At 40.5% G+C, this 64,621-nt stretch overlaps 2 protein-coding genes across 2 annotated transcripts in view; both read right to left on the reverse strand.

The window, feature by feature from the left end:
- On the reverse strand, window positions 37,045-48,455 carry LOC109844042. The gene is made up of 5 exons (XM_020413048.1): window positions 48,197-48,455; window positions 40,445-41,512; window positions 39,351-39,803; window positions 38,207-38,725; window positions 37,045-37,367 (listed from the first exon to the last, which is right to left on the reverse strand). The coding sequence occupies exons 1-5, from the start codon at window positions 48,359-48,361 to the stop codon at window positions 37,152-37,154; spliced, it is 2,421 nt and encodes an 806-aa protein (XP_020268637.1). The 5' UTR covers window positions 48,362-48,455; the 3' UTR covers window positions 37,045-37,151.
- LOC109842055 (signal recognition particle 54 kDa protein, chloroplastic-like) overlaps window positions 57,094-64,621 on the reverse strand; it is a 31,249-nt gene continuing 23,721 nt past the window's right edge. The window contains exon 8 of the mRNA XM_020410972.1: window positions 57,094-57,336. Coding sequence (XP_020266561.1) covers window positions 57,094-57,336 — 243 coding nt within the window. The remainder of the gene's footprint in view (window positions 57,337-64,621) is intronic.

Genomic DNA, 64,621 nt, shown 5'->3' on the forward strand with positions numbered 1-64,621 from the left:
TATATCACTATCGGATTCCGAATCGCTTACCACACTAGGGCTATCGCCTAGTGGCCGTGTGCAAGATGATGCTCCACACTCACTTGAAGAACAATCCTCCAAACTACGTCGGATTTCCTCTAAGTTGCCTTGATGTGCTTCTATGAATTTCCATATCAAAATGAACAAATTTGTTATAAAAGGATGAGTCAAAGGCATTAAGCAAATATTCTAACAAAAGCTTGTTTATATTAAACATTCTTTTATCATTGTTACTCCACTTGGATTTTTCTGAAGTGGGTATAATATAAGCACAATCAATAACTTTCCATAAGTCAATATTTCTAGATTCAACAAATAGTTTAAATCTAGAAGCCCATTGTGCATAGGGAAAACTAATGAATTTGGGAGCAACATTTGATTCATAGCCTAAACGAAATATATTTATATTCATGATATATATGTGAATATATGCAAGCAAGACAAATGTAATCATAACTAGATTAGCACAAATAAGATAACTTGGATCTTTAACTCAAGGCGGTTAGTCCTTAAATCAAAGAGCACCAAGCTCTGATACCAATTGTTAGACCCTAGAGGGGGGTGATTAGGGTCTTATGATAATCTAATCCGATTTTAATGCCAATTAAAATAATTAATAAGTTATCCTAGCAAGTATGAAATACAACAATGTATATGAGTTAGGATAAGCAATATGAACAACAAGATATATCCTAACAAAGAGATATATGCAATGTATGTGCAAGGATATAAAAACTCAAGGGTAAACAATCTAAACTAGATAGTGAGCAATATAATCAACAAGCAATATACAAAGGCGATATAAGATAAGAACATAATGTAGGTGTATAAAACTGCCTATGGGTCACTTAACACAGCTCGGCACGGTGATTCGACAAACCAACGAATCATCGGGTGACGTATCTAAACACGAGCATTAGTCCACAACATCGAAGCTAAATGATATGCGACAAAGCAGATTAACGAAGCAACGAGGTTAACGAACCGCACGCAAACAACGAAATACATCCACTCGCCTGCGGAATCAAGCTAACGGTTCGGTGAGTCAACGAGTCATCCAACCGTGGAACGGATTCGAACTTGAACTCCAAGGCGGATTTACTGCCAAATCGGGATCCGGACTGCCAAATTAGGATTCAGATCAACAAATCAAAGTCCAGATCAATAATGAAGTTCGAATAAACTACGACCGGACAACGGACACAACGGCGAAAGCCCGGCCAAAAACCGAGTCACTCGGGCGGCTCGGTGGCCCAGCCACCCCAAGGTGGCTCGGTGGCCGAGCCACCCCAAGGTGGCTCGGCCATGGCCGAGCCACCTTGGGGTGGCTCGGGGGCCGAGCCACCTCAAGGGAGGTTAGAATTTTTAAAGGCAAAGCTCTGCTGAATTGAGATCTGAACCTTGGAGATTTGAAGCTTTGAAGACTTGCTCTTTCAGATCCGGTGCTCGGCGATCATCCAAGTCAAATAAGGCAGAAGTTCGAGAGGGATCGGATCTGAGATCTACACAGTTTTCCTCTGGATCAAAGCTTGGTCTTTGATCCCGAGAAGAGTCTCGATTTCGCTTGGTCGATTTCGATAACTTGGGCTATTATTTCCTTGGTGAAATAATCCCCTCGGCTGTTATTTCCTTCGCGAGATAACACCCGCTATACTGTGTAGATCCAACCGGATCTAGATCGTGCGGTGGTCTACGGATAAACCCTGGCGCAGGCGAAGAACCCTAAAAAACGAGTGACCGCAAAACAGGAGATCGTGATTTGTTCGACAAACAAGGAAAAAGTTGTAATTTTTATTTTCTTTTGATCTCGTTGTAACCAGATCTCATAAAAAGACCGGATCTTTGTGTAATCGATAAACAATTGCCAAAGAGCACAATGACTTCAATGAAAGCTACGATTTTTCCCGCGAACAATCTGGCGACCACAGTGGGAGTTACCGATCTCGCTGCCGAGATCGTCGCGTCGCAACCACGGATCTCAATCCCGGTCGAGGAGGAGGTCGAATATGAATTCGACCAACAAAAGTTCGAGGAGTATCTGTCATCCTCGTCCGGATCCACCTCCCCTCGCAAGTCCAAGAAGTTCTCCTCCAGGAGAAAAGTTCGTTGGTACGAAGAAGTACAGAACGCCAACGAAGCTCTCGCCCCAACTGATGCCAAAGTGGCATCGAGTGAAGTTCCACCGACCTCCAACCAGGTCAACCTTGTTCTTGCCGATGCCTCCACCGTTGAGGGCATCGTGACTCTCTCGAAGAGAGCCCGCCAGAGGTGACGTCAACGCCTGGCGCGGCAACTCGCAAAGGCGATGGAGTCCATCGACGGAGTCCGCTATCACGCGGATCTGAAGAGTAGGAGAGGCAAACAGCCTCAACTAGCTCCTCCAAGCCGCCAACCGATCGAATGGGTCTTGTCAAAGGAACGTTCGACACTTGCGGAGCGCATGCGCAAGCGCCGCGCACTATCAGCGCCGGCACGGGCTCAAGTCCAAGAGGCCCGAAGAAGACTGCAAAAGGAAGTGGCCAAGAAGCCGCCACCAACTCGCCAAGTTTGGAGGCCGAAGTCTGAAGCGGCGACTCAGACTAAGGAAAAATCGTTGCAGCCTTCGAAGCAAGTTCAACCTCTGGCGAACCGACCGAAGTCGCCGGTAATTCCCATAACTTCTCCGGGAGATCCCGCGAAATCATCCTGAAGAAGGAGATCGGTTCTGGAGCGCCTCGGTCCAATTCCCGATGAGAAAGGCAAAGCTCCAGTTCAAGAACGTTCGAGCCCAATGAAGAAGCCCCGAACGACTCAACACGCTGGGGGTCGCCGTCACCTTCAACATGACAACGAGTTCAAGGCAGCTGCGTGCACTACTTTGCGCATTGAAGTCCAGGAGCTCGCTGAGAACTCACGCCCAAAAAGGCATGTTTCGAGGCGCGTGACTCTTTAAGTCCCTAAAAAGGCAGTCCGCCCTCAGAAGGAAACGTTGTTGTCTGATGATGATGACGTTATACCTGAGAAGTCGTGCCCACACACGATAGGTTACTCCGACTGTCAAGCTGACGAGTTATACTATCGTGATGGGAGTACGAGAAAAAACAGGAAGAGGAGTCCTCGAGGACTAGAAACTCAATGCCCCTGTTCCAAACTCATTCGGGCGGTATTGTCTGAGTGTAATTGCATCAAGACAGTTCCTGAAAGAGTTTCGGTTTTCGAAAGACTCGGTGCTGAAACGCCAAAACCAAGGCCTAGGCGTTTCCGACGAAGGAGAGCGGTAGTCGAAGACGGAGAATTTCCAAGGGTCACCACTAACATGACCAGCAAAGGGACATCGGCACGGGATAATCTCGAGTCGATTCTGAAAGCACCCCGGCGTATGACCCGTCTGTAGTCTGGAACCATCAAACGAGCAACTTATGGTAGGGTTCAGACAAGATTACCTTCGGAAGATGAAGAATCGGATGCCGGCTCAGCGGTCGCATCAGATAATACGGTGTCCAGTGAGGGACAACCCCACGAGTCATTTATGATAAGTGCGGAACAAGTGGCCAAGATGCTTGAAGAGGCCATGGCTAAACAGCAGGAGAGCTTCAGGTTCGAAATGCAGATGGCCATGCAGAATATGAGAGAAATGCATGACCAACAAATCCAAGCATTGACGAACCAGCAAGGCAAGCCAAGTCATCGTAACCAGGTTAATCTGGAAGATGAGGACACAAATGCGAATGAGACTCATAATGTCAATAATCCTCCTGTCAATGCAGGGGGTGGTAACGAGAATGCTAGCGAAAACACAGGTGAAAGCTTGAAAATCAAAAACCTCGAGAGAAAATTCAATACATTGATTTCCGCTCAAGAGATAAAGAAAACAGGCATTCCTTGTCCATACCCAAGAGAATGGGAATCGATCCCATATCCGGCGAAGTTCAATCTAATTAACTTCACGCCGTTTAATGGGATGGGTTCACCCACTCAGCATTTGATTTACTTCAAATCGCACTTGGGGGTTATCTCTGGTAATGAGCCTCTGATGGTATGGTCCTTCGTTGGCACTCTTCGTGGAGCCGCCTTCGATTGGTATCGTCGCCTCAAGCCAGGAAGCGTGAATAGCTGGGACGACATGGAGACTAAATTCCTCGCTAACTTCTTTGATGACGACACCGAGATATCCATCGAGTCATTACTTGACGAGAAACAGAAAGATGGGGAATTGGTTGACACCTTTGTCAAAAGGTTCCGGAACAAGGTGATGAACTGTCGGGACCCGATCACCGAGGAATTCATTCTCCAGACTTGCCACAACAACCTCGCGTTGGACGTGTTGGAAGTAATGGGGACAGCACCGTCCAAGACATGGAAGGATTTGAAGGTCCGAGGAGAGCAAGCCGAGCGATTCCTAAGAAGGAAGAAGGCGGAGAGAGGCCAACAGGCGACGAATGCTCCACAGCAGAATTTCGTCCCACGAGAGAAAGGTAAGGCACATGCTAATGCAGTTGATGCTAATCAAACTTTCCAATTGCAACCTCAGCAACAGCAGCAATAACAAGCACCACAACAACCTCGGGGGAAATGGCAACAATGGCCTCAGAAGCAGAAATCTTCGTAGCCAAGATTTCCTAAAGTGTACTCCTTCAAAGATGACGAAGTTCCCGGCATATTTAAGTACCTGTTGGAGAATAACAAAATCCAGCTGCCGTCGATCGTGGATCAAGAAGGGGCTAGCAAAGTGACGGATCCAAAGTATTGTGCATACCATAGAGCGGTCCATCACCCTACCAAGTTATGCTACCATCTCAAAGATAAGATCCAGGCGTTGATTGATGTAGGTGTCATAACCCCGAAGCCGTCCAAGAATGTCGGAGCAAATGCAGTATCAATCAGCTTTGGATCGGTGCCCACAGCATGGTTTGAACCAAAACACATCACCAAAGTAGGAATGAAGATGGTGAATGATGACCCACACGGACAGCACCAAAAAGGACTTGTGCCACACACAGCCCCAAACGGCGAAATCCTCTGGGTTCACCCCGAAAAAAGGGTAAAGGCAAGTCTTGCAATGCTACCTCCGCGATCTTCGAAGAGGATGGTGATGAAGCTCCTACCTTCCCGCTCTCCGAAGAAGAACAAGAAGTCTTTGCCACTAGAAGCGGAAATGAGTATCACTACAATTATCCGTCACCTAGTGATCAGTTAGCTGAGCAGGGGGTGAATAAACGAGGACCAGCCAAAACTCTCATGGAGCTGGGGGTGATTACAACTCCTAGACCGGTTGAAGAAGCTCGACGACAGCCGGTTGATAAATAGAAAGAAAAGAGGCCCCAGGAGGTTCAGAATCCGAAGCAGTCTCGTTTCAACCGCCCGATTGGAAAAGATAAACCGGAAAGCTCAAACACTCCGCACGTCTTCGATATTATGGCTCAATTAGCTAACATCCCAGCGCGGATAACATTGTATGAGTTGCTACATTTGTCTAAAGAAACAATGGAAGCCTTGCAAGAAGCCTTGGCCAATTCAGAAGTGTTCCTTACTCGGATCAAGCCGGCACTTGAAGAGCCAGGACCGTTAATTCAACACTGCAATATAGCGGCTAAAAACCTTCCCTGCATTACCTTCACCAAAGAGGATATTCAGATGAAGAGTTCAAACCATGATCGGCTCCTATATTTCATTGGGTACATTGGCTCCAGCAAAGTCAACCGAATCCAAGTGGATCCGGGTTCTGCTGTGAGTATTATGCCACCGCGCTTGATGCATTTCCTCGGTATTCCAGTTAGTAAGTTGGCGTCCACAGGCACCGTTATCTATGGATTCAACACTAGCGGGTCAAGACCCTTGGGTAAGATCCGGGTAAAGTGTCAAATGGGAGATTTGAAGACGGAAGTCACATGTTATGTGATCGATGCCGAGACTTTATATAACTTACTATTGGGTCGGCCTTGGATCCATAGTAATGTTATAATCCCCTCCACACTCCATCAGTGTTTGAAATATGTTGACACTGATAACAAGGTTAGGACGGTGGTCGCGGATAAGCAACTATTCAAAGGGTATGAGAATTATTTCACTGATTCTCTCCTTTATGGTAACGAATCCGATACGGAATCATCGGCCCATGGCACGGACAGCGGAGGAGAAGCTGATATCGAAGCCGGATTTGATTACAATGGAGGTTATGTTTTAAATGACATTGTACCCTTTGTAATCAACCTTGATGATGAACAATCGTCAGAGGGCAGTTGTAACTGGCAACTTGCCAATAATGAAATAAATAATGATTTAGAGTACTCCCTGTCTCTTGATGATGCGATAAAAGAATTGTATGACAATCCTGATCTGTATATGCCGCTTCGATCGTCCTATATAACGAAAGAACGCCTCCAGCATTCTTTCGGGACAACCCTGGTCATCCCGACCAAAATAGGAGGTGAAAAAGAAGTGAAGATGAAGATGATGATAAACCTGGTCGGCATTTATCTAAGTATAGTCCAGAAGCGCGCAAGCTCATGGAAAAGCAGGGGTATGATTTCACACTCGGAGAAGGTCTATACTTCGATCGAGGTCCTCGTACTCCAGCCAAAGCGGTATATCTACCAAAAGGGAAACCCGATGATTATTATAAATACAGACGAGGGTTAGGATATGAATCTTCTTCAGAAGACGAATGTTGCTGGTTAATCAATAACCAATCATCTGAGCAATATAAAGACGGAAATTCATCAGATGCCTCAGAATGGGATTCCGATACAAGTCTGGGGGAAGCTTTCAAAACCCTAATGGCGAACATGGCTACAGCTGATCCGTCCACAATGGAGAACGATGATCAAATGCCAACATGGGAAGATCCATGGGTTCATCACCTGAACATGCAGTATGGTGATAGGTTCGAATAGAGGGAACCCCCCACTGAAGATAAAATAGTCCAAGTTAACATGGGTGACGAGGCCAACCCAAAGCCTATATTCATCAGCGATAGTCTTCCCCCAAATGAGAAGGAAGAATTAATTGCTCTCATCAGGGAATATATTGACGTCTTTATGTGGAACTATGAAGATATGCCAGGGCTCGACCCCAATGTGGCAATGCACCGCCTCGATATCAAGCCGGATGCCAAACCTGTCAAACAACAGCAAAGACGGTTTCGTCCGCAGATTATGGAAGCCATTGAGGCAGAGGTTAAAAAATTGATCGAATCAGGATTTATTCGAGAGGAACAACATCCAGACTAGCTAGCCAATATTGTTCCCGTCATGAAGAAGAACGGTAAAATCAGGATCTGTATCGACTTCAGGGACCTGAACACGGCATGTCCAAAAGATGACTTTCCTTTCCCAATCACAGATGTCATTATCGACAATATGTGTGGATTTGAGAGAATGTCTTTTATGGATGGTTTTTCAGGATATAACCAAATCAAGATGCACCCAGATGACGAGAAGCATACAGCGTTCAGAACGCCCCTTGGTGTCTTTTGCTACACGGTGATGCCTTTCGGTCTAAAGAATGCAGGCGTCACATACCAGCGAGCAATGACTAAGATTTTCCAAGAACATCTCAGGAAAACAGTCGAGTGCTACGTTGATGATTTGGTTGTAAAAAGCCGCAATAAAGAAGATCACATCAAGATCTCATGCGAAGTCATCAATTGAAGATGAACCCTACTAAATCCTTCCTTGGAATGTCCAGCGGAAAATTCCTTGGATTCGTCGTCACCACCAAAGATATACATATCGATCCTGATAAGGTGAAGGCGATACATGAACTGCAACCCCCTAGAAATCTAAGAGAGCTCAGAGGATTGCAAGGGAGTTTAGCTTACATCCGGCGGTTCATCTCGAATCTTTCTGGGAAATGCCAACTATTCTCTAAATTAAACAAGAAAGGGGTGTCATTTATTTGGGACGACGCCTGTCAAAAAGCATTCGAAGATATTAAAACATATCTGACGAATCCTTCTGTTCTCGTTGCACCAAAATCAGGTAGACCGTTCTTGATTTATCTCAAGGCGATGAACCACTCGATAAGTGCCTTACTAGCACAAGACGATGATAATGGTCACGAACAGGCAGTCTATTACCTAAGTCGGACCTTGATAGGCGCCGAGTCTCGGTATCCGATGATTGAGAAAGAATGCCTCGCATTGGTATTCGCAATGCAAAAGATGCGGCATTATTTAGTTGGACAGACGATTTACGTCATTTCTAACGTTAATCCAGTACGGGTATTTATGACGCAACCAGCCTCTATGAATTGGCGGTTAGTGAAGTGGGCCCTTCTCTTATCCCAATATGATTTGCACTTCAAGCAGCAGAAGTCGATCAAAGGACAGGCGATTTGTGATCTTCTGGCGGCAAACCCGACAACGGATACGGCAGAAGTATATGATGACTTGCCGGACGAAACCCACGAGGTTAACACTACCTCGCACCAACAAGTATGGCAATTATACTTCGATGGTGCTTCGAGAGCAGTTAATAGGGCAATAACCCCCGGATGTTCTACAGTCTCCTCCGGAGTTGGAGTTGTCTTAATTTCCCCGGGGAAGCATGTGATGCCTCGGGCTTATTCACTAACTAGTCCATGTTCCAATAACGTAGCCGAGTACAATGCGCTTCTCATCTTTTGTTTTCATTGTGTAAAAGTCTTATAAAAAGGCTATCTTTTTGTTTCGTTGTAACGATCGAAGTTGTAATGAATGCAGCAATGAAAACAGCAACTTTTTTCGCAAACACATACCACCAGGAAGCCATCAGAATGGCAGAATCTTTTGAAGAATTCTTTATTGAATACATCCCTCGTCTCCAGAACGCTTATGCGGATGCACTGGCGGCACTAGCGGTATCACTTGCGCAGCCTCCCGAAACTGAGCTGCTAGTCACAGTAAGGACGCATCAGCTCTGCATACCCATATACGATAGGGATATTGAAGAAGAATATGATAGAAACATAAGCGCCAAAGAGATAAATTCAACTCGAATTGGGTCTGAGTCCCGATATTGGCGTTTTCCCATCATTGACTACGTCCAATATGGTATTTTGCCAGAGGATGTAAAAGAAAGGGAATCAATCCGCCGAAGAGCACCAAGATTCTTCTATAATACCGAGACCCATACATTATACCGTAGAGGGTACGATGGTTTGTTACTCCGATGCCTTTCGAACAAAGAAGCAGAAGAAGTTCTTAAGGAAGCACACAAAGGAGAATGCGGTGCGCATCAGCCCGGTCCCAAACTGTACGATCGCATCAGGAGAATGGGATATTTTGGGCTAACAATGGTTTGTGACGCAATTGAATACGCCCGAGAGTGTCATGCTTGTCAAATACATGTGAATTATATGCACCAACCACCAGAGCATTTACACACGTCAACCACGTCTTGGCCGTTCGAGACATGGGGCATGGACATCGTCGGTCCTATTTTTCCCCCTTCAGTCAAAGGTGATCGATTCATCCTCACAATCACGGATTACTTTTCAAAGTGGGCTGAAGCGATTCTGCTTAGAGAAGTGAAGACGAACAACGTCATCAATTTCATCAAGCATCATGTCATATACAGACACGGCGTGCCGAGACGGATCATTCATGACAACGGTCCGCAGTTCATAAGCAACGCCTTCGTCAGGTTTTGTGACAAGTTCAAAATTTAAGATGTTTCGTCAACAGCTTATTATCCCGCTGCGAATGGATTAGCTGAAGCGTTTAACAAAACGATCATTAAGATCCTGTCAAAGCTCGTGAAGACCAATAAACGAGACTGGGATGATAAACTCGGTGAAGCACTCTGGGCTTATCGCACCACCATACGCACACCTACAGGAGCCACCCCGTATTCGTTGGTATACGGATGTGAAGCTGTGCTACCATTGGAAATCTAAATTCCATCTCTTCGGATCGCCCTCGCAACCGAGATGACGACAAAAGAACAACATCAGAAACGTCTCGAAGAACTCGAAAGGTTGGATGAAAAGCACTTGGAAGCTCAACAACACATTGAGTTTTATCAAGCCAGAATATCTAGGGCTTTTAACAAAAGAGTCCGACAGAGAAGCTTCAAGGAAGGAGATCTGGTCCTCGCTGCTCGCTGACCGATAATCCTCAACTCCAAGAAGAAAGGTAAATTTGAACCCAAATGGGAAGGACCGTTTGTGATAGACACAGTCTACTCAAACGGCGCATATCGCCTGATTACTCAAGATTCAGGATAACCCATTTACCGGGAAGTTTCTTGAAGAATATCCCTAGTACTATCCCTAGTATATTCAGGATAACCCATTTACTGGGAAGTTCCTTGAAGAATATTACACTTAATATTCTAGAGGATAACCCAAAATCATTTTCACCACCAAAATCCCTCACTGATCAATTTCAATTGACAGTGAGTCCACCAAAAGTGTCCTTCTAGCCCTCTTGACTCTTTCCATGAACAAGAGGTCCACTTTCAGTTCGGAGCCCCCTTTCGATAAACGAAAGAACTCCCTTCTTTTTCTATTTGGTTAAGCCTTCTCATGGTTATAACCGAAGTTAAAATTTCACTTCGATAAACGAAAAACCCATCTTCAGTTTAGATAACCAATCCTATAAAAGGTAAGTTTATCTAGATTTTCCAGATTCTCGAAGTGGAGATCCCACTTCTAGTTTCTTTTGCACTAGAAATAGAATATAAAATTCTTCCTTTCCAGAATCAAGGAATAGAATATAAAATTCTTCCTTCCTTGTATTCGGGTTCGCCTTTACCCTAAAAGAAGACCGGGAAATAGAATATAAAATTCTTCCTTTTCCACACCAACCTTTTCCAAGAATTTATCAATCTAGGATTCATCCTAGGAAGTTTATCCTGAATCCTAAGCAGGGATAAGTCTGCGCCTAACACGCGCTGATGGTTTAGTCTTTTTCCACACAAAAAGACACCAGAGTTCGATTCTGGGGTATTCTATCCTAAAACCTAAGCAGGGATAAGTCTGCGCTTAACCCGCGCTGCCGGTTAGTTCTTAACCGTTAAAAAGAACACCCGTTCACATATTCAACATTGTGACAGGTTGTTATTAATAACACCAAAATCCATGCCTTACACGCATGGGGAATTTCATCCTGAATCCTAAGAAAGGATATGCCGACGCCTAACACGCGTCGCCGGTTTAGTCTTTCTCCGTGGAAAAAGACACCAGAGTTCGATTCTGGGGTATTCTATCTTGAAACCTAAGCAAGGATAAGTCTGCGCTTAACCCACGCTGTCGGTTAGTTCTTAACCGTTAAAAAGAATACCCGCCCACATATTCAACATTGTGGCAGGTTGTTATTAATAACACCAAAATCCATACCTTACACGCATGGGGAATTTCATCCTGAATCCTAAGAAAGGATATGCCGACGCCTAACACGCGGAAAAAGACACCAGAGTTCGATTCTGGGGTATACTATCCCGAAGCCTAAGTAGGGATAAGTCAACGTCTAATACATGTTGCCGGGTAGCCTATTCCCGTAACAATAGCGAAGCCTATGTATTCGACGTCATAGCACAAAGTCTAAGGGAGTTCATTCCGTTAGCACAACGTTACATGCGGAACGAATTTAGACAATTCGCATGCTAGCCCGACTCAAACGGTAATCGGTAAAGGCTTATCAGACCCGTTAAAGGCTGGGGGTTAGCCAAAAATCCTAAAGTCAACGCCTAACACGCGTTGCCGGGTAGCCTGTTCCCGTAATAATGGCGAAGTCTACGTATTCGAAGTCGTAGCATCAAATCTAAGGGAGTTCATTCCTTTAGCATAACGTCACATGTGGAACGGACTTAAGACAATCCGCATGTAAGCCCGATTCAAACGGTAATCGGTAAAGGCTAATCAAATCCGTTGAAGGTTGGGGGTTAGCCAAAAATCCTAAAGTCAACGCCTAACACGCGTTGCCGGGTAGCCTGTTCCCGTAACAATGGCGAAGACTACGTATTCGAAGTCGTAGCATCAAATCTAAGGGAGTTCATTCCTTTAGCACAACGTCACATGCGGAACGGACTTAAGACAATCCGCATGTAAGCCCGATTCAAACGGTAATCGGTAAAAGCATGTCAAATCCGTTGAGGGCTGAGGATTTGCCAAAAATCCTAAGTCAACGTCTGATACACGTTGTTGTTTAGTCTTTTCATAGGAGAAAGACGAAGTCTACGTATTCAATATCGTAGCACTAAAAGGGTTAACTCTTTTAGCATAACGTCACATGCGGAACGAACTTAAACAATCCGCATGCTAGCCCGACTCAAACGGTAGTCGGTAAAGGCGCATCAAACCCGTTGATGGCTGAGGGTTTGCCAAAAATCCTATATATGCGAAAGTCACTAACGCACCAGCCCCATTAGTTGGTTTCGTGACTTAGACATCCAACAAATTCGGGATGAGATCCACACGTGCAGATGAATCAGCTTTAATAGTTGGTCCTGCAGCCTAATATTTAGGACCGCCATGCTCCAATACCTCAAGAGCTTAAACTGTGTATACTCCAACAAATGTCAAGCGATCTGAAACCCTAGGTCAACGCCGGTCAACGTGTAACCCTAGGTCAACGCCAGTCAACACGTTGCGATCAAAAAGTCAACGTACGACGTTCGAAACCCTATGGTCAACGCCGGTCAACGCGTAACCCTAGGTTAACGCCAGTCAACGCGTTGTGATCAAAAAGTCAACGTACGATGTTCAAAACCCTAAGGTCAACGCCTATCAACGCGTAACCCTAGGTTAACGCCAGTCAACACGTTGCGAGCAATTCGATGACACGAGCCAAACTCAACTCATCAGTCTTAGATTTGAGACATCGACGACGGCCAGACGATAAACACAGCGTCGGAAGGATTTCAGCTATTCGTCAAAGCATCGAATAGACTAAAAATCAAAGGAGTCAGGAATTGAAGCTAACTGCAGGTCCTTTACACTGACCAGTTCTGAACCAGTTTAAACCAGATTTGGACCAAAATTCAAATTGGAGCTAAACCGAGTATCGAAACGACTTCAAATCAACCGACGGCCGGTTCAGATCATTCTTAGAACTCCGAAAAGTATACGAGTATAAACTGCTTCTTAATACTCCAATAAGGTATACGAGTATAAACTATTCCTTATTTTTGGTCGAGAAGTTCCTGGAGAATATTTTTCTAAAAATACTCTTAAGGATAACTCAACAACACTACGCCGGACAACGCATCACAAATGAGAGCTCAACGCCAACAATCGAGGGTCAGTTCTATGTTGAACCAACAAACACGAGCTAAAGATCAGAAAATTAAGAATCGACTTCAAGTTCAAAATTCCGACAACGGTCAGATAATAAATACAACACCGGAACCCTTACAGACATTCGACAAAGCACCGAATAGCCTAAAGGATTGAAGGAATCAAGAACAGAAGCCATTCTAAGGTCCCGTTACACCGACTGAAGGTTGGGACAATCATATCCAAAGTATTCCACACTCTTCTATAAAAGAACGAGGCTGAAATACTTTGGAGGGGGTATCTGTAGGCGTATAAAACTGCTTATAGGTCCCTTAACACAGCTCGGCACGGTGATTCAACAAACCAACGAACCATCGGGCGACATATCCAAACACGATCGTTGGACCACAACACCGAGAATCAGTTAAACGCGACGAAGCGGATTAACGAGGCGACAAGGTTAACGAACCGCACGCGAACAACGGAATACATTCACTCGCATCTGGAATCAAGCTAACGGTTCGGTGAGTCAACGAGTCATCCAACCGTAGAACGGATTCGAACTCGAACTCCAAGGCGGATTTACTGCCAAATCGGGATCCGGACTTCCAAATTAGAGTTCAGATCAACGACGAGGCGGATTTACTGCCAAGGCACAGTTCTGAGTGCCTATAAATAGACCCCTATGGCTCATTTGTTGAGGGTTGGAATTTTTGAAGGCGAAGCTCTGCTGAATTGATATCTAAACCTTGGAGATTTGAAGCTTTGAAGACTTGCTCTTTCAGATCCGGTGCTCGGCGATCATCCAAGTCAAATAAGATAGGAGTTTGAGAGGGATCGGATCTGAGATCTACACAGTTTTCCTCCGGATCAAAGCTTGGCCTTTGATCCCGAGAAGAGTCTCGATTTCGCTTGGTCGATTTCGATAACTAGGGCTATTATTTCCTTGGCGAAATAATCCCCTCAGCTGTTATTTCCTTCGCGAGATAACACCCGCTATACTGTGTAGATCCAACCGGATCTAGATCGCACGGTGGTCCACGGATTAACCCCGGCGCAGGCGAAGAACCCACAAAAGCAAGAGACCGCAAAACAGGATCTTGCGATTCGTTCGAAAAAGGAAAGTTGTAATCTTTTTTTTTCTTTGATTTTGTTGTAACCGGATCTTATAAAAAGACCGGATCTTTTGTAATCGAAAAACAGTTACTTGAGAGAACAATGAACTTAATGAAGAAAACAACTTCACAGCGAACATATATATACATAAGCTTTGGTTTCTATGCATATATATAGTTATATATATACATACATGTGTTTTAGGTTTTTATGTTTATATATATGAAATTGTGTATTTCATACTCTATTGTGTTTTAGTATTTATTGCATAGAATATGCAATTTTATGAAAATATTGTATTCTTAGTTTTTGGACTTAATAATAATCATATACATATTTTATTAAGTCTACAAAATCATTGTGCAAAGTTTCAAAACATGGTTTAGCCTAAATGTCAAAATTCACATGTTTACATTTTCGTGTTTTGGGACTATTTTGCAAAATGATGATTTTTCACAAATAGGAAATGCAATTTGGAAAATTCTTTTTGTAACATGTTCATTTACATGTTTATATACATTTCCCAAAGTTTCATAATTTTTGGACTTCATTTGTTATTTTTAACAATTTTCCAAAGTCTCAAAAATCAGCTCTAAAACCTGTTTTTCTGTAGTATCAGATTTCGATCGACCGCACCGATCGACCGCTCATATGTTCAGTCGACAGTGGGCAGCAGAGAGTTTGTCGGTCGACCGGTGCGGTCAACCGAGAGCTCGAAATTTCCATCGGTCGACCGAACCGGTCGACCGACGAAGTTCTGCTTGTATTCTCAGTTTCAGATCTGGTTTGCGGTCGACCGCGAATATGTAACCGAAAAACTGTTATTCAAGATAGCAATGGAATCAATGAAGAAAGACACGATTTTTCCCGCGAACATACATGTTTATATATATTTCCTAAAGTTTTATTATTTTTGGACTTCATTTGTTATTTTTAACAATTTTTTAAAGTCTTAAAAATCAGCTTTTAAAAACTGTTTTCTGTAGTATCAGATTTTGGTCGACCGCACCGGTCGACCGCTCATATGTTCAGTCGACAGTGGGCTACAGAGAGTTTGTCGGGCGACCGGTGCCTTGTATTCTCAGTTTCAGATCTGGTTTGCGGTCGACCGCGAATATTTTCGGTCGACCGCCGCTCTGTCAGTTCTGTTTCCAATGGCTATTTTTGTTACCGTTGCTGGGGCTATTTTTGTCATTTGGTTTGGGGTTTTTGGTTGAGGTTCTTGGAGGCTATAAATACCCCATTGATCTCAGTTCTCAATCAACCTAAGAGAGAATGTTTTAACAGTTTTAAAAAGAGTTTAAGTTTGTTTAGTTTGTTTTTGGGGTTTGCTGTTGGTCGACCGCCGCTCTGTCAGTTCTGTTTCCAACGGCTATTTTTGTTACCGTTGCTGGGGCTGTTTTTGTTATTTGGTTTGGGGTTTTTGGATGAGATTTTGAGTGGGTATAAATACCCCATTGCTGTTCTCTTTCAAGTAATCCAAAAGTTTTTAAACAATGTTTTAAACAAGGGTTTAAGCTTGTTTAGTTTTGGTTTAAGTTTGTTTTGGGTTTGCTGTTACAAAGAGGAGTTTACATCAACTATTGAAGAGTTCATCTTCAACATTTCATCATCCTCTCTTTGTGTTTATAGAGAAGGTTCCTTAACTCTATTTCCTAGCATTTATACTATTGTATTTTATATTAATCTTATTGCTAGTTCTTATTGAGTTAAGTTTTTATTTATATCTCATTAATACACACACCCACTTGAGCTTATTGTATTTGCATACATAATATATTAGGGTTGTGAGAGTTTATAACATTGAGTGTGAGCTTTCATTGTGTTCTCATCCATATTAGAGAACAATCAATTATTGTATTTGTGCTTATTGTGAGATACACTTTGTAATACACTTGTACACCGAGAGGTCGTCCCAAGAGGAGTGGCGTCGGTTGACGTGCCTAGGGAGAGGTTGTAACCGAGCACTTGAGGGAGACACGGCTAGGTCCAACACTTGTGTGGGTGTAGAGTGTGATTGCATAGTATTTGTTGTGTGAGAGTTTTCGATGAACTTGTAAACCGAGTATGTAGAAGTTCCGGCTTCCAAACCGGATTGTGATAGTGGATTTCTCCCCGGGAGTGGGGAGCGGAGACGTAGGACGGAAGGTCCGAACTCCGTGATCCTATTGCTTATTTGAGTTTGGCTTAGCAATTATAATTGTTCATCTTTATAGCCTTTCTCTCATTGTTTATTTCATCCACTATTTTATTTGTTTATGTTACCCTTGTGTTTGCATATCCTTACATATATCATATTGTATATCTCTTTGGTAGGATATATCACCTTGTGTTAGGTTTATATCCTTGCACATACGTTGCCTATATCTCTTTGTTAGGATATATCTTGTTGTTCATATTGCCTATCCAAGCTCATATAACTTGTTGTATTTCATACTTGCTAGGATAACTCATTAATTAGTTTTTATTGGCATATAATCGGATTAGATTAGCATAAGACCCTAATCACCCCCCTCTAGGGTCTAACAACCTTTACAACTTCTAGAATAAAACCCTCAAATGTCTAAACAAAAGTCTACAGTGGAGCTCAAAAGAAAAATATAACTAAAATAGACAGCTGAATCACTAAAGTACATCATCATAAACCTACGACTCTCCAGGCACCTGGCTTGTTACCTGAAAAGGGAGAGACAACGAGCGTCAAAGCGCTAGCGAGCAACATCACAACCAACCCCAAGGGATAGGGCTCGTTGCATACAAAAAATACAGTTAATACATATATACATAAAATCACTGATACTATTTAGAAAATTATAACACGAGCATAGGTACGTCGAGCGAAATAATCCAAACAAGGAAACCCTCATGTATATACCTTGTTGCTCAAATTGTAAATTCCTAACAATAAGAGGATTTTAGTATTTAGGACATTACAACACGAGCATAGGTACGTCGAGCGAAATAATCCAAACAAGGAAACTCTCATGTATATACATTGTATCTCAAATTGTAAATCCCTAAACACCAAACCCGAAATCTAATAAATGGACAATAAATAAAAGAAGACAAACTCGTCTCAGAACTTAAAATACTGTGATATGTCACAACTCACACAAGTGTCATGTCCAACCTATGCAAGTGTAAGTGTCATACTCAAGGTCTAAACTAGTGTCCAACACATGGACTAAAACTAGATGTAGTGGATGTCCAACACATGGACTGAACGTGATAAATGTCCAACACATGGACTACACATAATAATTATCCAACACATGGACTAAATAAAATATATGATAAGATGCTTATACACTACTTTCACACGTGCTTCGGTGTGCTAACCTAGACTTCTGTCCACAAGTCATCTCACATGTAGAGATTCAAAATAAACATAAATTTCTAATATTAGATATTCGAGGTGACTCCTTGTTCACAAAGAAGTGCGCAAAAATAGTAAACATGCCCAAACAGTTTCGATTAAAACGAAACAACCCAAACAGATCCAAATCGAGGAAAACTGGAAATTTCCTCATCAATCGACTCATGAGTCGACTGGGATTATCGGTCAACTCATTGGTCGACCTAACAGACAGAAAAGAAGAAAGCTGAAAATTTCTCGTCAGTTGACTCATTGGTCGACTCATCAGTAGACTCATAAGTCGACTGATAGGTCGACTGATAGGTCGACTGAGCAGACAATTTTTTAGTTTTGCATATGATGTGTGTTTTGTAAAATTTTCAAACTAAAATAACTCTTTTCATCATTTTCAGCAGCATATTTTCGATTCTAACAAGTGTACAAACTGAAACGAAAGATTTGCATGTAATTACTTACACTAAAACACTAAACATACTTATACATGTTTAAAAACGGATTTAAAATCAATAAATCACAAAGAAACCCATGTATAAATCTAATTCGAGATATGGATCTAAATTACAAAACGTTGGTGAGTTTTTATCAACTGAAACATTTAAATCTTGCAACCCATATTATAAAGAATCTATCTTTATGCACAGAATACGTTTTAAGCTCAAAAATCCGAAATAAAACTCAATGAAATCATACAAACAGTGGGTATAGGGCTGGGTAAGATGTTACTCGCCTCTGGTATGCTGCAAAACTCCTGAACCCTCGAGGAAACGATCCTCCTTCGACAGCACCACAAAATCCTGCTGCAAATCCTCTGAAAATTCCCCAAAAATCTCCAACAACGAAGCTAGGGTTTGAGGGGAGAGAGAGGGGCTAGGGTTTCTCTGAGATCTGATGGATTTGGGGTTGGTTTCGAGTAAAAGAATATATATATAAGCAGTCAAACCCGAAACAAAACCGAACAGACCCGCAAACTAAAAGAAAAACCCGAAATCAGCCTGTTAGTCGACTCATAGGTCGGTTCATCAGTCAACTCATAAGTCGACTGAGCAGACAGATTTCTAGATACGTGCATGTTTTTGCTAATTTGCCAAAACCAATGCGCAAAACTCTATAAAAATACACTCATACATCTCTAATGACTTGTTATCAAGTATATCTATGACCTCAAATCATTTACCACAATAGAATTATTTATCATCAATAATTCACATATCTTCATAACAAAAAATATAGGGTTTTACATTCTTCCCCCCTTAAAAGAATTTCGTCCTCAAAATTCAAAAATTATACTTAAACAAATACTACTACTCTAGATAAGCATATCATGATATTTATATTTAACAATCCAGGATGACTATATTCCTACTCAACCCTTAATCAAATGGAACTAGTACGTCGGGGGAAAAAATCCAAACAAGGAACCCCCCATATATATAATCTGCTGCCAAACGAATCCTGGAAACTCCTCTAAAAATGCAAAGTGAACACTGAACCTCGATCCGACATAATCGTATTAGGAACTCCATGAAGTCGAACTATCTCCCGAATAAACATCCTCGCATACGTCTCAGCTGTATATGTAGTCTTCACTGGAATAAAATACGTTGACTTCATCACCGGTCCACTATCACCCAAATAGAACCATTCCCCTTCTTCGACTTCAGCAACCCTATAATGAAGTCCATAGAAATATCCACCCACTTCCACTCTGGGATGGGTAAAGACTAAAGTGTTCCTGCCGACCTCGGATGCTTTGCCTTCACTTGTTGACGGATAAAACACTTAGCTACATACTCTACAATCTCTCTACGCATACCACTCCACCAGAAGTGTATTCTCAGGTTCTTGTACATCTTAGTGGTCCCTAGATATACTGTGTACCTAGTACGATATGCCTCATCAAATAACTCCCTCTTCAGCTCGGCACTGGATGGCATAACCAGCCTACCTTTCATCCATAGACCTCCATCTGCTCCAATGGTCCAATCAGCTTTAGGCTCTTTGGTAATCTCCTCATTTCGGATTTGAATCCAAGAGTCTTCTAGCTGAGCTCTGACAACTCTGATACTCCAAGATGGCTGCACTGACACAGCTCCCAAAAATGCACTGGTTCGCTCTGACAACTCTGATACTCCAAGATGGCTGCACTGACACAGCTCCCAAAAATGCACTGGTTCCACCAATCTCGGGTCTGAAATCACTGACACAGCTCCCAAAAATGCACTGGTTCCACCAATCTCGGGTCTGAAATCAAACTGGCTAAGAGTAAAAAGATCTCGATACAATGAGCACCTCAAAACCGAAACCCGATGTCGATGCTTCCTGCTTAAAGCATCTGCTACGACGTTCGCCTTCTCCGGATGATACTGGATCGTGAACTCGTAATCCTTGATAAACTCAATCCACCTCCTCTGGCTCTGGTTGAGCTCTTTCTGAGAGAAAAGATACTTCAGACTCTGATGGTCTGTGAACAACTCAAACTGTACTTCATACAAGTAGTACCTTCATGACTTCAGTGTAAATACCACTGCTGCTAATTCCAAGTCATGAGTGGGATAGTTCCGCTCATGCACCCTCAACTGCCATGAGATATATTCTACTACCCTCTGAGTCTACATCAAGACGCCTCCTAAACCTGCCAATGATGCATCTGTGTAGACCACAAATGTCCTGTCGCTACTCGGAATAGTCAAAACTGGCGTTGTAGTTAACTTAGTCTTCAAGATATCAAAAGCCTTCTGGAACTCCACGTTCCAAATAAACTGTACACCCTTCTTCGTAAGGCGTGTAAGTGGCATCGAAATCTTCGAGAAGTCTTGGATGAACTTTCTATAATAACCGGCTAATCCCAAAAAGCTACGAATCTCTGTCACCGTCTTCGGTGGTTCCTAATCAAGAACTGCTATAACCTTAGCCGGATCTACTGCTATGTGCTCTCTACTAATGACGTGGACGAGAAATCTGACTTTTGAAAGCTGAAATTCACACTTGCTGAACTTGTCATACAACTGATGCTCCTACAGAGTCCTCAAAGCTAACCGTAGGTCCTGCTCGTGTTCTGCCTCTGATCTTGAATAAATGAGAATATCATCAATAAAAACAATCACAAACTGATCCAAGAAGGGACAAAAAACCCGATTCATCAAATTCATGAATACAGTGGGTGCATTGGTCAACCCAAATGGCATGACCATGAACTCAAAAGATCCATATCAAGTCAGAAAAGCGGTCTTGGGAATATCCATCTCCCGAATCCGCAACTAATGATAACCAGAATGAAGATCAATCTTCGAGAAATACTGCGCTCCCTGTAACTAGTCGAATAAGTCATCGATCCTAGGTAATAGGTACCTATTCCGGATAGTGACCTTGTTCAACTCTCTATAATCAATACACAAACGCATACTACCGTCCTTCTTCTTCACGAAGAGAACTAGCGTTCCCTACGGAGAATGACTCCGATGAATAAAATCCTGAGCTAACAACTTATCCAACTAGGTCTGAAGCTCCCTCATCTTAGCTGGTGCCATGCAATAGGGTGCGCGGGATATCGGGGCTGTGCCCAGCTACAATTCAATACAAAACTTGACCTCTCTCATAGGAGGTAACCCAGGTATGTCCTGAAAGACATCCTAATACTCTGAGATAACTCTAGTCTCTAATAAATCAATACTCTGATCCCGTCGCATCACCTCCTAGATGTACGCCAGAAATGACTCCGTAAAACGGTTGCCCTGAGAGGTTGCCACAATCATCTCGGACACATCAGACGCTCGTAAATTGACTATCTTCGCAAAGCAGTCAATACTAACATGATAGGAAGACAACCAATCCATACTAAGGATAACATCGAACTCGGACATATGCAATACTATCAAATCGACAACGAACTCTGACTCATCTAAACTGATAGTACACCTCCTACAAACACTCTCCAGAAGCGATATCTCACCTAAAGGGATGGAAACTGATAAAGGGGTGTCTAAAGGCTGAGCTATGAGCTGTAGTCTAGTCATAAAAACATACGAAATGAAGGAATGCGAAGCTCCCGAATCGAAGAGAATACGGGCAGAAAAAGAATTCACAAGGAATGTACCCTCCACTACTACTCCGCTAGTTCCATGATCACGCGGTACTACCGCATATACTCTGCCTGTGGCTGAAGACTGCTCTGCTGCTAGTGCTGGAGAATACAGGACTATCTGCCCCTGAGAACCTCCTGAACTGCACGAATCTGTCCCTTAATCTTCTGGGCTGCTGGCGGTACCTCTAGCCTCATCTGCTGACTCTGACCTCTGCCCTGAACTCTCTACTACTGCTGGTTCGGGCCCTTGCCCTCTCCTGCTGGTGCGTTGCGGCACTCCGATGCCTTATGTCAAACCTTGTGATAGTTATAGCAAACTCCCTGAATCTTACGCTGCTGATGCGCCCTCTGATCCTACTGAGGTTCCTTCTTATGAGGGCCCTGATGCTGCTGCTGAGGTCTCGAAAAAGATCTCTTATTCTTACCCTTATCCCCAGTCTGTCTTGCCGTGGCCTTCCCTTCCTTATCCTTCTGAAACATGACAGTCTCAATCTCCTGCGAGGTGGTGGCCATATCCCCCTGGAACATGGCAGTCTTTCCTTCCATATCCCCCTGAGTCAACCGGGACAACTCAAGTTCCTTCCCAGCCTGTGCTGCAGAGGAAATATACTGCCCATCAAAGAAATATACGAAATCCTCTTATGTGAGGGTCATTCGGTCCTCTGGAGTGAACTGGAGTCGATACCATCTCCCGGTGTCTTCCTTTAGACTGTAGGATGCTAATCTCTGCTTCTGTACCTAATCCACATTAAGTATATCGAGGGTGTTACTCACATCCTTCTTTCACTTATGGGCTGCAAGAGGGTCTGATAACCCCTGAAACTCTGGTGCTCTTATCTTCTTGTACCTCTCTACCATACGGAGCTAGGCCTCCTGCTCTCTTGCTCTATCCGGGACTACTGGTGGAATAGCTGCAGGTGTGGTCTCTGGGGGTCTCTCGCTGATAGGAACAGCTGGTATCCCCTGTGGCTGATCTACTGATGGTGGTGGTGGCGGTGTGATATGATTCGTCAAAAGCTCCTCAATTGCTGCCATCATAGCGACTATGGGAGCCATAAGATCTATAAGGTACTGGGGAGCCTGCTGCGGATCAAGTGGTGTCTGCTGTGGCTCCGGGTGAGCATAAGATCTATAAGGTACTGGGGAGCCTGCTGCGGATCAAGTGGTGTCTGCTGTGGCTCGGGTTGAGCTTGCTGTGGCTCAGGTAGAGCCTGCTGTTGCTCAGGTGGAGCCTGCTGTGACTCTGCCTGTCCAGCTCTTCGAGTACGAGGTCTACCACGTCCTGTCATCTCTCTGATCATAAGAAATAAGAGTTTATGAGTCAAGATAAACATATATACATACATAATATATCACAATACGATTTTTACAACAATTTAGTATTCACACAAATACTTTAAGTTTATACAAAATAGTTGTCATAAAAAAAATTCTCAAAATTTGAGATATACACATATATCATCCTCACTCATACTAGGAAATCCTTACGAACTCTATACATGAATCCTAAGAAACTCTATCCTAACTCCACGACTCGACACAAGATGATCCTAAGGATACTAGAACTAGAGCTCTGATACTAACTGTGATGCCCCTGGGTTCACACAAGGCTGCAGTCCAAGGTAAAACCAAGAATGTCAAACCTACTATGCACCACACCGTGTAATAACATGTTTTACCATCACAATTACTATCTCTCTAATAGAGTCAATAACAGATGTAGGTACAAAAGCAAGTAAAAGATAATACAAGAGTCAACTGATAAAATAATAGGGATCAAAATTTATATTTCATCATCTAACATACTGAAATACAAGTCAATGTCTGAAATAAATAAACTAGAGTTTCTCAACAAGTCTTAAATACAAAATTTCTGAATAAGAGTAAATAAGGCACACAACCTTTACAACTTCTAGAATAAAACCCTCAAATGTCTAAACAAAAGTCTACAGTGGAGCTCAAAAGAAAAATATAACTAAACTAGATAGTTGAATCACTAAAGTGCATCGCCATCAACCTACGACTCTCTGGGCACCTGACTTGTTACCTGAAAGGGGAGGGACAACGAGCGTCAAAACGCTAGCGAGCAACATCACAACCAACCCCAAGGGATAGGGCTCGTTGTATACAAAAAATACAGTTAATAAATATATATACATAAAATCACTGATCCTATTTAGGAAATTACAACACGAGCATAGGTACGTCGAGCAAAATAATCCAGACAAGAAAACCCTCATGTATATATCTTGTAGATCAAATTGTAAATCCCTAACAATAAGAGGATTTTAGTATTTAGGACATTACAACACGAGAATAGGTACGTCGAGCGAAATAATCCAAACAAGGAAACCCTCATGTATATACCTTGTATCTCAAATTGTAAATCCCTAAACACCAAACCCAAAATCTAATACATGGACAATAAAAAAAAAGACAAACCCGTCTCAGAACTTAAAATACTGTGTCATGTCACAACTCACATAAGTGTCATGTCCAACCTATGCAAGTGTAAGTGTCATACTCAAGGTCTAAATTGGTGTCCAACACATGGACTAAAACTAGATGTAGTGGATGTCCAACACATGGACTGCATATGTAAATTGTTCAACACATGGACTGAGAAATGAATGTCCAACACATGGACTGAACGTAATAAATGTCCACCACATGGACTACACATCATAATTGTTCAACACATGGACTAAATAAAATATATGATAAGATGCATATACACTACTTTCACACGTGCTTCGGTGTGCTAACCTAGACTCGTGTCCGCAAGTCATCTCACATGTAGATATTCAAAATAAACATAAATTTTTAATATTAGATATTCGAGGCGACTCCTCGTTCACATAGAAGTACGCAAAAACAGTAAACATGCCCAAACAGTTTTGATTAAAATGAAACAACCCAAACAGATCCAAATCAAGGAAAACTGGAAATTTCCTCGTCAGTAGACTCATGAGTCAACTGGGATCTTCGGTCGACTCATTGGTCGACCTAACAGACAGAGAAGAAGAAAGCTAAAAATTTCCCGTCAGTCGACTCATTAGTCGACTCATCAGTCAACTCATAAGTCGACTGACAAGTCGACTGATAGGTCGATTGAGCAGATAATTTTCCAGTTTCGCATATGATGTGTGTTTTGTAAAATTTTCAAACTAAAATAACTCTTTTCATCATTTTTAGCAGCATATTTTTGATTCTAACAAGTGTACAAACTGAAATGAAAGATTTGCAAGTAATTACTTGCATTAAAACACTAAACATATTTATACATGTTTAAAAACAGATTTAAAATTAATAAATCACAAAGAAACCCAAGTATAAATCTAATTCCAGATTTGGATCTAAATTACAAAATGTTGGTGAGTTTTTATCAACTGAAACATTTAAATCTTGCAACCCATATTATAAAGAATCTATCTTTATGCACAAAATACGTTTTAGGCTCAAAAATCTGAAATAAAACTCAATGAAATCATACATATAGTGGGTATAGGGTTGGGCGAGATGTTAATCACCTATGGTATGCTGCAAAACTCCTGAACCCTCAAGAAAACGATCCTACTTCGACAGCACCACAAAATCCTGCTGTAAATCTGATAATCACATTTTATTATAATTTTATACCCTCATTATCTATTTTATATGAATAAATACAGCACTAATAATTGCTTTTATCTTTAATTGCAGGTTAATAAAGAATAAATCCCAAAAATCTCATCTCTCAATAAAGACCCTTGAGTAAATGAAGAAATAAGAGAATCAAATGCCATGGGATGCAAGGAATCAAGTGAACCGGATTTGTTTCAAGACTCAAGAAAAAGATTTGAATTTTTTTGTTTGGGCCGGACTGCAGATCATTTGGGCCATGGAGCTCATTTAATCACAAATGAAAAAAAATATAACTAATTCCCAAGTGACGATATTTCTTGTTTTTTTTTTCTTTGCTGCAGATCATTTGGGCCATGGAGCTCATTTAATCACAAATGATGCAAAGACCGGACTTGTTTGGAAGTTATGGGCCGGATTTCATTTTCGTTTTCAAAATCAAATGACATAGAAAAAGGCCGGACTTGATTGCATTTGAAAATAAAATGGGAAACTCCAATGGGCTGCTCCAAGATTGAATCAAGTGGGCCGGTTGCAGCTGGCCTTTGAATGGGCCAAAGAAATAGATTTTGATTTTTAAAAGAAAATCAAATGAATCTGTGTGTGGGCCGGACCTTGCAGGTGTGGGATTAATTTCAAACTTGATTGCTGCATTTTAATGGAGACCAAAGTTAGCTTTTTCAAATGGGAACCGAACTTGATTGATGCAAAAATCATTGTGGGCCGGACTTGCAATTTTTACTCCTTGGAAAATCAAAGAAGATTGGGCTGCAGCTTTGATTGGGGATTTTCATCTTTGAAAATCAAATAAATCATATGGGCCTCCTATGTTGGGCTAGAGAAGAACAAAAATAAATTCAAAGGTGGAGATTGTTGCTTGGGGCTCAAGACAAATCCAATGACTCATATTCATTGAAGATTACTATAAATAGGGATAGAGAGTAAGGGGTTGGCTGGAAATTGGTTTGCTGCAGATGATTGGGCTTGAGTGGACTTCCATTTTCCGAAAACAAATGCCATAGCTGTTTCCGAAAATGAATGGCAATGGACCGGTTTTGGACTTTAGTGCTGCACCTTTGAAGTTTTAATCACATGGGAAGCATCAAATGGCCGGCTGCACTTTTGAATGAAGTTTTTTATTGAAAATCAAATTGGGCCGGTTGAGTTTACATTGGACTTGGATTTTCATCAAATGAAAATCATATGAAATCAATGGGCAGTGGACCGAATTTTGCAGCTCTCCAATTTCGTTTTTTTTTGTTTGAAAATCAAATGGGAACTCATTTTGGGCCGGCTGCTGCATAAATAAGACCAAAACTTATTGGACCGGATTTGTAAATGAAAATCAATTGGGCCTCCTATGTTGGGCTAGAGAAGAACAAAAAGCAAATTCAATGGTGGAGATTGTTGCTTGGGGCTCAAGACAAATCCAATGGCTCATATTCATTGAAGATTACTATAAATAGGGGTAGAGAGTGAGGGGTTAGAGGTGTGAAAATTTTTGTAACTCCTTTTGGAGAGGAGGGCTACTCTTAATTGAGAAGGCCTTCCAAAATTGTAACTTTAGTTGCAATTAATAATAATAATTTTTTCACCACTTTAAATTTTTCTCTTCTTCTCTTTGTTGGATGATGAAGATGAAGATGAAGATGGAGAATTATTTGAAGGTTTGCATTTCTTTTCTTTTTCTCTTTTATTGCTTATTAGTTTAGATTTATTTCTATGCTTGTAGTTAGATTTTATTTTCTTGTTAAATAGCCAAGAGGCTAGAACCCTCTTGCCTTAGATTTATTTCATGCTTATAGAATAGATTTAATTTCTTGCATTTAATTCTTGCAATTTTATTTTGTAGTTTAGATTTTGCAATTTATTTTGTAGTTAGATTTTAATTTCTTATACTATTCACCTTGAGGCTAGAACCCTCTTGGGTTTAGTTTTTCTTTTTGTTTATTTTTATTTTGTTTGATTCGCCTTTAGGCTAGAACCCTCTAGGGAATCACCCTTTTCTAAGAAGTGGGTTCAATTTTAGATTATCCATATCTATAATTGAATCCACCATCTTTAATTTCTTGCATTTTCTTTTATTCTAGAATTTTGTTCTTCATTCTTGATTTTTTATTTGTTTCTTGATTTTATTCATTTTTCCTTCTCACCTTATTGATCATACTCATTCTTTTTCAAATCCACTCTCACTTACACTTTGCATCTATTTACACACCATTTTCACTCTCTCAATCTCTTCACAATCACATTCACTTATCACTCCTATTTGTCACGCACACAACATAAGAACCGATTTTATATTTTCTCCTACAAAACACCTTCCTCGTGGGATCGATATCTTAAATACTATAACTTGACACGGTTGTGCACTTGCAACCTTTTTGGTACATGTTTATGCCGCATCAAGTTTTTGGCGCCGTTGCCGGGGAAGGTGCTTAAGTAGGTTTTAATTATTTTGGTTCTTTAACTTGTGTGTTTTTTGTGAAGGAAACGCTTGGAGCTTGAAGATCGCGGATTGGAGAGCTAGGATTTGAAGATTTGCTTTCGGGTAAGTCCTCTTTCTAGTTTTTAATTCCACCCTTTAGCTACTTCTTCACAATTAGAGACAATTAGGACTAAAAAAAGAAAGGATTTTATTTTTTGTTAACCATAATAAAATTCATCCTCCACTTTGACATTGACTAACAAGATAATAAATTCAAACAAATTCCCCCTTCTCATTTGTTTGATTGTTAACCCTAATTAAAAAAAAGATTTTTCTTTTCCATCCTTTTTAGTTGCTTTTAATTCATAGGGTTGCATTTCATATAGTGTAGGAATTCACCAAGTGATTTGAGCATCTTGATTTGACACACACTTAAAAATATTTTTAAGGGCAAAACCCCATAATCAAGATAAGGTGAGGGATTTCATCACCCTTTCCTTAGCCCAAAAATCACTAATTCCTCACTACACCACCCAAGCCTAATAAAACTCATTAGACGTTGGCCCCTAAGGATTCGAGCTCAATAAGGAACAAGAAATCCTTAAGTGAACCGGTTTAAGTTTTCTCAGATTAGTTGGTGTCTAAGGCAAGGTTTAGGGGTTGCGTAAAGCGCTCCGCAAGGAAAGAGGTACTTAATTGATCTTTGATCACCCTCTAGTACTATCCTTACCTGGCTAACTACCTGGGTAAAACTTTGATCTTTTCACTGTAGGAGTTTTTTGGTTAGGAGCTGGTCTAGTGAATTAGGCTAAACCCTAGAATTAGAGTTGATTGAAAAGTGATTGCTTTGATTTGTTTTAGTTAGGATTTTTCTTTTTCTTTATCTTCTAAAAAAAACTAATTTTCTTTCTTTTCTTTAAGAAAAAAATAAAATAAATAAAAAAATAAAAAGAAATATTTTGGTGTATGCAACAGTGGATTAGAGATAATACACATCGATTAATTCGCTTTGAACCAATCATAGAAATAGAGCATCCTAATCCACCCGTTCTTCATGATATGTGCTATCCCATTAGGAATGCAATCCCCTCATGCATTAGGCTCCCCGAAACAAATGGAATAAGTTTTGAGCTTAGACCGCAATACATAAACATGCTTCCCAAATTCCTTGGTAATGAAACAGAAGACGCATATATTTTTATTTCGGAATTTGAGGAAGTGTGTATTATGATTAAAATGAGAGAATTAAATGAAGATGCGGTTAAGCTTAGATTTATTCCATTTGCTCTTAAGGATAAAGCTAAAAAATGGCTGTACAGCTTACCAACAAATTCCATCTCAACTTGGGATGAATTTGTCACCGTTTTTCTTAAGAAATTTTTTCCTATTCATAAAACGGTAAAGCTTAGGAACAGCATTCAAAACTTTAAAATTATCCCGGGAGAACCTTTTTGGAAGTATTTTGACCGATTTAAAGATCTTCTCATCCAATGTCCTCATCACGGTTTAGAGAAATGGCGATTGTGCCAAATAATTTATGAGGGATTAGATTATTCTGCAAAAACTTCCTTAGAATCAATGTGCCACGGGGATTTTATGAGGAAAAATGCTGATGAAGCTTGGGAGTTTTTGGAGAGTCTTTCTGAAAAAACAATGCAATGGGAACAATGCGATGACAATGTTTCATCAGTTCCCCATTCTAAGTCTAGTGGTCTTTTCTTGGAGTCAAACATTGCTTCTGAAGCAAAGATGGCGACAATTCTGCGAAGGTTAGAAGCCTTAGAAATTAAGGAACGAGCTCCATCTCAACTCAATCATGTTTCTTTCCCAGGATGTCACAATTGTCAGTCTCCTACACACGTTTTAGAGGAATGCCCTCTCCTAGGAAATAACAAGGCAATAGAACAGATGAACGCTGTATTCCAGCACCCTAAAAATGATCCATTTTCTCCAACCTATAATCCAGGTTGGATAAATCATCCCAACTTTGCATGGAATCAAGGAAATTCTCCCGGAACTCAAAACTTCACTCCCGCTTCGACCCAACATTTTTCTAGGGGAAACACAGTTCCATTCAATTCTCATTCACAATTTCAACAACCCAATCTGCCGTATCAAAATCAGTCTCCTCTTCATCAAGCTGTAATTCAGACTCCTCACAATCCAGATCAGGATAAACGTCTCAATATCTTGGAAAGGGGTTTAGAAACCATAATTAAGGCTTCTACTCAAACCACGAATATGTTGACTCAAACGTCTAGCACGCTGAATTCCTTTATGCAATCAACCGGACAAATGCTCAACTCCAACACTCAAGCTATAGCTAGATTAGAATCCCAACTTAGTCAACTAGCTAGTGCCGTGAGTGAAAGAGAGAGAGAAAAATTTCCAAGTCAACCCGTGGTTAACCCTAATAACACAGGATGCAGTTCATCCTATGAAGCTCAAGTGAATGCAATCCATTCACTTCGGTCAGGTAGACAGGTCGATAATCAAGTGAGAACTCCTCTAAGTCAAACTCTTGATCCTGTACAAATTCCCTCTCCTTCTCCTTCTGATGAATATATTCAACAATCACTCCCCTCAGATGACCAAGAACCTGAACCCGAACCTGAGCCTGCTTTTGATAGATTCAGACCGGTTGCTCCCTTTCCAGATAGACTCAGGTCTAGGAAACACTCTCCTCAGGAGGAGAAGATCCTAGAAACATTCAAGCAGGTTAAGGTCAATATTCCTCTCTTAGATGTAATTGAACAAATTCCATCTTATGCTAAATTTTTAAAAGAATTGTGCACTAAGAAGAGGCGAATAAATGTTCCAAAGAAAGTCTTTTTAGCCGCCAATATCAGTGAAATGCTGTCAAATCCTATACCTTTGAAACGTAAAGATCCAGGTTCCCCCATCATTTCATGTATCATTGGTAATACTCACATTGATAAGGCGCTTTTAGACTTAGGGGCCAGTGTCAATTTGCTTCCATATTCAGTCTATCAGCAATTGGGTCTAGGTGTACTGAACCCAACCAAATGCACCTTACAGTTAGCTGATAAATCTGTTAAGGTCCCCATGGGTGAGTTAGAGGATGTTCTGATTAAGGTTGGAGATTTGATTTTTCCAGTAGATTTTGTAGTCTTGGAAACACAGCATGTTTCCAATCCCAAAGGATAGACACCTGTCATCTTAGGACGATCGTTCTTAGCCACTTCTAATGCTCTCATTAACTGTAGAATTGGTCAAATGAAACTGTCCTTTGGGAATTTGACTGCTGATCTCAACATTTTTAATCCAGGGGACCAACCAAATAATCAGCCTCTAGAAATAAACTTCATTCAGAAAAGATCAGAAGAAGAAGAAGAAGAAGAAGAAGAGTGTGATTTAAGTTTTGAGGAAATTTTTGATGAAGAGTTAGAGTTTTTAGAAGAAGCAGATCAAGTTTGTCAAAATAAGGAAACTGTGTTAAACAATTGCTGCTTTGAACTGAATTTTGAAGAACTCTTTCTTGATGAACTAAGATTTTTGGAAAATAAATAACCACCAAATTTTTACAAATCAACCATAAATCTTGGGGTTGAGGAAATTGTTAAAGAAAATTGGTTGTTAGAGAACAAACTTTCACAAATCAAGAATCTGAGTCCAATATGCATGACACCAATAATACCTACCTTCCATTGCCACAAAAATCATTGAACACCCCGGAATGCTTAGAATTTTAGCACATTGTTGATTATATCATGTTGAATTTATTTAAAATCTGTGGGAGAATTTTTAGCAATAAGGTAGGATTTAATGTAGAACATGAACTCTTCATGTTGAATAGTTCATTCTACATTGATTATTTTGTTTATTTCAGAATAATAAAAAGAATTTATTCTTCTCTCATTTGAGAGTTTCTTGTTCAGTTGTTTAAAAAAAAAGAAAAAAAAGAAAAAAAAAGAGAGAGAAAAAAAAGAGAAAAAAAAAGAAAAAAAAAGAATAAGTTTTTTTTTCATCCTCCTCAGACCAAAGGTAATTGCAGATTTTTATCAGCAGACCAAATGTAAGTGCTTCACTTCTTATCTGCTTTACTTTATGCATCATAGAGTTTGCATTGAGGACAATGCAAAATTTAGGTGTGGGGGTGGGATTTAGTTATTTTTTTCTCTTTATTTTATATTTTTAGTTACATTTTTGTTTTTTCCCCCTTTTTCTTAAAAAAAAATTATAAAAATATCGTCACTTGCCCAATTAATAGAGTTATGTAATAATTGATTTATTTGATAAATTTGAAATTTTCTAAAAAAAATTCTTGAATTCAAGGTGATTCTATCTTATAAAGCCTAAGCTGGCCGAGTAATTAAGCCCAAGGAGTATTTTCATACTTAATGACCTAAGCCCATTTGGGTTGGGATCCATTGGCCCAAAACTCGTTAAATGGTCACTTAGAAAGCCCGTTAAAGTAGAAAAAAAATCACCAAGAAAGAAACTTTTAAATTAAATTATTTAAGAAAATTGAAAATATTTTAAATCAAGCAACTTGAAAATTATTTAAAACAAAGAGTTAGCATGTTCTTTTCAAAACTTTTAAATTAAATTTCTAAGTTTGGCTTGGTTTTGTATTGCTACAATGAGAAGATTTTCTTGAAAATATACCTTAGAGTTATATATAAAAATGTTTTCTTGAGTAATAACTGGCTCCAATTAGATTATCTAAAAGTTATCAAGTGAATTTAGTTATTTACTGACTTCTTTAATTTGGCAAGTTGACCGAATTTTGTGGGTATATTCACTGCAAACCCTCACGAGACTACAACTCGTCCACTAGGGTAACCTAGGGGTTTAAAGGCTTGTTGTATGCGCTAAATACAACCGTGATTCCTGCGAAAGTGAGTTAGGATTTTCTTTGCTAGAGAACTAGCAAAAGTTTAGGTGTGGGGGTATTTAATAATCATATTTTATTACAATTTTATACCCTCATTATGTATTTTATATGAATAAATACAGCACTAATAATTGCTTTTATCTTTAATTGCAGGTTAATAAAGAATAAATCCCAAAAATCTTATCTCTCAATAAAGACCCTTGAGTAAATGAAGAAATAAGAGAATCAAATGCCATGGGATGCAAGGAATCAAGTGAGCCGGATTTGTTTCAAGACTCAAGAAAAAGATTTGAATTTTCTTGTTTGGGCCGGACTGCAGATCATTTGGGCCATGGAGCTCATTTAATCACAAATGAAAAAAAATATAACTAATTCCCAAGTGACGACGATATTTCTTGTTTTTTTTTCTTTGCTGCAGATCATTTGGGCCATGGAGCTCATTTAATCACAAATGATGCAAAGACCGGACTTGTTTGGAAGTTATGGGCCGGATTTCATTTTCGTTTTCAAAATCAAATGACATAGAAAAAGGCCGGACTTGATTGCATTTGAAAATAAAATAGGAAACTCCAATGGGCTGCTCCAAGATTGAATCAAGTGGGCCGGTTGCAGCTGGCCTTTGAATGGGCCAAAGAAATAGATTTTGATTTTTAAAAGAAAATCAAATGAATCTGTGTGTGGGCCGGACCTTGCAGGTGTGGGATTAATTCCAAACTTGATTGCTGCATTTTAATGGAGACCAAAGTTAGCTTTTTCAAATGGGAACCGAACTTGATTGATGCAAAAATCATTTTGGGCCGGACTTGCAATTTTTACTCCTTGGAAAATCAAAGAAGATTGGGCTGCAGCTTTGATTGGGGATTTTCATCTTTGAAAATCAAATAAATCATATGGGCCTCCTATGTTGGGCTAGAGAAGAACAAAAATAAATTCAATTGTTAAATAGCCAAGAGGCTAGAACCCTCTTGCCTTAGATTTATTTCATGCTTATAGAGTAGATTTATTTTCTTGCATTTAATTCTTGTAATTTTATTTTGTAGTTTAGATTTTGCAATTTATTTTGTAGTTAGATTTTAATTTCTTATACTATTCACCTTGAGGCTAGAACCCTCTTGGGTTTAGTTTTTCTTTTTGTTTATTTTTATTTTGTTTGATTCGCCTTTAGGCTAGAACCCTCTAGGGAATCACCCTTTTCTAAGAAGTGGGTTCAATTTTAGATTACCCATATCTATAATTGAATCCACCATCTTTAATTTCTTGTATTTTCTTTTATTCTAGAATTTTGTTCTTCATTCTTGAATTTTTTATTTTGTTTCTTGATTTTATTCATTTTTTCCTTCTCACCTTATTGTTCATACTCACTCTCATTTACACTTTGCACCTATTTACACACCACTCACTCTCTCAATCTCTTCACAATCATATTCACTCATCAATCTTATTTGTCACGCACACAACATAAGAACCGATTTTATATTTTCTCCTACAAAATACCTTCCTCGTGGGATCGATATCTTAAATACTATAACTTGACACGGTTGTGCACTTGCAACCTTTTTGGTACATGTTTATGCCGCATCAAAATCCCCCGAAAATTCCCCAAAAATCTCCAACAATGAAGTTAGGGTTTGAGGGGAGAGAGAGGGGCTAGGGTTTTTCTGAGATCTGATGGGTTTGGGGTTGGTTTCGGGTAAAAGAATATATATATATATAAGCGGTCAAACCCGAAACAAAACCGAACAGACTTGCAAAGTAAAAGAAAAAACCAAAATCAGTCCGTCAGTCGACTCATAGGTCGGCTCATTAGTCGACTCATAAGTCGACTGATAAGTCAACTGATAAGTCGATTGAGCAGACACATTTCCAGATACGTGCATGTTTTTGCTAATTTGCCAAAACCAATGCACAAAACTCTATAAAAATACACTCATACATCTCTAATGACTTGTTATCAAGTATATCTACACCTTAAGTCATTTACCACAATAGAATTATTTATCATCAATAATTCACATATCTTCATAACAAAAAATATGGGGTTTTACAGGTACAAGGTACAAGGCTAGGCTAGTGGCTAAGGGATTTGCACAAAGAGGGTGTGAATTATAATGAGATATTTTTTCCGGTGGTGAAATACACTTCTATTTGGGTGCTATTGAGTATCGTTGCTCATGGTGATATTGAGCTGGAACAACTCGATGTTAAAACGGCCTTCTTGCACAGAGACTTGGATGAAGAGATCTATATGCATTAACCTGAGGGCTACAAGGTTGAGGACAAGGATAATCATGTGTGTCGCTTGAGGAAGTCACTCTATGGACTGAAGCAATCTCCTCGGTAGTGGTACAAGCGATTTGACTCCTTCATGCTGAAGCATGGTTTTTTCCGAAGCGATTATGATTGTTGTGTTTATATTCGGAATTTTCGTGGAGGTGATTATATCTCTTCTTTTATATGTGGATGACATGCTTATTTCTTCTAAGAGCAGGATGGAGATAGATAGGCTAAAATCTCAACTTGATAAAGAGTTCGAGATGAAGGACATAAGCGCTGCATGGAAAATACTGGGTATGGAGATTAGAAGAGAGCGTGTAAATCGGTGATTGTTCTTTGAGTCAGAAGGGCTACATAGAGCGGGTTATCGTAAGGTTCGGGATACAAAGTGCTAAGTCGGTGATGACTCCATTGGCTTCACACTTTAGGCTCTCAGGTAAACAATCACCCACTACAGCGGAAGAGAAGACACACATGAAACGTGTCCCCTATACTAGTGCAGTTGGCAGTTTGATGTATGCAATGGTGTGTACACGCCCAGATATTTCACAAGCGATTAGTGTGGTCAGCAAGTTCATGGTGAATCCGGGAAAGGCGCACTGAGAAGTGGTGAAGTGGGTCCTGAGGTACTTGAAGGATACCACTGATACGGGTTTGTGCTTTGATAGAGATACATGTCAGATTGACGGGTTTGTGGACTCGGATTACACGGGTGATCTAGATAGACGACGATTTACTACTGGTTATATATTCAACATACATGGGGCTCCAGTTTGTTGGCAATCGATGTTACAGGCTACAATGATACTTTCTACTACAGAGGCCGAGTACATGGCCATGGCGGAGGGAGTGAATGAAACATTGTGGTTGTGGAGTCTTCTATATGATTTGGGGATTGAACAACATACTGTGAACTTGTGGTGCGATAATCAGAACGATTCATTTGGCTATGAATCAAGTTCACCATGCTCGTACCAAGCATATCGACGTCAGGTATCATTTTGTGAGAGATGTCATAGAGGAAGGTGATATTTCTCTTATGAAGGTGCACACGAATGAGAATCCCGTAGACATATTGACCAAGATGGTGACAGGTAGCAAGTTCCAACACTGCTTGGACTTGCTTCATATCAGCCCGTGTTAATCTGCCCAAGAGGACGTGGCCCTTCGGGGCGATGATGGGGTGATGTGGAGACTATGTTGGAGAATAATTACAGAACTACGGTTAGTTTGATCTCGGTCAACCATGGTATAATGGTGAAGCTGGTTTGACATGATTTTCTCCAGGTTTGGTGTCTCAGATCTCTCTGGTGATGTTCGTGGTGTTCTTCTGGTGTTCGTTCAAAATTCGAGGTTTATTAAATGATGAACGAGGTGGAGAATTGTGAATGTGGGATGGTGGGACAAGAGATGATGGAACCCCCCATGCTCCCCCATGCTCCCCATGCTCACCCATGCTTCCCCCATGATCACCCATACTCTCTTGTCCCCTCTTCTTTGCCTATAAATAGGAGAGGTGAGGAAGAGAGAAGTGGGAAGAAAAAAAAAATGGTGTGGAGAGGATTGAGAAGAGTGAGTGAGAAGAGAAGAAAAAGAGAGAGCTTGTGAGTTATACAAGTTTGGTATTCTCCTCATAGTGAAACCCCCCTCCCGTGAACGTAGACAAGTTTGCCGAACCACGTAAATCTCATGTATTAGACTGTGTGTTGGCTATTGCTTATAGGTTCCCTCGACATTCGGTCCTAGAACTGCTTAGTGGAAGAATGTATATCTCACTTTGTTGAAATATTTCACTTTTGTTCTTGTTTCCTTTGTGAAACGGGAATATAGAGGTTGACTTGAGCTTTTGTGAAAACAAAAACCAGAGTTTTCTCTCAAATGATATCGCTTCCGTCGACGTAAGGACGTGACTTTGCGCCCAACAGCTATCCTCCAGCCAAAAAAAAGTATATGCCTACATTGAAACCAAGTGGCATTCTATCTCCTGTTTACAAGAAAGTAGCTGAAATAAGAGAAATATAGAATCCATAAACCAAACAGGCCCTAACAACAAAATAAAATAAAAAACAGGACCATATACAAGTGAGCTAGAATTACCATTCTAAAGAACATATTCAGTGTCATAAAGATCCATAATTAAAGCCTACAGTTTCCACTGCACCGGTAAACAAAACAAGTAGAGATCCTAATAAACATGGGTTTATTTGACTCCGATTACAGCTTTCAAGAACTTGACCTTGTCCCCTATCTCTACCAAATCAGAGGTGTCCTTGAGAGAAACAGGAGGTTCTACTCCAGTGAAGAGATACAGAGCCTTCAATTCCTCTACAAGCGATGAACAAGCTACAGCTTTATATCCTACAATGGTTCGCATTGCATGTAGCTGCTCCCATATCATCTCCTGGCTGTAAATAATCTGCAATTGATGAAACATGAATCTCAAAAGTTTCAATAATTATTGACTTAAATGGATGAATTTAAATGAAAGCCCTTTGTTTGTATGAGAACATAACTCTTTCGTTGTTTCAACCCCAGTAAGTAATTTAAGGCTCTATTGGAAGTGATAAATGTCAATAATGTCAGTTTCCCACGGTTCGTTAACCGAAATACATCAACATCGAAAATGAAATGTGATCAGGTTTTTGAAAATGAAATGTGATCAGGTTTTTTGATCCTGCCCGTCTTCCTTCTGCATATTCATTACTCCCCCTCATCTACCCACACAAAACACACGCGCGCGCACAAAAGGCCAAAGATGACCTTCTATGTGGAATATCAGAGAAAGAGAGAGAGAGAGAGAGGGGGGGAGAGAGAGAGCCGTGAGTGTGAACCTGTCACTAACATATCAGCACTAACATATCCGTACAATCTCTTGTCTAATAGTGACATCAATGTGACTGCACATATTACATATATTGACGTCAAGATTCACGATGTGTCAGGTGTTACTCTCACCTTTCTCCCTTATATTATATGCAATACTGTAGTCTATTGAGAGCCCTCTAAAGATTTTGCCCCTTCATTTATGATTTTTTTTTATTATCTTGGGAATGTGGCAGTGTAGTGGAGTAAACTTCTCAACTTTTTGGCGAGCCAGTTTTTCATTTCAAGTGTGATGTGTCACCAGAAGTAAAATTATCTACCAGGCAACAGAGAGTGTTAAACCTTTTAACTCGGCAAGAGTATACTTACCAGTACAAGTAAAGTATCTGTTAACCTTTTTAAGTTCTAACGCAATGGTGAAAAATAACTGACCTCATCATCATCAGATCTCTCCACTTCGACAGTCTCAACAATTATCTTTGCATTTCCTGACTCAGCATCTGTCATGTCTGAAGAGTGATCCTCAACTGCAGATGCATACTCTGCACTCATGCTTGACACTGGAATGTCACTCTCACCCACCAAAGGGGCCACAGCAACGGAATGGTAAGCAGTTATCACGTGATCCTCACGATTGAGAATAAAAGTACTTCTATCAATTTCTACGTTCTCTTCTCTTTTTATTCTTCCCTCTACATGTATTGGTTTATTAGTAACTCCATCATTGCAGCTCGTGGTGGAAAATGTGTTCTCTGAGCCCAAGTCGTGACCTTTGGAGTGTATCACACTGTCTTCAGGAATGGCAGTCAGAGAATGATTAACAGCCGCGAGAAGGTCCTCAGCCTCCTCAAGAACAAGAGGAGCCATATCCTTGACTTCATCCACCATCCCTTTTGATCTTTCTGCTGATTTCACCTCCTTTGGTTTCACTTTGTCGACTGTTGTTTCTTCCTAGAAGTACCCAACAACAAGAGTGAAGGTATTGTGTTACAAATTTTTGTTTAGTCTTTGGAATATTTAAGTTCGAATGAAATGGGAAGCATTACGTACCATGAGGAACAAGGGATAACTAGATACTACAAGAACAAGGAAAATGGTAAATTTCAGAAAACCCCTTTAGGTTTGGCCGATTTTGAGATAGTACCCTAGACTTTAAAATTGTCACTTGACACCCTTAAGTTTGGGAAGCGTCAAAAACCACCAAATATTTTCAAAATTTTCAACAAACTCCCTAGTGGTGTTAGATGAACTGTTAAAATGACCAAAATAGCCTTTTTAAATTATCTCCAATTATTTTATTTAATTTGATAATTACTCAGAAGCATTTTGGTCAAAGGTGGACCAAACTTGAGGCGGTTTTGCAAAAATTACCTTTAAATTTTTTAAAAAGGACATGAAAAAGGGGGTTTTTCATCAAGGGAACTTTGGACATTTAGACCCACATGATTTTCATGCACATTTTCTAAAATTTAGGGAGTTTCTGCGAAATTTAAGGGGATTTAAGTGACATTCTTAAAGTTTAGGGGAACCTCTCGGAATTGGTTGCGAAATTTACTCTCTCAGAAAAAGAACTAACCTCATCATCAGATTCCTTCACCACAGCAGCCCCAACAATCATCTTTGCTGATCCACTCTCGGTGTAAATCGCATCTAAAGAATGATCCGCAACTGCAGATGCATATTCTGTACTCATGCTTGGTACTACAATCCCCCTCTCACTCTTCAAAGGGGCCAAACCAACGAAGTAATCATAAGCAGTTATCACATGATCCTCGCCATTGGAAAGAGCGGGACTTCTATCATTTCCGACATTCTCCTCTCCCGTTACTCCTCCCTCTACTTGTATTGGTTTAAAAATACCTCCATCTTCGTAGCTATCGGTAGACAATGCCTTCTCTTCAGGAATAGCGGCCAGAGAATGATCAACATCTGTGAGAAGTTCCTTGGTCTCAAGAACAAGAGCAGAGACATCCTCTGACCTTCCTCCTAACGTCACCTCTGTTTGTTTCATTTCATCCGCTACTGTTCCCTTCTCATACCCAACAACAGAGAAAGTAAAACGTTTCATGTTAGAACTTTTTTATGTAGTCTCGGAATTTTGGAAGTTCTAATTTAATGGGAAGCATTACTATGAGAATAATTGGAAACTACAAGAATAAGAAAAGGGGTGAATTTCGCAAGCCCTGCTTATCTTTAGTGATTTTTGAGATAACCCTGTTAAACCATTTTTATTCCGCAAAACCCATCTGAACTTTGAAGGTTTTGCGTTTACCCCCGCACTTTCATTCTACTAAACCCCTTAAAGATTTTTCACTTTAACACCCCCCACCCCCTGGGGAACCAAAAAAAAGAAGAACATAAGGTACTCCCAGCCCACAGACGATCACCCTTTAACCTTTTTGTTATTTCCATCAAATTTTTGACGGCTAAGGGTCGTTTTCACCTTTAGTCACTTGTTCGGCACATGTCACATTAGATTTGGCGGTGGGGGTCAAAGTGAAAAATCTTCAAGGCGTATAGCGGAATAAAAGAAGTTCAGGAGGGTTAGATGCAAAACCCCTTAAAAGTTCTAGGCTGTTTTTATGGAATTAAGATAGTTAAGGGGTTTGTCTCAAACATGGCAGAATTTTTGGTGATTTTCTGAAACTTAACCTAAGACAAATCACTAACCTCATCATCATCATCTTCCTTCACTTCAGCAGTCTCAATAACTATCTTTGCTGGTCCGCACTCGGCATCTGTCATGTCCAAAGAATGATCCTGAACTGCAGAGGCATATTCTGTGCTCCTGCTCCATAGTGCTACCTCCCTCTCATTCTCTGAAGGAGCCACAACAACGGAATCATAAGCCGTTATCATGTCAGTCCCTCTATTGAGGATAGCAGTGCTTCTATCTTTTTCTACACTCTCTTCTCCCATTACTCCCCTGTCAATTTCTATTGGTTCAACATCACCTCTAACTTTGTAGCTCGTGCCTAAAAATGCATGCTCTGAGCTTAAATCAGACCGTTTGGAGTATAAATCCCGGTCTTCAGGAACAGAAGCAAGAGGACGATCAGTAGCTGTGAGATATCCTTCAGTCTCAAGGACAAGAGGAGGCGTATCAGTAACCGTATCTTCCATTCCCTTTGATCTTCCTTCTAGCATCAGCTTTATTTGATTTACTGTATCAACTTCAGCTTCCTTCTCGTACCCGACAAATTTAGTTTGCTGGGTCACCTTGTTGCTTTCATCACTTGTCACAATAGAAACTTCCGTAAGCATGTACTGAAACTCCTCCACTTCTCCGTCTCCTTTTTCATTCTCTATCTTCCTATTTACTTTCTCCCCCGATTCTGTACCAATAACATCAACAGAAAATGGGTAATCGGAGCTCTCTATAATTTGCTGCTCATTTATATTTTCTCTTCCCTTCTCGTTATCTTCTCTATTTCTCTGTTGCTCTTTCTCCTCTGTCTGCCTTTCATCTTGCATCAGCCTCTCCTCTTCCTCCAATCCACTATCTTGTATTATATCTTTCCGGTCATTGAGGGAAGATGCATTCATGAACCTGATCGTATCTTCTTCCATGTTACCTTCATCTCTTGTGATGTCTATGTTAATGGTCGGCAGCCTCATCTCAATCCCATGCTCGATAGTTACTGCATCTGTCTCATCACTCTGCATTTCCAGTTGTCTTTTCTCTACACTCTCGTTTTGTTTCTTTGACGCCTCTTCTTCCACTACCATTTTAGATTCCTGCATATGGGAAGTTCAAACTTTAGCTTACTATCAGTGCATCAGAAAACACAATCCAAGTATCAACTAGATAACACTAACACACAGCTACGATAATGCTTATGAAAGGTGATCTGACAAAGGATGAAGAAACCATTCATTCTAAATTTCATAAGCAGCAGGCATAGAACAGGACCCATGTTAATAACACAAAAAACAACAACAGAACCTATTGACTGCCCGATGCCTCAGTATGAATACAGATTCTGAGAAACCAAATCAAATAAAATTCGTGAGCAATAAATGCATTGAACAAGAACTGAAAGAGGATAGGTCAGTTTTCAGCCAAGGATAGGTCAGTTTTCAGCCAATAAGCTTTCTTTCAGGTACAACCAATAACTGTCTCAACTATGTTTGGATTAATAACGGAACAGTGGACAAAGAATGACTGATTGAATTTAACCACAGCGTTTGGTAACAGTTCATGTTTTCCACAGATTTGGGCTGAGCAAACAAAAATTCCAGACAACTCCTTTGCTCTGTAATCAGATCTGCTGTGCTGAAATTTCAGCAAACAATTACTGCTTGAAGAAGAATCCCGAGACAACAAAACTGTAGATGGTTCCAAATCTGTGAAAACATTAACTGTTGCCAAAACCTGCAGTCACACCTTCATGCAAGGGCTCGCAGACCCTCATTTGGCTCTCCGCTATTATATGATGCTGCTTGAATTGCAGGGTAATTTGCTTATGGTGAACATTGGATCAATTTCACAGTGGATCAATTTAAAAATGTGTAATTGGATCAATTTTAAAGTTCCTGAATGAATCAAAATTCTTGACTTTGACGAAATTCAGCTTATTTTAAATTTAAATACTGATTGATCCTTATTGGGAGGGTATTCCATAGTATCATCAACACCAGAATTTATAAAGACATGAGTGTGTGCACATGTATGCATATATCAGTAGGAAGAACTTCCACATTTTCTGATTATTTAATGAAGAAACAATCAGCTCTGGCTGCAAATATAAGATTTATATACGACTTCACAGACTATAAAAGCTCCATAGCATACAAAATCAGATTTAAAAAAACTCATTACGTCATTACGAATTCTTTTGCATTGAGAAAACCGACGATACTTGCTTGCATTGTACTATTTAAGAAAAAGTACTGCATGAGTAATTTTCGTTCAAGTTATGTGAACATGGTTTTTTGTATGCGTAAAGTGTTGTGCGCAGCGGAAATTTCGGCAGCACTTCGGCAGCACAACAAGAGAGATTAGATCAATAAGAATTCCCGTCTCACCAAGGAAACAAGAATTTGAAGCGGATATCTCAACCAAGTGAGATATCGGCTCTTCCTCTCATCAGTTCTAGGACTGACCTGTCGAGGGATCCTACAAGCTATTACAAATCACGACAAGAACACAACTTTTACGTGGTTCGGCAAATAGCCTACGTCCACGGGGCAAGGAGGGGGGAGATCTACTATTAGAGGGAGAGAATACAACTGGGGTTTACAATCTCACAATCTAAACCCTCTCAAACAAATTCTCAAATCCCTCTTACAAAATCTCTCAAAGGATACACAAAAAACTAAAAACAGCGGCTTCTTTTCTTCTGCAGTTCCGTTCGCTGCCAAGAAAAATGAGCCGACTTTTTCTTCTCTAATTTCCTCCTTCGCACGCCAATTTGCAGCCGCCACACTCCTGCCTTTTCTTTTGCTGCCGCACAACAAGAACCCCCTCACTTGGCACAAAACCCTAGCAATTAAACTTTGATATTTATAAGTGCTGTCAAAACAATAATAATATAAAACCTCACTTGCTGAGACCCAAATGGGAGTGCAAACACTCACCCCAAATGTCGATGTCGCTCACCAAATCAGCTGCATCATAAAGACTGCTTACGTATCCTCTTGCCCAAGGAATCAAGCCGAACGTAGTTCACCCAAATGGCCTCCAAAGGCCCTCAATCAAATAGAAAAGTCTGCAACTCTTCTTCAATATCACCAAACGACCTGCAACTGATAGCACTCCCAATAGCTCCAAATTGAGACAAATCAAACACCTCCATCTGAGGTGAACCAATGACCGTATCCAAATTAAGTCCATCAGCTGCAATCGAATCCAACTCATCATCTGTATCCAAATCCAAATGATCCCCAATCTGTGTCACCTCAGCTGGAATCCCAAATGATACAGTATGATCTGGAGTCTCCACCCAACGTGGAGTAGCATCACTCTCCACCCGCTGCGATATCCCAAAGATCTGATCACCACTCTCCACCTGCCGAGAGTTAAACGTGACATACCTGCTCAGAACAAAATCTGAAGCCAAAACCTGATAATCAAACACGCCTCTGAATCCCAAATGTGCTATCGGATCAAATCTCACATCCACGATGTGACCAAATGCTGGGTAGCCAAACATCCGACGCAACCCAAAATCTGAAGCAGCTCCACCAGATCCAAAATCTCTACATGCAGCAGTCGGCAACCTATACATAAGACGGCTCAAACATGTCGTAGCCCGCACACCAATGCCAATGCTCGACATCAAATGCCTATCCTCCTCCAGAAAGGAACAGCTCCCTAAATCTGCCATCTCATCACGTCGCCTCAAAGTTTCCACACCAATGAAGTGTCTCCAATTGCCGTGAGCTCGGTACGAATGCAAACATAGGTCCCTCTTGTACCTCCTTCTAACATCAGACTGAAGTACCTTCACCTTTCTGCCAATACACTTCCTCCATTTGTTGCGGGCTTCTAGGACTTCACACAAACGGGACTTGGTTGCAACCCACCAATGCCTAGAGTAATCCCCAACTGTGGAAACCACATACCTATTACCTCCCAATGATGCTCTCTTGGAAGGTTCCCGAATGCCTGAATGAACACCCCTCAGAAGACCCCTCGAATGATGGATAGAAGTGCCAAACTTCACCTCGGTCTTCTTGCTCATATTAATGGGTTCACAGAACTTCAAACTGCAGGTCAAAGCACTCCTCAATAACCCATACACGGCATTACCAATCAAATAACCTAGCATCAAACAACGCCACAATCTAGCCGAATCAGATGAAGTCGTCATCTCCCTATCAATCGTCGTGCTTCCAAGAAAATAATACAAATTGCTCCTTCTGACGCCCTTCATCACAATCATGGACCCTAATGTGACCTTCAAACATTCATCCATCAAGGTCACTTTATAGCCAGATGCCACCAAAGCTCCTAGTGAAATGATGTTCTTCGACAACTGCGGAACGAACCTCACTTCTTCTAACTCCTGAATCACTCCGTCATACATCCGAATACGAACGGTACCAATACCACCAATAGAGCATGCATGTCCATTACCCATGAGCACAACATCCTCTCTTTCCAACTTCTGAAAGCTGGAGAACCAATCCCTCCTAGGGCAAACGTGGTATGAAGCACCCGAATCCAACATCCACTCTATAGAGTTGGCAACACAAACTGACGATAGTGAGGATAAAGAATAGCCTGAAGAATCTGAATCTGAATTGTTACCACTAGTCTTGATAACAGAATAGCCTGAAGAATCCGAATCTGAATTGTTGCCACTAGTCTTGACAACATTCACCTCTGGAGCTTGTACAGCTTTCCCCTTATTCTTCTCTGCTCGATCTAACTTTGGGCATTCAGCTTTCCAATGTCCATCCTCTTTACAAAAGGCACACTGATTCCTACGAATCCCACGATGTGCACCTCTAGACTGCGACCTCCTGCTTCGGTTTGAACCACGACCTTGAACTACTAATGCATCTCCCGATGCCTTCTCGGAGGACTCATCAACACTCTTCCTCAACTCATAATTCACCAACGCTGAGGTCACCTCCTTATAACTAACAGTAGTTCTTCCATTAATCATAGTTAGGACAAAAGTACCATAATCATCCTCAGGCAACGAACACAATAGTAGCATCGCCTTGTCTTCATCCTCAACCATGATATCCACATTGGCCATGTCTGAAAGTAGCTTTGTGAAGTTGTTAACATGCTCCCTAATGGAAACTCCCCTCTTCATCTTGAACTGGTAAAACCTCTTCTTCAAGTGAAGCCGATTCTCAATGCTCTTAGTAAGATACTTTTCATTTAGTGTTTCCCACATCTTCTTCGCCGACGTCTCGTTCATCACGTCATAAATAAGATCCGGCGTCAAGCATGACCGAATAACTCCACACACCCTACTATTCATCTTCTTCCAAACCTTAGCTTCCATATCGACATGTTTCTCTTGTAACTCAAGAGTCTCCTCTAAATTCTGAGCGTCCAAGGCATCCATAACCTGACACCTCCACAAACCGAAATTGATCTTGCCGTCGAACTTCGGAATATCAATCTTCATATTATTGATGCTCAAACTATGTATCGTCTTCGTAAAAGACGATCCCGATGTGCTTGTTTCACCCATGTTGTCTATCTAATCTTCAAATAGGAATCCTTCAGCGAATCCTTCAAACAAGCTCCCAAGTCCAACCCGGAGCTCTGATACCACTTGTTGTGCGCAGCGAAAATTTTAACAGCACTTCGGCAGCACAACAAGAGAGATTAGATCAATAAGAATTCCCGTCTCACTAAGGAAACAAGAATCTGAAGCGGATATCTCAACCAAGTGAGATATCGGCTCTTCCTCTCATCAGTTCTAGGACTGACCTGTCGAGGGATCCTACAAGCTATTACAAATCACGACAAGAACACAACTTTTACGTGGTTCGGCAAATAACCTACGTCCACGGGGCAAGGAGGGGGGAGATCTACTATTAGAGGGAGAGAATACAACTGGGGTTTACAATCTTACAATCTAAACCCTCTCAAACAAACTCTCAAATCCCTCTTACAAAATCTCTCAAAGGATACACAAAAAACTAAAAACAGTGGCTTCTTTTCTTCTGCAGTTCCGTTCGCTGCCAAGAAAAATGAGCCGACTTTTTCTTCTCTAATTTCTTCCTTCGCACGCCAATTTGCAGCCGCCACACTCCTGCCTTTTCTTTTGCTGCCGCACAACAAGAACCCCCTCACTTGGCACAAAACCCTAGCAATTAAACTTTGATATTTATAAGCTGCATATGTACGGGTGAAGGTTGAATCGGGTGGGCCGGCCATTGCAAAACATCTTCACGCGGTTTTGTTTTTCTCCTCACGTGGGTTGTGGCCCCCACATCTTCACATAAAGTAGTAGCAACTAGTGTGGGAACTTGTAATATAATTGGCATGACACTCATATATAAGTTCTTATTTCCTTTACATACGCATTGTACAAAGCCTATATAAATTTTTACTAAACAAAATGTTTTCTCCTCATGCTCCTACATTTTTTTTAACACACTTTTTCTTGTAGCAAAATTAGAGGATTTCTTAATTAGATGTTGGAGGAAGACAAATGATATAAGGAGATCATGACTTCCAAAAGATTACTTCTCTCATATCAAGCATTACAACAACCTCATCTTTCTATGACCGTAAATTTTTGTTTGCTCAGCCCTTCTTGTATTGAGAGAAATATTGGATTAACTCTACTCTTATCTTGCTTTCCTACTGTTGTTTTATAAGCACAATGAGTAATCACAAGATATTCATATCCTGATCATTCATTGCAATTCAAACTAAGCTTTTCTATAGTCAAAACAGGTGACTTATGTCATAGGCCCTCCTCAGAAGAAGAGGACACATTATGCTTCAGAAACGATAGACATCCTATTTAGATTGTTGGATTTGACTCTTTCAGTTTCAGCTAAAGTTCTCGGAATTGTCGTGGCAACCCTCTTCAAACCGAAGAAGTAATGTAAAATTGCTTCAAGATTTCAAGATGACTTTATCAGTCTAAAGTGACAATGTATTTTTTGTTAACATGAATTTTTATTTTTACATGTCATACTCAAACAGTTGAAAACAAAATAAGGAACACCTCGATAGGGAGTACTACCCTCATAAACACTAAAGCACATCAGCCTACTCATGTCCTCATCTTAATTATTATGACAATTGAGGAACTAGTATATATCCCCCAAATTTATTGATGTCATTAATGTTAAAAGAGTATAAAGTATATTCGTCAACCTCAACCCTCAGTAAAACTTTGTGGGCTTTCCACACATTGGAAGTAACCTTTAATATGGAGTCAAATCATAAGCAATTCAAATGGGAATTCAAGTTCAAATTCCAACTCGCCATGAACTTCAAATTAACATAAAGCGAATTTAGAAAAATATTGTTGCTAGCGCAGAGCGCATTGACAGGGCGCTCAACCTAACAACGGGTACGGGATAGAGTTTGCTACATCAGAATGGACCTTCAACAATAAACTTGCTGATTGGACCTTAAACAATTAATTTATCACCTAGGCCTTTCTACCCATATTTTCGCAATCGGCTTAGGGCTCAGAATGAGTCACTTACTCACTTGCTGCCAATGTGTTTTTTTTTTGTCCTCCAGAATTTCACAAGTAATATGATGTGAAAAAGAGATGATTTCACTTTAAGCATTATCTACTGCACATTCCGTAAATCCCACGTCGTGCAATTACGTTAAGAAAATGACGTTGGCACTAACTCTGCCCCCAAGGTTGTACGAGCAAATCTCCATCATCCCCACAGCAACATACTTCAACGAAAATAATAATTCAACAAGAAGATCAACAGGGTAATTAACCCTACTAATCAAGAAAGATTACTAACCGCAATTCCCAATTCATCTTGTTCATTCAGCATCTCCTCATCTTCTACCATAATCGTCGGAGGCCAAATATCAATCTCACGATGATCCTCCTCCTCCTCCTCTTCTTGGCTATCGCCATTGACGACGACCACAACAGGAGATGGGTGGGAGAGAAGAGCCCTCATCACTTTATCAGTGCAGAGAAAACCCGCAAAATAGATTCCGAAGGGAAAGGCGAAGGCGAGGCCGACAACAAGCGGAGGGATCACGACGGGCGCAGAGCTGATCGCCGCTCCCGCGATCGCCAGCCGTTGCCGATACGTGGGCGCTGGCCGAGGCAGCTGGCACACCCAGGCTCGCTCTCTCGGTCTCTTCTATCTTTTTTTTTCTTCCTTTTTTTTTTTTTGGGCTGCAGGCGCGCGTCTTGCTTATCGCTAGGGGGTTTGCGATTCCGGGGAACAGAACACTGCATTTATGTTGATCTTCCTATCTGACCGTTCAACTGTTTGTCACGTACATGCGAGTAAAATAAAATTGATTCGCGCCGTGCCGTCGTATTAGTTTTGAATATTGATTTAAAAATATATATGCAGCGAATCACCTAAGAAAATATATAGTGGGTCACACCAAAATATAGCGACATATAGGGCCTGTTTGTTTCACTAATTTTATGAAATAGGAATGATATTTGAACCTGACAATGGCGTTTTTGTAATTAATGGATTCCAAATGAATCCTAATATTGAGTTTGGTTCAATTTTTTTTATAGAATTACTAATCTATAAAGTGGCTCAAACAGTTGATATTTTAGGAAATCCAAATCCGTTCCATTTGAGAGGAATTGGGCGAGATTTCTGACACCTCTCCTCTTTCTTATTCCGATTCCTAATCTATGAAACCCTAGATCTGTTGATCCGTGGTTTCCCCGCTGTTCTTCTACCGCTACAACGCTCTCTTCTTTGCGCCTCTTCTTCGCTTCTCTTCTCCTGCCGCTCGTCATGGCTTGTGCGTGGTCGTGTCTGGAACTCGAAACCCTAGCTCTGGTTGAGCCATGATTTTTTGCAGATTTATATGTCGAATCAGCTTCTCCCTCTAATCTGATCTCGCCTCTTGTTGAGCCGTGATTTCTTTGATTTGTTTTCCAACTTCTTGTTGTTGGGGTCCTTGGCTTTGGTTGTTGTTACTTGGACGTCGACATTTTTTTCCCTCTGCAGCTCAAGGTATATGATTTTCCCCCTCTTTTTTGTTCGTGATAATTCATTATTTGGGAATTTTAACAAAGAATAGGGTTATGTTTACTAAATTTCAGTTAGTTGTGTGAAATAGAATATAATTGTTCGCATCGATATTGTTCTATTTAGTTAGTTGTGCGATAAATTTCAGTTGTGATTACTAAATTTTAATTAGTTATGTGGAAATTTCAGTTATGTTTACTAAATTTTAGTTAGTTGTGTGATAATTCATTATTTAGGAATTTTAACAAAGAATAGGGTTATGTTTACTAAATTTCAGTTAGTTGTGTGAAATAGAATGCATGATATTTGTGTGAATGTGTTGTTCTTGATAATTGTGTTTATTACAAAAGAATGTGAATGCATGAAAAAGAATAGGGTTATGTTTACCAAAGAATGGTGTTAAATTCATTACATTAAAGGAACCGGGTAGTAGAATGTGTTGTTATTGATAATTGTGTGATATCGAATGCAACACTAGTTAAAATAAAATTCAGTATAATTAGATTTCTTGCGATACAAGGAATAAATATTTGTATCAATTATCTAATTAAATTTCAACTGAAATAAGTAGACAAGATAAGTTGTAAATGTATGCTAATTTTAAAACGGATGTAGATGGATATGGAAGATGAAGAAGAATTGAAGAGAATGTGTGCTAATATAGCTGTTTACGCCGTGGTCACTTTGGTAACATGTATTTTGAGAATGCGTGCTAAGCGCAAGACAATATCAACTTTACGAAGCAAGAAAAGATCATAAAAATATATTGTAGAGAGGCGCACTTCAGACGTGTATTAGAGGACTATCAAGATAGCTGCCGATCTTATATTAGAATGAGACCGAGGGTTTTTTTTAAACTTATTTAAGTAATGAAAGCAAACGGTTTATTAAAAGATACAAGACACGTTCAAGTTGAAGAACAGCTTGCTATGTTCTTAAGTATTGTGGGGCATAAAACTAAAAATAGAATAATAAGAACTGAGTTCATAAGATCATGAGAAATAGTTAGCAGGTATTTCAATAAAGTCTTGCAAGCAATGAATGGATTACGTGATCTGTACATGAAGCAAACCCCAAAAGAAGTTCCCGTGGAGATTGTAAACAACTCAAATTATTTTCCTTACTTTAAGGTAAATTAAATACATTCATCTTAACAATTTTTCAAATAAATTACTTTTTATTGAGCTATGTATAATTTATAATTTTTTATAGGACTGCATTGGTTTGATATATGGCACACACGTTGACGTGGTATTACCTAGTGACCTAGTTGCACGGTTTAGAGGACGAAAAGGGGTCACCCAAAACATCTTAGCAGCCTGCACCCCCAATAAAACTATTTACTTATGTCTTGGCTGGCTGGGAGGGGGCATCAAATGATTATAGGATATTACAAGACGCTCTGTCGAGACCACAGTCTTACGGGCTCCGAGTTTATGATGTTATTCATTCTCACTTATGCACATTTTGAATAATATATTAAATACTTGGCAATAATTGAGATTTTAAAATACTATTCAATTAATGTAGGTAAATATTACCTATGTGACGCTGGATACACCACAATGTCAGGTTTAAAATACTATTCAATTAATGTAGGTAAATATTACCTATGTGACGCTGGATACACCACAATGTCAGGTTTCATATCCCCGTATCGTGGTGTACGATATCATTTAAAAGAGCACACCGGTAGGACACCAAAGAATAGGAAAGAGTTGTTCAATTTAAGGCATTCATCTTTAAGATCAAAAATTGAATGCACATTTGGGATATTGAAGAATTGGTTTAAATCTCTAACGGCAAAGCCGAATTATCCATTTTCCACTCAAGTGGACATTGTACTAGCGTGTACTATGTTGCACAACTTTATTGCCTTGGAGGATCCGGATGATGATATTTTAAATAAAAATGTTGAAATTGATGAAGATACTAGGGACGAGACAAATGAAGAGGGTTCAAATGTGGTGGATTATACTCAAAGTAGGACACAAAGAGAGGATCGAGATGTAAGAAATGAATGGAAGAAGATGCGAGATCAAATTGCTTGGGCGATGCGGGTGGATTATTGTGCAAAGTATAATGGTGGTAACACAATGGAGAGCGGTTTAACTTAGTGTGTTATTTGTTCTATGGCTATGTAATAACTTGGTAAATTTTAAAATACTGTTCGCATCGATATTGTTTAATGTTTCTTTGCTTGTACCAAAACATTACTACTTTTATCGGTTGCTCTTTTGTTATGTTGTTTGAGAAATATCGTCGTTTCATATATTTCTTGATAAATGCATGCATATCCTATATTGTTTTATATTTCTTTATTATTAATATGGCTATGCTTACAACATATATTAGGTATGGCTAACAATCCGGCAGATAAGCGAAGCGTGCCTTCTCATTCGAATGCAATGCCAAATCCTAAATCAGGGATTAACATGAACTTCATGCCTGTTCGACCACAACCATTCACTTCAACTCCTTATACATTCTCACCATTCCCACCATATGATGGTAATTATGGTGGGATGATATAGTCGCCAATGTCATACATGAGCTTGTTAAGCAGACCACAAGGTTTGATATTTCCCACAGTCAGTTCTCAAAGTAGTGGACCTAATCAATTTTCACCAAACACTGGTGATTCAGGTGGAAAGGATATTCATGATGTTGATGGTGCGGAGCACACTTCGCCATTGAAAAGAGGGAAAAAATTAGCTCATAAGAAAAAAGTTATGGGTGCCAGGTTGAACTCAAGAGGCGTGGCTAATAAGTTTTGGCTTCCAGAGCACGATGATGTGCTTATTCCTTATATTGCAGATTTAGCATTGGATGACCTAAAGCCAAACAAGAACTTCAAGGCTGAAGCTTATAAAATAGCTGCCATGAAAATCAACATGCAATTCAGGACTGATTTCACTCATCTACATGTCATTAACCACTTGAAATGTTTGAGGAACACATTCAACGACATGAAGGCTTGCCTTGATATAAGTGGTGCTGGGTGGGATGAAACAAGTAAAATGATTACATTGGATGATGAAACCTTAAAATCTTGGGCTCAGGTATAACAAATTCAGCATCTATATTGTCACCAAAATTTAATACATTTTATTCGCCACTTATAAGTATTTGTTATTGCAGGACAAATCCAATTCTTAGTACAAAGCATACATAAACAAACCCCTTCCTCACTTCAAAAATTTACAAGTTATCGTGGTTGATGATCAAGCCAAGGGTGAATTTGTTAGGCCCGTGTACGCTAACATTAGGTCTAGTAGGTCTATACTTATTCCCAATGATGATTGCGAGATTCTAGAGGAGAGTGAAACTGAACCATATTCTGATGCTTGCAACCAACCACATTCTAATGCTGTTAACCAACCACAATCCACTAGATATAAGACTAAGAGTAAAGACAACATTACTTCATCATCTAATAAGAAAACCAGAAAATCGTGAAGAGGAAGTGCTATGTGCCTTTGTTGAGTCAATGTCTCAGTCAATGAGAAATCAACCCGTTATTCACTGGACTGAGCAGTTGGCTGCAACGTTGAAGGAACATAGGTCTGAATATTCTGAGGAGTTCCTCGATAGGGTTTTAGACCATTTATATGACAATGAACGTGAAGCTAGGAGGTTTTTCATAAAATCCAAGGAAGGTCAGCAGAGGTACATCACCAAATTAGTTAACGACCAAGGTTGGTCGGATAGCTAGTTTGTTGGGTTTCGATTATATTTTGATGGATATTGTTGTGTTAATTGCAAACTATTAATATTGCAATATATATTTTTATTATGAAGAACTTCTATGTCGTTGTGGGATTGAGGAGGAATTGTTAGACCCTAGAGGGGAGTGATTAGGGTCTTATGCTAATCTAATCCGATTTTATGCCAATTAAAACTAATAATAAGTTATCCTAGCAAGTATGAAATACAACAATATATATGAGCTAGGATAAGTAATATGAACAAAGAGATATATCCTAGCAAGGAGATATACTATGATATATATGCAAGGATATACAAATTAACACAAGGGTGAAATAAACAATTTACAAAAGAGATATGGTAATATAAAGAGCAATACACAAAGGCGATATAAGATATGAATACAAGAATAAGAACGCCAATGCAATCACAAACAAAACGATATGATCACGGAGTTCGGTCTAACCACTTGACCTACGTCTTCGCTCCTCACCTCGAGGAGATCTCCACTATCACAATAACCGGGTTTTCTACGCTTACCCGAATAACGTTTACACCACACAATACGGTTTTCTAGTTTACCGAAAACTATACAACTAACACACTCTTGTAATCTCACTCTACACACTCTCAAGTGTTGAACTAGACGTGTCTCCCTCAAGTGCTAGGATACAACCTCTCCCTAGGTTCGTCAACTCTCAAGTGTTGAACTAGACGTGTCTCCCTCAAGTGCTAGGATACAACCTCTCCCTAGGTTCGTCAACCGACGCCACTCCTCTTGGGACCATCCCCGACTCTCGCCACACACTTTTCTCGGTGTACAAGTGTATTACAAAGTGAATCTCATAATAAGTACAATTACAATAAATGATTGGTCTCTAATATGGATGAGAACACAATGAAAGCTCACACTTAATTATTACAACTCTCACCAACCCAAATATACAATGTATGTAAATACAATAAGCTCAAGTGGGTGTGTGTAAGAAATGAGTGAAATCAAATCAACTAAACTCAATTGAAAATACTAGCTTAATAAAAATGATAAACAACAAAGAATTAATACAAAGCTAGTATTGAATTTAGAAATCTTATCTGAAAAACAAGATGGAGAGATGGATTAAAATGAAGCCCAAGGAATGTAGATGATCTCCTCCACTTGTGTAAAACTTCTTCAAAAACAAAACTCTTTTAAACAAACACTAAACAAACTTAAACCCTTGTTAAACTCTTGTTTAAAAACTTCTTGGATCACCATGCGAACTGAGATCAATGAGATATTTATAGCCTCCCAAAACCTCAGCCAAAAACCCCAAACAAAAGACCAAAAAGCCCCAAAAAACGGCTGCAGGAAATAGCTGTTGGGTTTGAAAAGATAGAGCGGCGGTCGACCGTGAGAATCTCGCGATCGACCGCAAGGCAAAATCAAACCTGAGAAAATATCCAGAGAAAGCTACGGTCGACTGTGGTGGTCGATCGTGGGAACTTACAGGCTGACGGTCGACCGTCACGGTCGGGTCGACCGTCACGGTCGACCGTGAAAGTTGTTGCTGCCCGCTCAGGAAAAGAACCAGGCGCGGTCGACCGTGGTGGTCGACCGAGAACTGATATATTGAAAATACAGGTTTTGAAAAACTATTTTCTGATTTTAAAACCCTATTTAAAAATATTAAATAAATTTCAAAAAATATTAAACTTTGTAAAATGATTGTAGACATGATAATACATATGCTACAAAAACTAGTTTTCAAAAAGGACCTCCCAAATGAAAAATATCACCATTTTACAAAATAGTCCAAAACATGAAAATGTAAACATATGAATTTTGACATTTTTGGCTAAACCATGTTTTGAAACAATAAAAAATGATTTTATAGACTTAATAGAAGATGTAAACTATTGTTATATATTATAGTAATTAATAAAGAATTAATATTCATTCAATGAAATGAGACTTAATGCATAAAGATTAGATGTGTATATTTGTAGGAGGTCATGAATAAGTTATTTTTATCGAAAACAATAATTCTCTGCATAGAAAATTATCTTACACATGTTTCTATTATAAAATATAAACTACTTGTAAAGCAAGAAGCTCAAGTACATTTATGTGTGAGAGAGGGATGTCATTTTGAAATTATCTTTCTAGAAATTATTAAACCTCTTCTAGTTTATTATTAGCTCTTAGAGTCCCCCAATTTATATTTGATACTTGCAATTTATATCTCTAAAATTGCATTTCAAGGATATTAAGTGCTAGTATATTGAGGAGGATTTAGTGCAACTCAAGATATAGAAGAGGGAATTATATAAAATTTTCCCTATTTGTTATAATAATGCAATTTACAGATGGTTAATAGAGAAATGGGCAACCTTTCATGAATGAGTTCCTTATTGAAGGGGGGTTAAGAAGATAGTGGAATAATGAAAAGTTGACGACTTTTCATATTACTATAATGTTATGTTATATATTTATTTATTTGAATTGGTAAATAAATAACTTTTTACTCATATTATATTTGATAATTGTACATATTTAATAATTCATATAAATATTATATATTAATGTGATATCAATATATATTATAATTATCGTACATTAACTATTATACTCAAATAGTAGATTAATATTAGAAATTTAATAATTAATAGCAGAAAATTCATAATACTCTTAAAATAAAGTTGTAGTAGTAATCCATTCTATAAGCATCCTCAAGACCAACTAACTATATCATTTTCTAAATTGATCTTCCTGCACTTTCTATTTGTTCTTCATAATCCAATAATATTAATTTATTACCTTAGTGACCATAGAACGAAAATTAACCCTTTACACATATATAGTGAAAGCAATTACACTTATAATGCATTGTCATGGACAAAGCTTTCTTTATCTCGAGAATAAGCATAATGCATTAAGAGATTCAACCAAACTATACAAACAATTTAGCAGATTTATAAATATGCCTAGGAGTTGGAAACCAATTTACATGCTAAGACAAAAACATATACGAAGATGAAAGGGAGAAAAACCAATTAGTTTATCACTAAAATAGCTGTAGATTTTGATAAAATACAGGACCGCCTTCTTTGTCGCCTTCACCGGTTTTTTCTCTGCTCTCTAAATTATTACACCGATGCTTCCATTATCATCTCCTCATTCAATTTGATTGTACTCCACCAGTGAAGTTATCATTGACACACTCATACTTCTTGTGATTTTTAAATGCTGTAGTTGTGTCTTCTTACTTTTCAATATGAATAAATTTTGATTAAAAGTTAGAATTTTGGTTAGAGAATTTTGATAAGATTCTATAGTAATTTATAGTGATTTATGGAAGATGAATAGTTATAATGTTTTTCATTATTAGTGTGTAATGTCAAGACTTAGTGAGGGAATATTATAATAATAATTTATAGTGATTTATGGAAGATGAATAGTTATAACGTTTTTCATTATTAGTGTGTAATGTCAAGACTTAGTGGGGGAATGTTATTAGTGGGTGGTTAAATAAAAATTTGATGCTAATAAATAGGGAGGTTATGAAAAATTAAGTATGTATATATCTTAATGTATGCATGTATGGATGTACTAGAGATGTATGCATGTATGTGTTTCGGAGGGTATTTTTGGAAGAAATGTTTTAACATGGCAACACACTTTTATAATAGTATTATATATATATATATTAATGTATGCATGTATGGATGTGCTAGAGATGTATGCATGTATGTGTTTCGGAGGGTATTTTTGGAAGAAATGTTTTAACATGGCAACACACTTTTATAAGTATTAGATATTAGATTATTACATAATGAGTTTATATAAGAGAATGTACGTTGAACATACAAGTCGTCAGAAAGAAGAGTCATTAAAGTGAATGAAGTACTATAATCTAAAATACAACCAACAATTAAGCTTGTTACATAGACAAAGGAAACAAAATTATCAAGCATGTCACTACATGCAAAGATCAAGTCGAACAGAATGATTCTAAGAAATTTAACGATGCTTTTAGGAGATAAACAGAAGCCATAGAGTTAAAACCTTTAGACTTGCTAGAGAATGATTCCACATCTGAGCTTAATCCGAAGCCAGAACCACTTCCAAAACCGCCACTGTTGCTAGAAATACTCATGTCACTGAAACTACTTTCAATTCTTCTCGGACCTGACATAGCCATAAATCCTCCTTTATCTCCTCTGTTCTTCTCAATCTGCGACATTATGAAAAAAATCATAAACATAACATCATTCTGCAATGTATTTTTCAAGATAATGTTAAACGCTATTGAAATAAAAGGGAAATATGCAACAAATACACAACATAGATAACTATTAAAACATATGTAGAGCATTGGATATGACACGATTGTTGAAGACAAAATTAGCATAGATGCGTAAGAAGAAATTTTTAGTTAAAATTCAAATTGATTAACCAGAGATATATGCTTCATTGTTGGGGTTTCACATTGTATGTGCATGTCAAACATAAAGGTCTGTGCATAAATGATTAGGCAGTCTCAATTGATCAAGAGGATGCTCTCTAATTATCCACATCTCTTTCTCTAGCTCATCTATTTATGTGACTATATTGTGCTTGCAGAACTATGAAAATTAGTGGGTTAGCGATTCACTTGAACAACCTAGATAGCAAATGAAAAGATGAGTTATGCAACAAGGAACATGAAATGATGCTGGTGGAGGAAGAAGATGAAACAGCATCTTGTGATGGCCAGGCAGAAATAGATGATAAACCATGGAAACCAATTTAGTTTTTTCTTAGTAGAGAATTTAGTTACCAATATGGCCGAGAATGCCACCGAGCCACCTCAGGGTGGCTCGGCTTTGGCCGAGCCACCTTGAGGCGGCTCGGTTTTGGCCGAGCCCCTCTGGGTTTGCTGTTTTCCGTCGTTTTGCGCTGTATCCGTTTCTCAGTTCTGTCTGTGATTCGGTTGACTTAGATTCTGATTTTGTTGATCTGATTTGGCAGTAAATCCGCTTCTGATTTGGCAGTAAATCTGCTTCTGAGTTCGAGTCCGAAACTGATATTGATTCGATTGTGATTCGTCCGAGTTTGTCCTTGGTTGGATCACTCGTTGACTCTTCAACACTTGGCTTGATTCCGAACGATTCTACGCTTGAATGGATGTATTCCGTTGCTTGCGTGCGATTCGTCGATCTCGTCGCCTCGTTGGTTCGTCGGTTTGTGCCGAGCTGTATTAAGGGACCTATAAGCAATTTTATATGCCTACAGATACCCCCTCCAAAGTATTTCAGCCTCGTTCTTTTATAGAAGAGTCTGGAATACTTTGGATATGATTGTCCCAACCTTCAGTCAGTGTAATGGGACTTTGGAATGACTTCCGTTCTTGATTTCTTCAATCTTCCAGGCTATTCGGTGTTTTGTCGAATGTCTGTAAGAGTTCCGGTGCTGTATTTATTGTCTGACCGTTGTCGGAATTTTAAACTTGAAGTCGATTCCTGACTTTCTAATCTTTAGCTGACCATCGATTGTTGGCGTCGAGTCTTTATCTGCAACGCGTTGTCCGGCGTAGTGTTGTTGAGTTATCCTTAAGAATATTTTTAGAAAAATACTCTCCAGAAACTTCTCAACCAAAATTAGGGAACAGTTTATACTCATATACCCTATTGGAGTATTAAGAAGCAGTTTATACTCGTATACTTTTCGGAATATTGATTCTTTCATTGCAACGCATTGATCGGCATTGACCTAGGGTTACGCGTTGACTGGCGTTGGCCCTAGGGTTTCGAATGTCGTACGTTGACTGTTTGGTCGCAACGCGTTGACTGGCGTCGACCTAGAGTTACGCGTTGTCCGGTGTTAACCTTAGGGTTTTGAACATCGTACGTTGACTGTTTGATTGCAACGCGTTGACTGGCGTCGACCTAGGGTTACACGTTGTCCGGTGTTGACCCTAGGGTTTCGAATGTCGTTGGATACTCAAGTCACGAGACCAACTAATGAAGCTGATGCGTCAGTGACTCTCGTATTTATAGGATTTTTGGCAAACCCTCAGCCATCAACGGGTTTGATGAGCCTTTACCGACTACCGTTTGAGTCGGGCTAGCATGCGGATTATCTAAATCCGTTCCGCATGTGACGTTGTGCTAAGAGAGTTAACGCTCTTAGTGCTACGATATTGAATACGTAGACTTCGTCTTTCTCACGGGAATAGACTACCCGGCAACGCGTGTTAGGCGTTGACTTTGTTGTGCTAAGAGAGTTAACGCTCTTAGTGCTACGATATTGAATACGTAGACTTCGTCTTTCTCACGGGAATAGACTACCCGGCGACGCGTGTTAGGCGTTGACTTTAGGATTTTTGGCTAACCCTCAGCCTTTAACGGGTTTGATTAGCCTTTACCGACTACCGTTTGAGTCGGGCTAGCATGCGGATTGTCTAAATCCGTTCCGCATGTGACGTTGTGCTAAGAGAGTTAACGCTCTTAGTGCTACGATATTGAATACGTAGACTTCGTCTTTCTCACGGGAATAGACTACCCGGCAACGCGTGTTAGACATAGGCTTTGGGATTTTTGGCAAACCCCCAGCCATCAACGGGTTTGATGTGCCTTTACCGATTACCGTTTAAATCGGGCTAGCATGCGAATTGTCTAAATCCGTTCCGCATGTAACGTTATGCTGAGAGAGTGAATTCTCTTAGACTTTACTGACCCGGCGACGCGTGTTAGGCGTTGACTTTGGGATTTTTGGCTAACCCCCAGCCTTCAACGGATTTGATTAGCCTTTACCGACTACCGTTTGAGTCGGGCTAGCATGCGAATTTCCTAAATCCGTTCCGCATGTGACGTTGTGCTAAAGGAATGAACTCCCTTAGACTTGATGCTACGACTTCGAATACGTAGACTTTGCCATTGCTATGGGAATAGGCTACCCGGCAACGTGTTTTAGACGCTGACTTATCCCTACTTAGGCTTCGGGATAAAATGCCCCAGACTGGATTCTGGTGTCTTTTTCAATCGGTGAAAGACTAAACCGGCAACGCGTGTTAGGCGTTGACTTATCCCTACTTAGGATTCGGGATAAAATTCCCTGTACCTGTGAGGCACAGATTTTGAGAGTTGAAAAAGGTGGTGTCTTCTCTTGGGGCAAAGACGAACCCGAAATGGGAGAGGAAGAATTTTATATTCTATCTCTCGACACTGAAGAAGAAGAATTTTATATTCTATCTTCAGCTGGAAAGGAGACTCGAGGTGGGATCTCCATCCCCAGAATCCGGAAAAGATGAAACTAAGAGTGGGATCTCCACTCCGAGAATCGGAAAGGTTCAAACGGCCCTAACTTTTATAGGATTTGTCATTTGAATCAAAAGAATCCCTCATTCATTGAGGAGAACGCCCAAATTCGACCCTAACTTTTATAGGTTTGGTGGAAAAAGAACAAAAGCAGATTTTCGTTTATCGAAAAAGGCATGACTCGGTCTTAGTCCTAACTATCTGTAGGTTTGACTAAGTGAGATTGGGAACAACCCTAACTTTTATAGGTTTGATTTTCCGAAATGAAAGTAGACCTCTCGTTCATGGAAGGAATCGAGAGGGGACTTTGGTTGTGGCCCTAACTATAGGAAGGTTTGACCAGGTAGACAGTGAGAGTGGGAGTACAAATCATAATGGAGGTTTGGTGTTTATCACTTTGTTTGTAATTATCGGCCCGTTACATAAATCGTCCACCCCCAGCTTCCTCTGCGGAACTGGTTCGGATATTATTCTTAGTTACTTGACCGGGTTATCCTTAAGAATATTAGCGTAACATTCTCCAGGAACTTCCCATCAACAGTAGGAAACAATTTAGACTCATATACCTATTGGAGTATGTAGGGAGCAGTTTAACCTCATGCACCTGTTGGAGGATTGAGACGCAGTTTATACTCATATACTCTTCGGAGTGTATAGAAGCAGTTTATACTCGTATACTCTTTGGAGTTTTGCCGTTCTTATTTGGCTTATCTGAGCGATATGACGTCGGCTTCAACCAAGGTCTGAATGCTATTCTTGAGAGCAAAGCAAGCATTGGTGGGATGAAGGATCCTCCTGTGGTATGCACAGTACTTTGGGTCCGTAGTGTTGTCAGCTTCCTCCTGATTTGTGATAGGTGGTAGCTTGATCTTGTTACCTTCAAGGAGGGATTCGAAGATGGCTGGAACGTCTTCGTCCTTGAAGGAATACTCTCTTTGGAGTCTCGGACCCGAAGTCTTTCGCTGCCTTCGGGATTGCTGTTGTGACGCTTGATTAGCACCACCAGTAGCTGCAGGTGTTTTGCCCTTACCACGAGAGGCGAAGTTTGAGTCCAGAGGATTAGCCGTCGGTAGGTTCCTCTCGGCCTTCTTCCTTCGGAGGAAACGTTCGGCTTGTTCACCGCGCACCTTCAGATCCTTCCAAGTGTCAGACGGTGCTGTTCCCATTGCTTCCAACACGTCCAACGCAAGGTTGTTGTGGCAAGTTTGGAGGATGAATTCCTCTGTGATCGGGTCCCGGCAATTCATCGCCTTGTTCCGGAACCTTTTGACGAAGGTGTCGACTAACTCCCCGTCCTTCTGCTTCTCATCGAGCAATGATCCGATAGATATCTCGGTGTCGTCGTCGAAGAAGTTGGCCAGGAACTTGGTCTCCATGTCATCCCAGCTGTTCACGTTTCCTGGCTTGAGGCGGCGGTACCAATCGAAGGCGGCTCCGCGAAGAGTGCCGACGAATGACCGCACCATCAGAGGCTCATTGCCGGAAATAATACCCAGGTGCGATTTGAAATAAATCAAATGCTGAGTGGGGGAACCCTTCCCATCGAACGGCGTGAAGTTGATTAAACTGAACTTCGCCGGATAGGGGATCGATTCCCATTCTCGTGGGTATGGACAGGGAATGCCTGTTTTCTTCGTCTCTTGAGCGGAGATCAATGTGTTGATTTTGCTCTCGAGATCTTTGATCTTCAAGTCTTCACTTGTATCCTCGTTGGCATCCTCGTTACCACCCCCTGCATTGACGTCATGCATTTCTCTCATATTCTGCATGGCCATCTGCATTTTGAACCTGAAGCTCTCCTGTTGTTTAGCCATGGCTTCTTCGAGCATCTTGGCCACTTGTTCCGCGCTTATCATGAATGACTCGCGGGGTTGTCCTTCGCTGGACACCGTATTGTCTGATGCGACAGCAGAGCAGGAATCCGATTCTTCATCTTCTGACGGTAATCTTGTCCGAACCCTACCATAAGTTCCTCGTGTAATGGCTCCAGACTGCAGACGAGTTAGATACCAGGGTACTTCCGGAATTGACTCGGGATTATCCCTTGTCGATGCCCTTTTGCTGGTCATATTGGTAGTGACCCTCGGAAATTCTCCATCTTCAACCACCGTTCTTCTTTGCCGGAAACGCCTATGCCTTGTCTTCGGCGTTTCGGTACTGAGCCTTTCGAAAACCGAAACTCGTTCGGGGACCTCCTTAATGCAGCTGCATTCAGACAATACTGTCCGAATGAGTTTGGAACAGGGGCACTGAGTTTCCTGTTTTTGGGGACTCATTTTCCTGGTTTTATTCGTACCCCCAGCACGATAGTACAACTCGTCTGTTTGACGATCGGAGTAACCTATCGTGTGTTGGCACGACTTCTTAGGTATAACATTATCGTCATCAGACGATAATGTTTCCTTCCGAGGGGGAATTGCCTTCTTCAGGCTTTCAAAAGTCACGCGCCTCGAAACATGCCTTTTTGGGCATGAGTTCTCGGCGGGCTCCTGAACTTCAATGCACAAGTTGGTGCGCATGGCTGCCTTGAGCTTCTTGTCACGTTGGAGGTGACGGCGACCCCCAGCGTGTTGAGTGGTTCGGGGATTCTTCAGCGGGCCCAAACGCCCAAACTCTCTTGAACTAGAGCTTTGCCTCTCTCGTCGGGAATTGGACCGAGGCGCTCCAAGACTGACTTCCTTTTCTGGGATGGTCCTGCGGGATCTCCCGGAGCAGTTGTGGAAATCATCGGTAGTCTGGATTGATTCACCGGAGGTTGAACTTTCGGAACTTGTAGTTGACGCTCTTTGGTCTGACCCGCCGCTTCAGACTTCGGCCTCCAAACTTTGCTGGTTGATGGCGGCTTCTTGGCCACTTCCTTCTGCAACTTCCTACGGGCTTCTTCAGCTTGAGCCCGTGCTTGCGCTGATAGTGCGCGGCGCTTGCGAATGCGCTCCTCCAGCGTTGATCGGTTCCGTTTGACACGGACCCATTCCATTGTTGGCGGCTTGGAGGAACCACCATTCATTGATTGTTGAGGCTGCTTGCCTCTTTTGTTCTTCAGATCCGCGTTGTAGCGGATCCCGTCAACGGACTCCATGGCCTTTGCGAACTGCCGTTCATCTGTTGTTGAGGCTGTTTGCCTCTCTTGTTCTTCAGATCCGCGTGGTAGCGGATCCCGTCAACTGACTCCATGGCCTTTGCGAATTGTTTCGCAAGGCATTGACGTTGCCTTTGGCGGGCTCTTTTCGAGAGAGTCACCACGCCTTCCGCGGCAGAAAGGTTGGCCAGAGTAGATCCGCCTTGGTTGGGAATTGGAGGAATCTCACCTGATGCGACTTTGGCATCAAACGGGGCGAGATCTTCGTTGGTGTTTTCAACGTCTTCATACCAACGAGTTTTCCTCCTGGAGGAGAACTTGGACTTCTTGGACTTGCGGGGGGAGGTTGATCCGGACGAGGACGACAAGTATTCCTCGAACTTCTGTTGGTGGCAGCGAGATCGGCGGCTCCCACTGTGGTCGCCAGATTGTTCGCGGGGAAAATCGTTTTCTTCATTGATGTCATTGTGATCTCAAAATAACAACTTTTTGTGGTTACAAAAGATCCGGTCTTTTTTAGATCCGGTTACAACGAAATCAAAGAAAAATAAAAAAAAATTACAACTTTCTCCTTGTGAGCCAGATTGTTCGCGGGGAAAATCGTTTTCTTCATTGATGTCATTGTGATCTCAAAATAACAACTTTTTGTGGTTACAAAAGATCCGGTCTTTTTTAGATCCGGTTACAACGAAATCAAAGAAAAATCGCGATCTAGATCCGGTCGGATCTACACGATTTGACGGGTATTATTCCACGAAGGGAATAAGAGCCGGGAGGGATTAGTTCACTAAGGAAATAATCGCTCGGATCTCGGGATCTAAGACCAAGCTTAGATCCGGAGTGTGATCTCGTGTAGATCTCAGATCTGTTCTTCCCCTCTCTCGAACTCCTGCCTTTTGTGACGTGGATGCTCGCCGAGGATCAGATCTGGATGTCCAAGTCTTCAAGTCTTCAAAACTCTAAGCTCGATCTTCAATCCGGCAGAGTTTCGGCTCTCAAAAGTCCAACCTTTGAAAATGAACAACCCTTGGCCTATTTATAGGCTCTCTTTACTGTGCCCGCGCACGGAATAGTGTCGGCCACCTATAGGTGGCCGGCACTGGGCCGAGCCACCCATAGGTGGCTCGGCTCTTGGCCGAGCC

The sequence above is a fragment of the Asparagus officinalis genome, chromosome 5 (genome assembly GCF_001876935.1).
Source record: "Asparagus officinalis chromosome 5, Aspof.V1, whole genome shotgun sequence".
NCBI classification, from domain to species: domain Eukaryota; kingdom Viridiplantae; phylum Streptophyta; class Magnoliopsida; order Asparagales; family Asparagaceae; genus Asparagus; species Asparagus officinalis.

Excerpts from the sequence above, each read along its gene's own strand:
- LOC109844042 (XM_020413048.1), bottom strand. The coding sequence starts at position 48,361 with ATGAGGGCTCTTCTCTCCCACCCATCTCCTGTTGTGGTCGTCGTCAAT. Across the intron at positions 41,513-48,196 it reads AAGATGAATTGGGAATTGCG|GAATCTAAAATGGTAGTGGA; the intron begins GTTAGTAATCTT and ends TCCCATATGCAG. Across the intron at positions 38,726-39,350 it reads TGAAGGAATCTGATGATGAG|GAAGAAACAACAGTCGACAA; the intron begins GTTAGTTCTTTT and ends GGGTACTTCTAG.